The sequence below is a fragment of the Melospiza melodia genome, unplaced genomic scaffold (assembly GCF_035770615.1).
Source record: "Melospiza melodia melodia isolate bMelMel2 unplaced genomic scaffold, bMelMel2.pri scaffold_34, whole genome shotgun sequence".
Lineage (NCBI taxonomy): Eukaryota > Metazoa > Chordata > Aves > Passeriformes > Passerellidae > Melospiza > Melospiza melodia.
The window spans coordinates 8,944,803-9,016,891 of record NW_026948659.1 but is presented as its reverse complement, the minus strand read 5'-3'; the positions used below and the strand labels follow the sequence as shown (position 1 = coordinate 9,016,891).

Below are 72,089 nucleotides of genomic sequence, written 5' to 3'. Positions count from 1 at the left end.
TAGACTATTTATGGTGTGCACCTTGTTTTGGAAGGTGGATTCGAAATTTTATCTGGGTTAGAGCTCTTGAACAAAGTACTGGCCTGCCAGGACGGACAGGATTACAGCTTTTTGAAAGTGCATAACAAGTGGTTATAGGATATCTTAGGTGGAGGTTACAGGAAATACGTGGAATATTTGAAATTACTAAAGCCTCACGCATCATAGCAGCTCGCTGTAAAGCTGATTTGCCTTCAAACTTACCTCATGCTATACCTGTGAGCAAGGATGCTGATTTAGAATTAGATCAGCATATTCAAAAATTGACTCAGCCTTACAATAGACAATCTAGCAAACCAGGGAAAAGACAGCAAAGAAAGGAAAAACAAAGCAAGCAGAAGGAAAAATGAGGTTTGTTCTTGTTATACTGCTCAATGCTGTAGCAAGTGAAGCAGTAGGAATAACACACTTTAGTCAACCAAGAGAAAATTTATGGGTGACACTTGCTAATCAAACTAACCATCACTTTGTCTTAGTCTTGGAGGAGTCACTAACCCATGTCGAACATGCCTGGTGGGACTTCCGGTGTGGTCTCCGGGAGAATTTTGCAGTTTGATAAACAATCAAACCTTATGTATGTCTAACGTGTCAAACATCACATTGCCAGTACAACAAGGGTATACTGCAGGTCAGAGTGATGGCTATCGTCAATGCTTATTAATCCAATCACTCAACACTTCTTTGCATTCTCCTACTGAGGAATAGGATCTTTTTGGAAGTACAAACGCCAGTATGTCTAACACTACAGTTGGCGAATGGTTTAGCTTCAAATTTTCGGATGCTCAGAATTTAAACCAACCTAAAGAAACATGGGCCACCCTAGATTCATTCCTGAATGTGAGTGAATTCTCTCCACAGCATTACAGTCAATGTAACGGCACAAATATCACAGCACCAATGAAATTACCCACAGGAATATTTTTGCTTTGTGGATACAGGGCGTGGAATGGTATACCAGCTAAACCACAGGGTGGACCCTGTTATTTGGGAAAATTGTCATGATTTCACCCTAATGAGTCCTTGCTAATGCAGCTGAGTCAAAATTCGAACAGGAAAAGACGTAGCATACATGATTTAGACTGCAGCCAAATAGGAGATCCACGGTTTTGGGGTACATTCAAACAAGTGGTGGTTTCAACTATCTTGCCAGGAGGATCTGCCAATAAAGCCATGAATTTAGCAAAACAATTAGGATGCTGGGCAAAGGATGAGCTGAACAGGACATCACAAATCCTAGACATGTTAACCGCAGATGTGCAAAGTGTTAACCATGCTGTTTTGCAAAATAGAGCTGCTGTAGATTTTTTGCTCTTAGCACAAGGGCATGGATGTGAAGAGTTTGAGGGAATGTGTTGCATGAATCTGTCTGATCATTCGGTGTCCATTCACACTAAGATAAAGGAACTGCAACAGGGACTTCACAAACTTAAGGAAGAAGAAGGTTTAGGAATTGACGAATGGCTTAAAGGCTTAGGACTTGGACCGTGGCTGAGGAACCTTGTGATCTATGCTATAGGACTGCTGGGTGTAATTTTACTGTTTTTGCTTATTTTGCCTTGTATTTTTAATTGTATTCAAAACATGGTCAATCGTACAATAGAAAAACATGGCAAACTAATCTCCTTGCTCAAGAAGAAAACGGGGGAAATGTGGAGAGATTTATTAATAATTGGTTAGCTGAGAAAGGCCATACTGACATAATGCCGCTTTTCAAGCTGAGAGAGGGAAGTCAGCAGTCAGTACGCTGAAAGGAGAAGTCAGCAGTCGGTGACCAATGACAGGCAAGGACAGAATGCCCTTGCCGCAACATGAGGATAGGGAAGAGAGATTCTCCCTGAGAATATGTAGAAAGTATCAAAAGTAGAACCATAGGAATGCAGAAGTTGGCGTAGTTGCTGATATGTAACTAACCAATCCTGAGCTCAACTTTTGCAATATGTATGAAGCTCATTATGAACTGTATTTAACCTGCTGTACTGATCAATAAAATTGGGCCTGTGATGATCTAATTGATGTCCTGGTCTCCTTCCGTCGACACTCATCGAACCAGATGTCCATGGTGGACTTGATAAAACACTCGAGAACATTGTTACCCATTGTTACCCAATGGAATATCATGGTACCAGGTGATCATGGTGACAGATGGATCATTGGAGAATACTGTTTCCCAATGGAATCTCATGGAACCCGGTGTCCATGGTAAAAGAGCCACTGGAGAACATGGTTGCCCAATGGAATCTCATGCACCCAGGTGTCCATGGTCACAGAGCTGGGCCTGATGAAACACCAGAGAACATTGTTTCACAATGGAATTTGATGGAACCAGGTGTCCATGGTGGCAGATGAACATTGGAGAATATGGTTACCCAATGGAATCTCATGGAACCAAGTGTCCATGGTGACAGAGCCGGGCCTAATGGAACACTGGAGTGTTGCAGTTTGTTGTAATATCCTGTTTTAAACTTCCGTGTCCCTTCCCCAGGTGTGCCAATACCTCTCTCCCTTCCCCCTCACTCCCTTTCTGAGTGAGTTCTGTCAATCAGGTTTAACATTTCAGCAAGGCCTCATATGGTTGGTCACTTTCAAAGGATGCCCTTCAGGCCTGGGAATCATTGGCCTGTCTAGGTGTCCCTCCCTCATCCCTTGAGACCCTGCCCCTCCCACCTGGTTGGTGGCTCACTTGTCCATTCCCCTCCTCCTGTCCCAGAGCTTAAAAGCCCAATCAAGTCATGTGGTTGCAATTCTGTTGGAGCTGTTACTATGATTCAGACCTCTGTGACCATGGAATAAAACTCTGGATATTAACCCTCCAGCAGAATCATTCTCCTTCCTCCTCACCATAGCCTGAAGCCTTCTCTCCTGAGGTAAACGGAATTCCTAACAAGCCTGGACTTGTTCACTGCCCAGCTGCAACCTCCAGCAAGCTAAAGGTGTCTCTGGGGTGATACACCACAGTTGCTGCCTTTGGCCCAGCAGCAAGGGTCAGACTGGCCCAGGCACAATATAACTGGTAATATTGGGATTCATATTCCAATACTGGAGAACACTGTTACCCAATGGAATCTCATCGAACCAGGTGTCCATGGTGACAGATGGAACAGTGAGAACTTTGTTACCCAATGTAATCTCATGGAACAAAAGACCATGATGACAGAGCAGGGCCTAATGAAACACAGGAGAACATTTTTACCCAATGGAATCTCAGGGAACCACGTGTTCCATGGTGACAGATGGAACACTAGAGAAGATGAGCTTTTCTTGCCAGGGAAAAGAGCCGAGGTTTCTGTTCCAGAACCGGCGGCTGACAGTGGCCAGCTGGCTCCTGAAATTCTGCAATACGCAGGATGGTTCCCAGACCCAAGCATGCACGAGTGCCAGGTCAGGCTGGTTGGACAGTGCCAAGTGGCTCCTGCAATCTGCCATCAAGAATCGGGGCAGGTGAGTTTTCTTTGCCAAGGTAAAGAGCCAAGGATTGTGTTCAGGCACCTCTGGCCAGGAGTGGCCTGCTGGCTTCTGAAATTCCACAATACAGAGGATGGTTCCCGACCCAAGCTGGCACCAGTGCCAACTCGGGCTGGGTTGAGAGTGCAAATTAGCTCCAGTAATGTGCCATTACAAATCGTGACATGTGAGTTTAGTTTGCAAGGAAAAAGGGCTGAGGTTTGTGTTTGGGGTCCTGTGGCCGGGAATTGCCAGCTGGGTCCTGAAATTCCACAATGCTCAGGATGGTTCCCAGACCAAAGCTGGAACCAGTGCCAAGTCGTGTTGGTTTGAGAGTGCCGAATGGCTCCTGAAATCTACCATCAACAACTGGGGCAGGTGAGTGAAGTTTTCAAAGGAAAACAGCTGAGGTGTGCGTTCAGGGGCCTGTGGCTGGAGTGGCCGGCTGGCTCCTGAAATTCGGCAATACGCAGAATGGTTCCCAGACCCAAGCTGGCACAACTTGGACCTTGGGCTGGTTTGACAGTGCCAAGTGGCTCCAGCAATCAGCCATCAAGAACCGGGAAAGGTGAGTTTTATTTGCCAGTGAAAATGGGATGGCATTTCTATTTTGGGGACAGTGGCCGGAGTGGCCGACCAGGAATTCCACAATACGCAGGGTGGTTCCCAGACCCAAGCTGGCACCAGTACCAATTCAGGCTGGTTTGACAGTGCGAAGTGGCTCTTGCAATTTTCCATCAAGAACCAGGGCAGGAGAGTTTCTTTTGCCAGGGAAAATGGGACAGCATTTCTCTTTGGGGCCCTGGGGCTAGAGTGTCCAGCTGGCTCCTGATATTCCACAATAGGCAGGATGGTTCCCAGACACAAGCTGGCATCAGTTACACCTCGGGTTGGTTTGACTGTGCCAACTGGCTCACGCAATCGGCCGCCAAGAACCGAGGAAGTGAATTTTGTTTCCAGAAAAAAGGACAGAGGTTTGTATTCGGTGCCTATGGCTGGAGTGATTGGTGGGCTCCTGAAATTCTGCAATACGCAGGATGGTTCACAGACCCAAACTCGCACCAGTTGTAACTCGGGATAGTTTGACAGTGCCAGGTGGCTCCTGTAATCTTCCATCAAGTGCCAGGACAGGTGGGTTTTGCTTGCCAGGAAAAAAGGAGTGAGGTTTGTTTTGGGGGCCATTGGCCAGAGGGTCCGGCTGGCTCCTGAAATTCCACAATATGCAGGATGGTTCCCAGACCAAAGCTGGCACCAGTTCCAGGTTGGGCTGGTTCGACAGTGCCACGTGGCTCCTGCAATCTGCCATCAAGAACCGGGGAAGGTGATTTTTTTTTTGCCAGAGAAAATGGGCCAGCATTTCTGTTCTGGGGCCTGTGGCTGGGGTATCCGGCTGGCTCCTGAAATTCCACAATATGCATGATGATTCCCAGACCTAAGCTGGCACCAGCTGCAACTTGGGCTGGTTTGACATTGCCACGTGGCTCTTGCAATCTGCCATCTAGAACCGGGGCAGGTGAGTTTTATTTGCTAGTTAAAATGGGATGGGATTTCTGTTGGAGTCCTGTAGCCAGGAGTGGCTGGCTGGCTCCTGAAATCCTGCAATACGCAGGATGGTCCCCAGACCCAAGGTGGCACCAGTACCAGCTCGGGCTGGTTAGACAGTTCCAGGTGGCTCCTGCAATCTTCCATCAAGACCCAGGGAAGGTAAGTTTTGTTTTCCAGGGAAAAGGAGCAAGGTTTTCATTCAGGGGCCAGTGGCCGGGATTGGTCGGCGGGCTCCTGAAATTTTACAATACGTAGGATGGTTCTCAGAGCCAAGTTTGCACCAGTTGAAACTCGGGTTGGTTTAACATTGCCATGTGGCACCTGCAATCGGCCATGAAGAACCGGGGCAGGTGAGTTTTGTTTGCCTGGGAAAATGGGCCAGTATTTCTGTTTGGGTGCCTGTGGCCGGAGTGACCAGCTGGCTACTGAAATTCCACAAAACGCAGAATGCTTCCCAGACCCAAGCTGGCACCTGTATCAACTCCAGCAGGTTTGACAGTGCCCAGTGACTCCTGCAATCTTCCATCAAGACCCGGGAAAGGTGAGTTTCTTTTGCCAGGGAAAATGGGCCAGCATTTCTATTCTAGGGCCTGTGGCCATAGTGTCCAGCTGGGTCCCGAAGTTTAAGCATACGCAGGATGGTTCCGAGACCCAAGCTGTCACCACTTGTAACTCAGGCTGGTTTGACCGTGTCAAGTGGCTCCTGCAAGCTGCCTTCAAGAACCGGAGCCAGTGAATTTTTGTTGCCAGCAAATAGAGTGAGGTTTTCATTTGGGGGCCACTGGCCGGAGTGGCCGTCTGGCTCCTGAAATTCCAAAATACACAGGCTGATTGCCTGAACCAAGCTAGCGCCAGTTTTAACTCGGGCTGGTTTGACAGTGTCATGTGGCTCCTGCAATCTTCCATCAAGTACCTGAGCAGGTGAGTTTTGCTTCCCAGTGAAAATGGGATAGCATTTCATTTTTGGAGACACTGGCCGGAGTGGCTGGCTGGCTGCGGGAATTTCACAAAAGGCAGGATGGTTCCCAAAACCAAGCTGGCGCCAATTTCAACTCGGGTTGGTTTAACAAGGCCAAGTGCCTCCTGCAATATGCCATCAAGAACCAGGGCAGGAGAGTTTCTTTTGCCAGGGAAAATGGGACAGCATTTCTCTTTGGTGTGGTAGCTAGGGAAGAGGCGCTGCGGAAGATTGCCGCGATGTCACGGAAAGCCAGGACCCTCTGCTTCCCGTAGATAAGACCCTCAGTTACTCATAGATAAGAAACTAACAATAGGAACGTGGCCCCACTAACAATAGGAGTGCTGACCCACTAACTGTAAAGTCAGCAACTCTCTACTCCTTACTCAGTACTTTTCCATTCCCTACTAACCATAGATAAGGAAGACAAACCCCTTTTGACGTAGAGACCCCTAAGACTATAAGACCCCAGAAGAAGAAGTAATAAACGCCTTTTGACCGCCCACCACATTGGTGTCTGCGTGTGTCATTGGCCCGAACGGCCCTGGAGAGTGGGCTGTCGAGCTGTACCTCAGAACCAGGTCGCCTGCCTTGGCATAGAAGGCAACATTCTGGTGCCGGAAACCAGAATGTTGCTTGCGCCCGGGGAATGGGATTCTCCTGGAAAAAGGACAGCGGCTGCGGCAGCGGGACTGACCGCAGCGGGGGGGGGACGCCTCCCGGACCAGCTTGGACAATGGAATCCACAGCGAAGGTCATAAGTCAGGCTCATGAGCAATGGGGAATTAAAGGTGAGCTCAGGAACTCTACTGTTGCTATTGCAAGGCTCCTAGAGCTGGGGACGATTGAACGTCCGGTAAATATATTATATTGGGAAGCGCGGGAGAAGTGCACTGCCGCCTCAGCAGAGGACTCTAAGTCCGCAGGCAGTGGTAAAAACCTCAAAGCGTGGGGGAAAGTAGAAGAGGCCCCACGCAAGACGTTAGAAGAACAGGAGACGCGGGAAGCCGCGCGTATACGTTTATTAGCTACACCAAAGCTGGGGGTGGGGGCCGGGACGCAGACCACTTCTGAGAGCGATCGGATTGAAGGCGGGAATATGCGGGGGCCGGGCGCGTTCCACCCCTTCCGGAGCCCAAGCCCAGACCCCCCGGAGCCCCCAGGAGACCCCCCGGAACCCCCAGGGGACCCCCTGACCTTCCCGCGGAGCCCGCCGGGTCCTAGCCCCCCCGCGGAACCGTCCGAAAAAACCGCGGTTTCTCTATCCGTCTCTTCCCCGCCGGCCGCTGGTCCGGCGCAAGAAGCAGAGCAGCGCGCATGATGCTTCTGGCAGGGACTCGCGGAGGAGGCACGGAACGAGGCCGGATTGTCGGACCCCGCCGGGATCGGTAAAAACTCGCCCCCGCCATGTGCGTTTAAAAATGGCGCCGAACCACATGGCGAGGGCGGAAGGGAGGAGGCAGGGGGCGGAAACGCAGTCAGCCTGCTTAACAACGCATGCGCGGGTGAACGGGGAGACGGGGCGGCCCCCGCGGAGGAGCGTAAAACCAACCAGAGCGCTCTATTCAAATTAGGTCCTTGTAGGGCAAGGACCTCCCCCAGCAGGAGGCGGGGGGACCCCAGGGGGAGGGAGCAGCACCACCCCCAAAGGGAGGAGCGAGGTCGAAGCCGAAATAAACGGCACGGAGCGCCGGAAGTGTACCGGCAGTCAGCTTCCGCCTCAGAGTCAAGTAACAGCTGCTCAGACAGCTCGGGAGAGCCGACCGAGTCCGACTGGGACTCGGAAACCGAGAGAGCAGAATTAATGCAGTTTCGAGCGAAACCGAATAAAGCTTTAAACAATATCGGGAAACAATCGCAACACAAACTCACCGACTGGGGAAAAATAAAAGCAGCCTGTGGGGACCGGGCACCGGCAGCCTCCATGCACGCTTTCCCGGGGGGAGTTGCCGGAGCGCGGGGGAACCAACAAAGGGCATATACCCCAGTTAACCCAAAAGAAGCCAAAGCAATTCCAGAAATAGGGATCAACTCAGCTGTAGTACCCACTCTTGAGGACGACCTTTCTAGCAATAACGATCTGCTCACTTTTGATATTACGCAAATAAGCCGCATGCTTTTTGATGGGGCGGGGCGGACTGTATTTAAGCAGGAATGGCAGGACGACCGCGTTAGCCCAGGCTTCCGGGGAAGGGCAGCAACTCAGCGAGCTGTCCCCAGCCGGCACAGTTTTCCCTGGCAGCACCCTCACTCCAAGCATCCCGGCCCTGGGGAAACGGGACGTCCTTTCCATGCTCGGATTTCGGATTACAAATCTATCATGAGGACCACTGCCGTACACCCTCCGCTGCCAATCAAACTGACTTGGAAATCATCAGACCCTGTATGGGTTGAGCAGGGGCCCCTGACAGAGCCTCGAATGGCAGCCTTGCAAGAACTGGTCAACCGCGAACTGCAAAAGGGTCACATAGAACCCTCCACCAGCCCATGGAACACCCCTGTATTCGTGATCCCCAAGAGGTCCGGACAAGGCTATCGTCTCGTCCACGACCTGAGAGAGGTGAACAAGACGATCCGACCCCTGGGTCCGGTCCAGGCACTGCTACCCGTGAACTCAGCCATCCCCACAGGGCAGCCGTGCGCAGTACTGGACATCAAGGACTGCTTCTTTTCAATACCCCTGCACCCTGAGGACAGAGAACGATTTGCCTTTTCCGTGGCGTTTCGGAACGGCGAGCGGCCCAACCTTCGCTTCCAATGGAGAGTGCTTCCACAAGGTCTGGTCGACAGCCCGACCATATGCCAGATCACCGTGGACAAAGCACTGACGCCAGTCCGACACTCCAATCCCACCGCAACCATCATCCAGTATATGGACGACATCCTGGTTGCAGCACCATCGACAAGCCAAATAGATGACCTGGTGACCACAATCACAGAGACCCTTCAGGCCAACGGCTTCGAGATCGCGAGCGCAAAGATCAAGAGAGGACCCTGCGTGACCTTCCTGGGAGTAGGAATCACAAGCTCCTACGTGACACCCCCCGAGATGAAGATCAACTGAGAAGTCGAGACGCTCCACGACGTGCAACGCCTGGTGGGATCGCTGCAGTGGCTTCACAACGTTGTCCTGATTCCCCCCGAGGTCATGGACCCTCTATATGACCTCCTGAAAGGGAAGAAGCCCTGGGATCCCAAGGAACTGACGCCACAGGCAACGAGCTCCCTCAACTTCATCGAAAACCAGATGTCCACTGACACGCTTGCCAGGTGGAACCCAGCCATGCCACTGGACCTGTATGTCCACTTTACACCAAAGGGGGGAGTGGGAGCACTGGCCCAAGGACTCGCTGAAAAGGCCCGACCGATCCAACGGGTGGTCCTCGGAAGACCCGCTCGTGCATTTTCCCCGGGAATCGAATGCATCGCCAGTCTCATCATGAAAGGCAGGAGACTCGCCTTGAAACACCTAGGAACAGAGCCGACAAGCATCCACCTTCCGTTTCGCAAGCAGCCGACCTCGGAGTCAGCCACAATATCGGAGTACCTGGCCCTTGCTCTCTCCGGCTTCGGGGGAGAAATCTCCTACTCCTCCAAGCCACCCTGGACAAAGCTGCTGACCGTAGTCGACATGGACATGCCACCAAAGGTCAAGGACAGACCGCAGCCAAGACCAATGGTCTTCACAGACGCTTCCTCCATGACTTCAACCACAGCAGCAGTGTGGCAGGCAGGAGAGCAATGGCACTGCGTCAAAGCGTGTGACCCCACACTGTCAGTGCAACAACTGGAGGCAGCAGCAGTGGTTTTGGTGTGCGGACTCTTCCAAGACGAACACCTCAACATCGTAACGAACTCTATATTCGTGGCAAGGCTCTGCCTAGCCATGGCAGGACCAGGTGTGTCGACATCAGCAGCAGCCCTAATGCTGGAAGAAGCACTTTCCTCGCGACAGGGCACTGTGTCAGTCATCCACATCAACAGCCATGACCCAGTCAAAGGTTACTTCCAGACCGGCAACGACAAAGCGGACGCCGCAGCGAAAGGCGTTTGGACCTTGCAAAGAGCTCGTCAACTGCACGAGTCGCTCCACATCGGAGTCAAAGCACTGGCGAAGAGATGCACGTGGTAGCCACCTGCCCTTACTGCCAGAAGTCACCCCTTTGGACCTGCGGAGTCAACCCGAGAGGTCTCAAGCCCTCAGAAATCTGGCAGTCGGACTTCACCTGGTGTGAACTGATGAAACTCCGAGCATAGCTTGCAGTGACAGTGGACACTTATAGCGGAACGATCATAGCCACACAGCATCCCAAAACTAACTCCAAAGCCACAATTCAGCACTGGCTGACAGCCATGGCTTGGCTTGGTATCCCCAAGCAGATCAAAACGGACAACGGGTCCAATTTCACCTCCAGACAAATACAGGAATTCGCTGCGAAATGGGGCATCACGTTAGTGCAAGGCATCCCATATAACAGTACCGGACAGGCCATAGTTGAGAGAGCAAATCAGACCCTGAAAACCAAGATAGAAGTATTGGCAAAAGCAGAGGGCTTTGCCAATGCCATTCCCCCAGGAGATCAGGCACGCATGCTGGCAACCGCTTTGCTGCCACTGAATCAATTCCCTAGGGGAGATGAAACAAACAGTCCCGTCCAAAAACACTGGGCCACTCAAGCGCTAGAAGAGGGCCCACAGGTGGTAATCAGAAACGAGCTAGGCGAGTGGGAACGGGGTTGGAGGCTGATGCTCACGGGGAGAGGGTACGCAGCTGTCAAAAAGGACGGCAAAGTCAGGTGGTGTCCACTTAAGTCGATTAAACCGGACCTTCATAGCGAGCAGGATGAGACTGACGAGAATTGTGAGTCTTTGTTTACAGGACCTGCTCGTGGGACGTCCTCGTGACGCATGCATCCCGGTTCCAGACGAAAGTGACAGACCACCAAGCCATCAGGCAGCACCCGAGAGACCCGCACGGGTGAGACCCAACCGCCAAAGGTGTTTCTGTGTGATTTTGCTGTTGGGGCTTGTCGCCAGAGGGCAAGCCAGCCCAGATCACTACCCCCATCAGCCCTTCAGGTGGGTCATGCGACACCTTAGTAGTGGCAGAGCACTCAGAGAAATCACCACACCAAACACCCCATCCTTCGTGCTCCGCATCACCGACCTGTTTCCAGGACAGCCAAGGGTAAACCCCTATTCCCTACACGTCAAACACTCGTACCTATCCTACTGGTGCCCAGCTTCAAACCCTGGGAAAAGCTACTGCAATCACCCAGGGTGGGGATATTGTGGGCACTGGGGCTGCGAAACCATAGTTACAGATGCCAGACCGTCGGGGCCTGGGTGGGATCCACAAGACCCAGACAAATTCTTACAGTTCACCTGGGCACCCATCGGTTGCAAAATACCCTTCTTCTTTCGCGAAAACTCCCATCGAAACCAACTTAAAATCCCTAAATTTCGGGCATGCACTGATTACAACATGACGGTCTTGCAGCCAGATCACCCTAGCTGGGCCACAGGCAAGACGTGGACAGTGGTCCATCAAGGGTCAAAAGAGAGGGTGAACGTGCAAATTATCAGACTCCAACCGTCGGCACCCCGAGCGGTCGGACCCAACAAAGCGATTAAAAGCGTGCCAAAAGGGAGAAACATAACCTACCCCAAAACCTTACCCACAGGGGTCAGCAATGTCCCGACCGGTCAAGCGGAAACCTTTCAGATGAGCCGCTTAACCGGGTCAGACGCAGACCCAATCCTTCGTATGTTAGAAGCTACCTTTGTATCCCTGAACGAATCCAACCCTAACCTAACTGAATCCTGCTGGCTTTGTTACGACGTCAAACCCCCCTTTTACGAAGGAGTCGCTTTAAACACTCACTTCAGTTATTCCTCAGCTGACGCCCCTCATCAGTGCAGATGGGATACCCCTCGCAAAGGAATCACCCTGAGTCAAGTCACAAGCCGAGGCAGATGCTTTGGCAATGCAACCCTAGCTAAGCGGGGAGGTAACGTCTGCGCCAAAATTGTCAAGCCTAACAGGAAAAACAATAAGTGGGCAGTCCCATCCGCATGGGGGAGGTGGGTTTGCCAGCGATCCGGAGTGAGTCCTTGTGTGTTCCTTCCCAAATTCAATGACTCTAACGACTTCTGTGCCCAAGTTCTGATTGTTCCTAGGGTCTTGTACCACTCAGACGAAGAAATGTACCATCTTCTTGAGGCACCCAGCCGGATCCATAAAAGAGAAATAATGACAGGCATAACTATCGCAATGCTGCTCGGTCTGGGAGCAGCAGGAACGGCACGGGTGTCTCAGCCCTAGCGACCCAGCATCAAGGACTGTCCCAATTGCAGGCAACGATTGACGAGGACCTGCAGAGGATCGAGAAATCCATCTTCTATCTAGAGAAGTCGGTCTCATCACTCTCAGAAGAGGTCTTGCAGAACAGGCGAGGCCTAGACCTCCTGTTCATGCAGCAAGGGGGCCTGTGTGCCACCTTGAAAGGGTTTCTATGCAGACCACACGGGAGTCGTGAGAGACTCCATGGCGGAACTCCGGAACAGACTGGCTCAGAGGCAGAAAGACAGGGAGGCCCAACAGAGCTGGTACGAGTCCTGGTTCAATCAATCACCATGGCTAACCACTCTGATTTCTGCCCTGATAGGTCCATTGGCGATGCTGTTTCTAACGGTCAACTTCGGACCATGCCTGCTGAACAAGTTGGTCTCGTTCGTCCAGAGCCGCCTGGAACGGGCCAACATCCTGTTCATAGGGCGACGACAACTGCTGTGAATTCAACCAGGGAATTCAACCAAAGAACACTGCCAGTCACAAGATTTTCCGAACTTGTCTGGCAAAAGCTTACTCAGGTTTCCCAAGACCCCTTTCCCTTGTCAAGCTACAACCTTATTCCTCATTTCAGTACCTATGTATATGACTACCTCATTCATTTGTGAAAAGGGGGGGGGAGATGTGGTAGCTAGGGAAGAGGCGCTGCGGAAGATTGCCGCGATGTCACGGAAAGCCAGGACCCTCTGCTTCCCGTAGATAAGACCCTCAGTTACTCATAGATAAGAAACTAACAATAGGAACGTGGCCCCACTAACAATAGGAGTGCTGACCCACTAACTGTAAAGTCAGCAACTCTCTACTCCTTACTCAGTACTTTTCCATTCCCTACTAACCATAGATAAGGAAGACAAACCCCTTTTGACGTAGAGACCCCTAAGACTATAAGACCCCAGAAGTAATAAACGCCTTTTGACCGTCCACCACATTGGTGTCTGCGTGTGTCATTGGCCCGAACGGCCCTGGAGAGTGGGCTGTCAGGCTGTACCTCAGAACCAGGTCGCCTGCCTTGGCATAGAAGGCAACACTTTGGGGCCCTGTGGCTGCAGTGTCCGGCTGGCTCCTGATATTCCACAATAGGCAGGATGGTTCCCAGACTCAAGCTGGCACCAATTGCAACTCGGGATGGTTTGACTGTGCCAAGTGGGTCCTGCAATCTGCCATCTAGAACTGGGTCAGGTGAGTTTTGTTTGCCAGGAAAAAGGAGCGAGGTTTTCATTCGGGCGCCTGTGGCCGGGAGTGGCCGTCTGGCTCCTAAAATACCGCAATACGCAGGATGGGTCTCAGATCCAAGCTGGCAACAGCTGCAACTCGGGCTGGTTTGACTGTTCGAAGTGGCTCATGCAATCTTCAATCAAGACCCTGGGAAGGCGAATTTCTTTTGCCAGGGAAAATGGGCCAGCATTTCTGTTCTGGGGCCTGTGGCAGGAGTTTCTGGCTGGCTCCTGAAATTCCGCAATACGCAGGATGGTCCCCAGACCCAAGGTGGCACCAGTACCAGCTCGGGCTGGTTAGACAGTTCCAGGTCGCTCCTGCAATCTTCCATCAAGACCCGGGGCAGGTGAGTTTTGTTTTCCAGGAAGAAGTGCCGAGGTTTGTGTCCAGGAGCCAGTGGCTAGAGTTGGTCGGCTGGCTCCTGAAATTCCACGATACGCAGGATGGTTCCCAGACCCAAGCTGGCACAAATGCCAAGTCAGGGTGGTTTGACAGTGCCAAGTGGCTCCTGCAATCTGCCATCCAGAAGCGGGGCAGGAGAGTTTTGTTTACCAGGGACAAGGCCCGAGGTTTCTGTTGGGGGGCCTGTGGCCGGGAATGGCCAGCTGGATCCTGAAAGTCCACAATACGCAGGATGGTTCCCAGACCCATGCTGGGTCCAGCGCCAAGTCAGGCTGATTTGACAGGGCCAAGTGGCTCCTGCAATCTGCCGTCCAGAAGTGGGCCAGGTGAGTTTTGTTTTCCAGGGAAAAGGGCCGAGGTTTGTTTTCGGGGCCTGTGGCCGGAGTTGCTGGCTGGATCCTGAAATTCCACAATACGCAGGATGGTTCCCAGACCCAATCTGGCACCAGTGCCAAGTCGGGCTGGTTTGACCATGACAAGTGGCTCCTGCAATCTGCCGTCAAGAAGCGGGTCAGGTGAGTTTCGTTTTCCATGGAAAAGTGCTGACGTTTGTCTTTGAGATCCTGTGGCCGGGAGTGGTCAGCTGGATCCTGAAATTCCACAATATGCAGGATGGTTCCCAGACCCAAGGTGGCACCAGTGCCAAGTCAGGCTGGTTTGACAGTGCCAAGTGGCTCTTGCAGTCTGCCATCCAGAAGGGTGGCAGTTGAATTTTGTTTGCCTGGGAACAGGGCCAAGGTTTGTGTTTGCGGGCCTGAGGGTGGGAGTGGCCGGCTGGATCCTGAAATTCCACGATACGCAGGATGGTTCCCAGACCCAAGCTGGCGCAGTGCCAGGTCGGGCTGGTTTGACAGTGCTAAGTAGCTCCTGCAATCTGCCACCCAGAAGCGGGGTAGGTCAGTTTTGATTGCCAGGGAAAAGAGCAGATGTTTTTGTTCGGGGTCCTGAGGCCGGAAGTGGCCGTGTGGCTCCTGAAATTCCACTATATGCAGGATGTTTCCCAGACCCAAGATGGTACCTTTGCCAAGTCAGGCTGGTTTGACAGTGCCAAGTGGCTCCTGCAATCTGCCATACTTAAGCCAGCCAGGTGAGTTTTGTTTGCCTCGGGAACAGGCCCGAGGTTTATGTTCAGGGGCCTGTGGCCGGGAAAGGCCGGCTGGCTCCTGAAATTCCACAATATGCAGGATGGTTCCCAGACCCAAGCTGGCACAAGTGCCAAGTCAGGGTGGTTTGACACTGTCAAGTGGCTCCTGCAATCTGCTATCCAGAAGCGGGGCAGGAGAGTATTACAGCAGCCTGAGTGGGTCGCTGGGGGTGAGAGAAAGACGATAATCTTGTTTCTTGATCAGTAGGCTGGATTTATAGATATATGATATATAATACATTATAACCATACTAAATAGTATAAAGAGAGAAGTTGCAGAGGCGGCCTAAGCTAAGAATAGAAAGAAAAGTATCTACAACAAAGTTGTGTCCACGGAATCTGTCCCCAGCTTGCTCCTGTGACTGGCCCTTAATTATAAACATGGGAACATGAACCAATCACAGGTGCATCCTATTGCATTCACAGCCGCTTATAACAATTGTTTACATTCTCCTCTGGGCCTCTGCTTCCCAGAAAATGCAGAAATCTGAAAGAAAGGATTTCTGTGAAAAAATGTCTGTGACAAGGAGAGTTTTGTTTACCAGGGACAAGGCCCGAGGTTTCTGTTGGGGGGCCTGTGGCCGGGAGTGGCTGGCTGGATCCTGAAATTCCAAAATACGCAGGATGGTTCCCAGACCCAAGCTGCCATCAGTGCCAAGTCAGGCTGGTTTGACAGTGAAAAGTGGCTCCTGCAATCTGCCATCCAGAAGTGGGCCAGGTGAGCTTTGTTTTCCAGGGTACAGGCCCGAGGTTTGTGTTGGGGGCCTGTGGCCGGGAGTGGCTGGCTGGATCCTGAAATTCCACAATACACAGGATGGTTCCCAGACCCAATCTGGCGCAGTGCCAAGTCGGGCTGGTTTGACAGTTCCAAGCCGCTCCCGCAATCTGCCACCCAGAAGCAGATCTGTTGAGTTTTGTTTGCCTGGGAAAAGGGCCAAGGTTTTTGTCTGGGGGCCTCTGGCCGGCAGTAACCGACTGGATCCTGAAATTCCACGATACACAGGATGGTTCCTTCACGCAAGGTTGCACCAGTGCCAAGTCAGGCTGCTTTTGATGGTGCCAAGTGGATCCTGAAATCTGCCACCCCGAGCAGGTCCGCCAAGTGGCTCCGCAATCTGCCACCAAGAGAAGCCGCGAAACTGCATTAAAATGATGTATTAAAGAAGGATAGATTAGAAAAATGGCATAATGGTTCATGTTCTTTTCCTTCCAACTGCTTTGTTTGCCCTTTTAAATTTTTGAAGTCCTTTCTGGTGTCACCATGGTTGCACTGCAGCAAGTGTTCTGTTGTAAGCTGTCCATATTGCCAGCTTCTGGACTGCCTTCAGAAAACTTCCCACTAGTTTTGTATAGAAATCGCAAGCAGTAGAGATGACAAAGACTGCAGAAACCTTCTCATCTCCTTCTAGAGCAAGACCATGTCTTTGACCCACTCTTAACTAGACAACTTTCATCCATCATGAGGGAGTCTCATGTTCAAGAGCTAATCAGTGACAGCTGTAAATGACAAAAAGCAGACTGAAATTCTCTTGGGACTCCAGCAGAGAGCAATGAAGGAGGATGAATTCACCTTCTTGGGAAGTTCTAAAATGCACATTAACTTGAGCACAGGAGCTAAGCCATCGTAACCTTTGTTGAGTATGTCTGCGAAGACAGAGTTTCCATCACTGCAGAAGGAATGCTATTTAACCCACGTTATCATCTCTAGCTGCTAAGCTGCACTTATTGCAAAGTATCTGCAACGTATTTTACAGGGTGGGCTTTTATGTGTAATCCCTGAGTAATATTGCAAAGAGAAGTACTTGGGGTGTGGGGTGGAGGGGGGGGAACCGCAACTCTTAGGTTTTTCAAATCATGGTTCCATCTGAAAGTCAAACAAGATGTCAAACCTTTCTTTCCTAGACATATTACCAGCACAAACTGTACCAGAATTTATGACCCGTAACTGTACCATGGACGGTCTTTCTCTGGACTATTCCTTAAGAAACAAAGTCCTCACTAGAAATAAAACAAAATTAGCCAAAGTATTGGCCTGGATTAGTTCCAAGGCTCTGTACTAAAGGCCAAACACGTGTAATAATAGCAATGAGTGGACTAAAAGTTAAATCAATAGAGCATTATTCAGTTCAAAGACATCTTGTGTCCTAATGTTCTCACAGAAGACTGTAAAAACCTGTCTATTTTTGTGGGTTTGTTTTATCCATTTAGCTGTACATTCTACTTCTCTCCACTGTCTGAGAACATTGATGATAAGGTTGGATGACCTCATGTAAACTTCTAGAAGTAAAGAAAGAGAAGCCAGTAAAGAAAGGCAAATTTGTTAATTGCAGGTGGAAAGAGGGAGGCTAACAAAAGAAAACAAAAGAACAATAATAATGAAATGGTCCCCTGTCTTCTGTGAAAAGTAAAGGCACAGACAAGAAAGAACAAGTGCAAAATTGTCACTAGAGAAACGCACTTTATCTGACTCAAGTATTTTGCGGTACATTTCTTGCTGTTTTCTCATGCCAAACATATTAATCATTGAAGGTGTCACTTTCCTCTTTCTGGAATACAGCTAGGAAGATGGCTGTGTGATCGCTGACAAGCTGCTATTCTCAGAGGTGTCCAGCTGAAAGTCCTAGATCAATTGATTTGCTCTGTCACTTTGATATGGCATGACTTACAGTTTCAGCACCTGAACTTGCCAGCCCTACAATTCTTTGCCCCTTGAATGGTTAGATAGGCTCCTTGGCAACTGGCATTTGTAAGGACATGAAACTATGCAGAATTTGCACCATGAGATGATGCCAAATGAGTCACGCCAGTAGATTAACTAGGGCATGCAAAGCAGAGAGAGGGAAATGAGAGCACAAGAAGAGAGTACAATCTCCTTTTTTCTGAAACACTGTAGAGATCAAAGTGAACACAAATCCTCCTAGGGGTAGTTCTTGCAAAAGACTAAGAGTTCTTTTTGTGTTCACAGGCCTGGAATATTTAGCTTTGGATCACAGCAAAATGCAGATGACAAAACGAGGCCTTGAAGTCACATCCAGTATGAAGCAGTATGAAAGAGGAAAGCAGCTGAGAGTGTCAACCCTGCTAAGTAGTCTCAGTATTCTTCTTGACATTAGCAGAAATTTGAAATGAGTCTCTGAAAATGACAAAGAAGGCAGATGAAAAGGGAGCGATGACTCCTCTGGCATAGTGTTTCCTAACAGGGATCTTCAAAATGTAAAGGTTGTATCATCCTTTCAACTGAAGTAAGGTATGAAAACAACAGGAAGGAAATGGCATCAAATGCTAGAAAGACTCTGAGCAGTGTACTTCTAGACAGAAAGGCCACTGATGGAAAACCAACTAAACTGGCACCAATGCAGCAGCATTGTACTAAAGCCAGAAATGTCCAGCGCTTCACTCTCTGCCATTCCATTCGGATGCACACAGCAGCTCTGCAACATTCCTACTGATCATCTCCTTGGCAAACTGGGAGTGAGGGTCCGTGGTGATGCAGAGTTCCTGAGTGCTTCTGCCACAGTCTGTCTCAAGAACATGCCAAGGGATGGATTCTAAAGAGGCTCATTGTTCTCCCAGGGCTCAGTGGGATCAGATCAGGGTCCCTGTTTCACCTACAAGGGACTCAGGTCTGGGTCAGGTTTTCCTTGTGGGTGGCCAGTGCCCATCAGATGGTGAATGGTCTGTGCTGAACCTTCCTGGGGCTCTGCAGCTTGTGCCAGGGCTGATGGCTGGGGAAGGTTTTCTCTACCTCCTCCTTTTACTTCGCAGTGCCTCAGTTTTCTGGGGCATCCTCATGATTTTCAGTGTCACCAGTGCCCAGATCAGTTGTGTCTCCTGAGACATTGTGACAGAGCATTTTTTAAACACAGTCCTCCCCCCTGCTGAATCCTCTCATCTACAGTCTGTGGAGCAGAAAGGATGGGCTTAGAGAGGCACTGAGAAAAGTGCTCAGGGCAGCTCTGAGTGGGGGAATAACACACCAGAGTCACCCATAAAAACTGACCCTCATGACAGGGACAGCTGGACAGGGCTGTGTCCTGGGCACTCCACTGGAACAGCTTTTTGGTATCAGGGCTGTTGAGAAGGCTGGGCAGTGTCACTGTGGGACCTCTCTCAAACCCATTGGAAAGGCCAGAGCCATCCCAGAGAGTCCTGGGCACTTGGGAAGGACAGACATGGAACCAGTCTGCACACAGGGCAGGGAGGGGCACTGGGAGAGTCACAGCCTGCTCAGGCTCCGCAGGGAAGGGCATGTGGCAACTCCTCCTGCAGCCATTTCAGGCACTGGCAGGACAGGGCAGGGACTGCAGAACCCACGTGGGAGGGAAAAGAAGGGGATGTTGTGTGCCCAGACTTCAGCCAGGCCTGGGACAGGGTCCGATGTGGTCTCCTCAGAGCCAGACTGGAGAGAGTTGGGCTGAAGGAGTGGAACATGGGCTGGGTAGGAATTTGGCTGAACAATGAGGGTCAAATATCATCCATGGTACAGAGTCCTCTTGGCAGCCACATGCTGGTGACATCCCTCAGTGACCAGCCCTTGGCCACCACTGTGGAATATTTCTACTGTCTCTAAAATGGCATGAAATGTACATTCAATTCCTTTGTGGATGCTGCCAGATTGCAGGGAGTCTGTGACTGAACTCATCTAGTTAATGGTGACTGCAAAATGTAATTGGGCAAGATGATTGAGTTGGGTAAATTTGTCTTGCCATCAGGTGGCAAGCAAGCTACAAGAAAGGGCAGAAAAAACTTATACAACAGAAGAAAGGCAGTTCAATAGGGAAAAAACCCAAACCCAACCAAAAAATACAAACCCCAAACCCAATCAAAAAAACCAAAGCATGACCCACCCACAACAACACAAAAACCACACAAACAAACTAACCACAAAAAGAAAAGGTCAAAAAAAGAAGAAAAGCAAATTCACAAGAAATCTCCTATCAGCAGAAAATATTTTACCACCTTGTGGCAGGAGAGGATCCTGTATGTGTAGGTGCTATTTTGAAAGAAAAATGTCTTAAATAAGAAATTAATCCCGTACCCTACTTGCCCCTCTGCTTCTATCAGTTGATTGCTGATCATGGTGTGACATGAAATGGAACATCCCTTGGGTCAGTCCAGCCCAGCTGTCCCATCCCTGTTCCCCAGGAACACTTGCCCACCCCAGGTCCATAGGTTGGGGGGTTGCAGACGCCTCATGCAGGGTGAGCACTGAGACAAGGACAGGAGAACAGAACAACATTTACTCTTGTCAAGGACAGTAGAACAGAACAGTACAGCCTTGGAGAAACTGATTGAGGATGTACCTCTGGCAAACAGAAGTCACACAAAATGCAAGCAGGATGCCAGCTCAGCTCTGCAAGGCTGACAAAACAGAAGTTATGCAAAACAATAATACTGCCATACTCAAAAGGGGGGGGTCAAGGAACAGCCACCTAAAATGACACTGGATGTTGAAGAAAAAACCCAAAGATAAGGGGTGGAGCTATGTCAAATAAACTCAAAGGAAGTGGGGACAGCTAATGGATACATAATCAACGTGTGTGATAAAAACTCTGTTCATTTGATGCTCAGTGCACTCCAATGGAGGAAGGATGGCCCAAGTGACCACCATGCTGTAATAAAGAATGCCTGCTTTCAAATACTGCAAACTCTGTTCAAAAGTTTCTATCCAGTGGTTTTCAGTATCAGTGGTGTCCTTGACTCCATTATGCCCCACAGTTTCACAATGGCCCCTTGGTTCCATGAGGCCCTGCTCTATAACAATGGACTCTTGGTTCCATTGGGTTCTGTACTGTCAAAATGGCCTCCTTAGTTCTGCACTGCCACAATGCTCTCCTTGGTTCCATGAGGCCTTGGTGTGTCACAACAGCCCCTTGGTTCCATCAACTGCCAGAGTGTCACCCTGGTCTCTTGGATCTGCAGTGTCACAATAGACAATTGGTCACAAGCAGCCCCGCTGTGACACCATGATAATTTGGTTCCATGGGGACCCAGAGTGTCACAGTGGTTTCTTGGATCCACAAGGTTCCACAGCATCACCATGGTCTACTTGGATCCGTAGTATCTCCATGGACCATTGGTTCCATGTGACCCTGATGTGTCACAGTGGCTCCTTGATTCCATGAAGTCCCACTGCATAACAATGGAGTCTTGGTCCCGTGAGGTTCTGTACTGTCAGCAATGGTCTCCTTGGTTCTGGAATGTAACAATGGACCCTTGGTTCCATGAGGTTCCATGGATTCTATGATGTCACAATGGTCTCTGTTTTGCGGAGAAAAGAAGAAACCTCACAACTTTATAAAAGTTGTAAAGCCCGGTATGTTTATTTACGACGCGCGGTGGACGCAAGTCCCCCAACAAGGCATGCGTGCCTCGGAAGACCTCGGGTCTTCTTTTATCCCCCTTCCAAATGCATATGCATACAGTTTCACAATAAGTTCATACATATTCATTCCGCGTGACATTTAGCACCAGTTCTTCTTTATCAAAGGAATTTCTAAGTCGGGGGCAAATCGACCTTGTGGTCTTTTCTGTTTTTCTTTCTCTGTCTCCTCGCTGTCTCGGCATGCGAGTTTTTCCTTCAGCTTTGGCCTCACAGACTTTTCACCTTTCTTAGACACTTCACCTAATTCAGAATGGATCTTTACCCTGTCTCATTCCCCCCTTTCCTAGGAAATAAGTAAATTCTTTTACTTAATGAAAACCTTCATGACAGTAAGTGTCTTTTAGTGCTTCACCATGTACGTTTGACAAAGATGTTAGTACAGCTATTCGTTGTAGCATTCTACAGTTCCAAATTAACAATGTAATAGATAATCCTAAACTTAACCCAACTAATATTAGTAAAACTACAATGGGGTGGCACAACTTATTAAAGATTCCATTTGCAGTTGGTGACCACCCAAAGATCACATCTCACCAGTAATGATCCATATTTTGTTTTATTCTTTGTAGAACTCTGGTTATCTCCTTTGTATCATGTTGGACAGTAATTAAGGTTTTCTTTCCGCTTCCTTGGATTCCTTTCAAGCCTTCCAATAGGTCTTGGTGCTTAATTAATTGTTTTGCCAATGTAAGGTTCATCCCACTAGGGGTAGGTGGTAGTCTGTGATACATTGTATAATTGGCTTAAATTAGCTGGTGGGATGTTACTGGTACCAAATACCAAAAATCACACCCAATAATCTTAACAAAATTACAAATACAGAGATTAGAATGGTTTCTACTAGACAGAATAACATCATTGCTATCAATTTGTACAGCAGCACAAGCAGTTCTCAAGCATACACCCTTTTCCAGTATATACAAGCACAGTTTTCTGGTCAGTGACTGGATGAATTTCAAAGTGACAAATACTCTGTTCAGTTCCAAACACACATCCTGAGCATTAATAGTATTCCTTTCACAAATGAATCCCATCTGTTCTCTAGTAATGCAGGATTCCAAGTTTACTGTCTGCCACTTTCCATTCATCTTTCGTGCCCACACTTTATGTTCTGAAGGATAGAGTATTGTTTTTTCATGGTTTAATCCTAGGGCAATGATGGGATGGATAACATAAACAGTGGCATTATGTATGGTAAGCACAAAGGCAGTTGCCACATTAGAAACAGGATCATAGGTGAAATTCACCATAGTCTGCCAGGATTGAAAGTTCCTTTCAAAATCAATTGCATTATCCAACACAATTTCTTGAATTTCAGCTGGAAAATTACCTTCACCCCTTTCCCATATGATCAGAGCTGCTGTTGCTTGTATCCATAACTGTGCTTGTATACAACTGAAAGCTAAAGACACATTATCTTGAACTATACTAAGTGCTTCTACTATCAACTTGTGGTCTTGGTCCCTGGCCTTTTCATACTTCCTTACTTTGGCAGTACTTTTGAAATCTGTCACTGGCTAGTTCCTAATGCCAATAGAGATTACTATAAAGGCTGCTTCAATTTTTTTTAGGCCACCTGCTGCAGTGGCCAGTTTATTCACCAGTATTTCTGAATCAATTCCATTTAAAACTCCTAATCTTGTCCCTAATATGCCAGTTAGATGTTTGTTATGGGGAACAGGAACTGCTTTCTGTTTATGACCATCCCTCCCTGCCAGAGGGATGTGCTGGGCTCACACTGCAAATTCAGACACACTTCACAAGTGTATCTGACAGAGGTTTAGGTCATATTTGAGGCAGATGTTTGTTCTGAAATGTAGAGACCTCAGGAATCTCCTTCCCCCTCCAGAGCACCTGATTTCCCAGATGTGTGGCAAGCAGGAATGTCTCTCCTGGTCTACGAAACCTCACCCACCTTGCCCCTAGCTTCAGGTCCAAGCCTCAAGTAAATAATGAAGGGGAAGTCTGAGAGAAAAGCCTAAATTCATTGCAGTGCCTCAGAAGAAACTGGGATCAGGTTTCTGCTACTTGAAACACTCAGCACAGAAGTGATGCTCAAAATCCTACAGCCTGCTGCTGAGCTCTGAGGGGGAGTCTCTCTCTACCTCTTTTAAGCAGAATCCAACTGCCTCAGACTGGGACAATCACTGATCCAAATCTCAGTAGGAAAAGGGATAGCTATAAATAAAGAAAATCACCTTCCTTGCTTGGGTTAATTTACCACCTGCAGTTCAGCACCCTTTACCAGTCATTGCCTGAGTGTTCAGCCAACCGGCTTGGAAAATGACCTAAGGAGCTGTTGTTCAGTCACATTCTTTACTACGTTAGGTTCAAGTTTGGAGTTTGGGTAGAGTCTGAACTAGTATGGGGTGTATAAGGCCCTGCTGTGGTAAAAAGTGCAGTGTCCACTTTGAATTCAAATGAAAGTCTGATAGTAATTCGAGCTCAAAGGCAGGTCACTTCTACAGGCTGTATCAAGGTGAAATTACACCAACAGTCTGATTCACTTAGGTTATCACAGACTTCCTGGTGTTCATATACACCAAGGGAGGTTCAGACACTAATTACATCTGGTCTCTCATAAGCTACCCTATTGATGACCTGGCACCCTACTTTGATTTCTTCTCCTCTGATTCCTTGAAGAGTCCACAGTTCCTGTTCTTGCCATTCTTGCTCCTCACATACCTGATTCTCGCAGATTACTACAGTAGATATGTTTAAATCTTTTATCTCAGAAGGTTTCCCTATGGATCCAGTATACTGATTAAATGCCAGGGACCAAGGCCATTTAGCATTACTTTGAACAGAGGTACTCTCAAGTTCTGAAACTTCAGTTATGATTACACACAATACAATTCTACAAACTAAGATATGAGCTACTCCCGACCGCAATATACTCATTTTGCCCGAGTAAGTTTTAATCTCAGTTCATTGTCTCCTGGCGTCACTCCTTAAGGGGTTTCTGGGCCTTCTTCACCCGAGAGTGATGGATCCAGGCATTCTACTCCTTGATTTTGATTGCAGTGAAGGTGGTGAGAAGTACTCGCAGTGGTCTGTCCCACTGTGGTTCCGAGGTCTTCTCTGTAAGAGGCTTAACATATACATCATCCCCAGGCTATCTAACTCCCTGCTCCGAGTTCCAGCCACATGTTTCTCAATTACTCTGAGCTGTTTGCTTAATGCCACCATGTAGGTGGACATTCTGGACATTCCCTTTGTATTCCATATGGTCTTCTATAAGGCATTCCAAAAGGACTCAGCATTCCTTTAGCTCAAGGTTTAGTTTGAATTTGCAATAGTGCTAGTGGAAGAGCTTGGGCTAGGGTAGATTAACTTCTAGCCCCAGTCTTATGATTTGCTGCTTAATCAAATGATTCATTCTCTCCACCTGGCCGCTTGATTGGGGGTGGTATGGGGTGTGAAGTTCCTGATCTATGCCCAGATGGCTACTAATCTGTTGCACTATTTTAGAAATGAAATGTGATTCTTTATCTGAGGATATCGTGGCTGGAACTCTGAAGCGTGGTATTATTCCTTATAAAAATAATCTGGTCACCTCTTGAGCTTTGACAGTTCTGGTGGGGAAGGTTTCTGGCCACCCTGAAAATGTATCTATCAATACCAGTAAATACTGATACCCCCCCCTTTCCTTGGGAGTTCTGAAAAGTTAATTTGCCACTGCTGTACAGGCCCATGGCCTCTCCTAGTCTGACCAAGTTTTGGCCGGGGGCGTATTTTGGGGTTAGTCTGGAGGCAAGGATCACATTGTCGGCTTACCTGAATGATAGTGGCATATAAATTCCTGACAACGATACAATGATTGTTTCAATCAGATGTGTGTTCTAGAAAGCCTGTGGAAACTACTGCTTCAAAGTCAACACTTCATTTCAATGCACTCTGTATCACTTGCAGCCTTGGTCATTTCAAAAAGGAGCCACACTCTATAAAAGGCTTCTAAGTAGTTAGGCCCTAGTGTGTTTTCTAGTGCCCTTCCTTCACTAGTAACCACGAAAATGGGAAGGGATTACTAGCTCTCTTTCAATGGTAGCCCACCCCTTGCAGTTGTACGTCTCTTTCGGTTAGTATTATTGTATTATGGCTTACCTTTGAGGAAAATATGTACCTCACCCTTTGCTGCTTTCTTTGCCTCTCCATCCGCCAGCTCATTTCTTTCCTCCAATTTTAAGCTCACTCTCTAGTGGGCCTTAATATGCCTTTTCAGGTAGCTGAACTGCTTCCAGCAGCTGGATTGTCTCTTCTTTCCCTGTGAGATCAGCAGTCCCCTCTCTTTCCAGATGGCTCCATGTGCATGTATGACTCCAAATGCATTCCTTGGGTCTATGTAGATGGTTATTCTCCTCCCTTTTGCCCTTTCCAGGGCATGGGTCAGGGCAATTATCTCAGCCTTCTGCACACAGGTACCTGTTGGTAAGGGTCCAGACTCGATTACCTCTCTGCAGGTAGTCACCGTGAACTTTGCAATGTCGCTTTCCTGTCAGTGAACCAGGTCTCTGCATCGTCCGGAGGAGCGTCTCTTAAGTCTGGGCGGCGGGAGTAGGTAGCTTCGGTGGTCTCTAGGCAACTCTGGTGTCCACTGAGAAAAGAAGCTGAGTTGACAATATTAGTCACCACTATCTCTACATTGTCTCGCTCTACCATGATGGCCTGGTATTTCAGAAACCTCTGTGGTGAGAGCCAGTGGCCACCCTTTACTTCCAGTGCTGCAGACACTGTGTGGGACACTAGCATGGTCATTTTTGTCCCAGGGTAAACTTGCATGCCTCTTGAATATTCAGCACGACTGCTGCTACAGCTCTGAGGCAACCTGGCCATCTTTTGGCTGTTGCATCTAGTTACTTAGAGGAGTAAGCAACTGCCCTTCAGTAAGGGTCCAAGTCCTGAGCCAGTATTCCCTGGGCAATTCCTTGCGTGGGAAAAATAGAAAGAATGGTTTACTTACATCTGGAAGTTTCAAAGCTGGAGCTGACATGAGGGCACTCTCTCTAGCTGGCGAAAGGCCCATGTGGTGTCTTGTGTCCACTGGAGATCTCTGTTTCCATTGGCAATAAGAGCATAGAGGGGTCTGGCGAGCAGTCCATAATTATAAACCCACAGCTGGCACTACCCTGCCATGCCTAAGAGGGTTCGGAGTTCTTTCATTGTCTGGGGTTTCAGGGTTTGGCATACAGCTTCCCTGCCTTAAAGTCTGCTGCTCAGCACTCACTTCTTACTTTAGGCAGATTACCTTCTGTTTCACTACCTGTGCCTTTTTCTTTGAGACTCTGCGTCTTTGGAGTCATAGGAAATTCAAAAGGCTTACTGTCTAGGCTTCTCCTGCTTCCCTCGTCTGAGTAGCTACTAGAAGATCGTCTATGTACTGCAACAGCTTCTTTTCTTCTTGTGGAGCTTCCTGGGACTCTGGGTCTTTGCAAGCTGTTCTCTAATCAGAGTGGGGAATCTTGAAGCTTTCAGGCACATGGACTATGTGAGCTTGTGTTTGAATGCAAAAATTTTCTGGCTGGCTTCGTGGATAGGGAGGCAAAAGAAGGCATCTCTTAGGCCTAAAACAGTGAACCAGGTTAGCTCAGGTGTTAAACAAGTAAGTAAGGTATATGGATTTGCTACTACAGGGTATAAATTCTGTGTTATCTTATTGAGAGCTCTTAATCTAGTACTATCAGTTATTGGGCTGATTCCTTCCTTATTTTCCTTTTGAGGGTACTACTCAGTTCTCACTAGTTGTGTTCTTTCCTTAAACTTGATGCTCATGGGGGAGCATCTTTCACTCTCTCTGGTACAGCAGAGGCCCATACCCTTGAAAACACTTGTTTACTTATTCTAATATCTCCTTGCTACTGTCTTTCTTAATTTCAGTGTCTGTTAATGTTAAGCCTAACATCTTTATATCATTTGCCTCCAGAGTAACCTTTCTCATTTGAGAATGTTTAGCAAGTTGAGCGAATTGTACAAAAGCTTTTAGGTACACATAGTACACATGTTACTTTAAAGGTTTGCACAAGGATGCCTTCTCAGACTGGCCAGTTGTTCAGTTGTTCCCCACACTGCAACATAAACATTCTCCACAGGTACTAAAGTTTTATTTAAAACTGAATATATGGCCCTTGTGTCAACAAAAATTCTTCCCTTTTGGGGAGGTCATCTTTACCCTTCCTCCCTTATCTTGGGAGGAGCCTTTAGCAAATCATATGTACTCATTTTTTGAACTGTGATTGCTTTGCATTTCAGCACGATAATCCTTGCCTGATTTCATACGTTGCTGTCTTATGCTGCATGCTGAACAACATGTTTGATTTGCTTTCTCTTTGCCTTGTTTTCCCTTTTCAAGAAATCTGGGTGATTTCTTAAAACACAAAGACATTTCAGCATACAAAACTCTATCCCATTTATCCTCCTATTTTAAAGCAGTACTAACAGCAATGAAGTATTATAAATCTTTTTATTTTCTGAGCTGCTCCTACTGGCAGCCTTCTCCCAGTGAGCCCCTCCCAAAAGGGGCTAATTTAGGAACCTCTTTGCTCTGGTCAGTTCTCATTATTTATTTCTCCTTGCCCTATCTCGCTTCCACTCAAACCTTTTTACAGACCTTCACAGTAGTTTCTCAACTTTCCTCCTATACACACAGCTCCAGGTGGCAGGTATCAGATGTGGTTCCCACACACACAAGTTCTAAGACCTTAGGTTCTGAATCCGCTTTACCAGAAACCTCTAATTTACATGTGCCCTGACACTTATTAGAACAGCAAAACCAGTGTTTCTCATAAACACCGCACTGCAATAATACCTGCACATCCAGCTTTTGCCCACAGGCCATTCCCGTGTTCCCTGGGGAGACGGGGCAGCCAGAGCTTTCCCTGTGCCCAGGGGACAGCCACTGTCACCTCACACAGCATGCTAATCAAAAACATGACCTAGACACTATATTCTGATCAAACAAAATATCAGTCTTTTCTAGTTCTCTTCTTGCACAATCTAATTAAGCACTGTGTCTACTTACACTTGTTTTACTGCTTTGCAAAAAGGCTGTGCTAGTCACAGCCGAAACTCTGATATGCCCTCAGACACAAACACTCGCACCCGCACCCCTCCTTTATCTCAAATTCACTAGAGGAGCCAAGGCTTGAATTGCTGGGGGGGGGGGGGGGGGAATTCTTGGAATTCCTTTAACTCTATCGTAATTAAGCATGAATCACCGTACTATAGTTCTCCTATGTAAAATGCCACTCTTGTTGCAACAAAATCTTAAAATCTCCACAAACACTACTATACAATCTGAGAATCAAATTACTGCAATGCAGCGGAAGAAAATCACCACACAAAACCACTGGGAAAGGGCATATCTCTCAAAGTGCTCGCTTTTCTCAACACAACATAGCATACCATAATTCACCTTTTACTCACATCAATTTTCTTGGACACAATCAAAATCAAACATCCAAGGCAAAGGAACTCTCTGAGCTCATACTCATACTCACGGTTAAAATGTACCAGATCTACACAAATCACTACATTTAAACACGATAAATACCATCACTGACATTCTTCCACTCGCTTCTCTGCGGGGCACTTCTGTCCCTGCCCCCGCAGCCTGCTGCAGCCGGCGCCTCAGGCCTCACTCGGCTGCTTCAAACACGGGTAGTACTGACCCCCCCCGCACTGTAGATTTATTCTTTTATACACCATACACTTATACACTTGCACGATTAGAAACACAGTGCACCGACCACACAATGCACACATTAACCATACAGTAACACAGTGTCCAGACATCACACACACATACGAACAAAACACACACGGGCTCAACAGTTCTGCTGTATCAGAACTATTAACCCCCCAACACACATACACGGGTTCACCCGGCTCACCCCCAGAGCCTCTAGCGGTTCTGCTCTATCAGAACTATGAACTCTTAACACACATACATGGGTTCACTCGGCTCACCCCTAGAGCCGCTTGCGGTCTGCTCTATCAGAACGATGAACTCTGTCTCTAATACAGCTGCTCTATCAGCTGAACTCAGACGTCTCTGGTTTACTCTCTTGCTCTCTTTTCTCTCTTCCGGGGGCTCTTCAGTACATACTGTATCTTCTTCTGCAGGCTAGCAGGTCTTTGTCTGTCTTCACAGGTGGCAAGTTGAGACGAGCGGAGCCCCACCAGGAAAAAAAATCCTAGGGCGCGCCTTGGAGGTCCGTCTATCCCCCCTGCCCCTGCGGGGACAGAGAACTCCTGGCTGGCTCACCATAATGTTTTGCGGAGAAAAGAAGAAACCTCACAAAAGTTGTAAAGCCCGGTATGTTTATTTACGACGCGCGGCGGACGCAAGTCCCCCAACAAGGCATGCGTACTTCTGAAGACCTCGGGTCTTCTTTTATCCCCCTTCCAAATGCATGTGCATACAGTTTCACAATAAATTCATACATATTCATTCCGTGTGACATTTAGCACCAGTTCTTCTTTATCAAAGGAATTTCTAAGTCGGGGGCAAATCGACCTTGTGGTCTTTTCTGTTTTTCTTTCTCTGTCTCCTTGCTGTCTTGGCATGCGAGTTCTTCCTTCAGCTTTGGCCTCACAGACTATTCACCTCTCTTAGACACTTCACCTAATTCAGAATGGATCTTTACTCTGTCTCATGGAAAAGAACTCTCCCACTTTCCAGATGCCCATGGCCAAAAGTGATACACCCCCAGACAAATTCCCTATATGCAAGAGTTGTCCCAGACAAAAGCTGCCAGGAAAGAGAGCTATGGCTGCCCTTGGCATCTGGTGGTCACTTCTCATCTCAGGGAAGCCCTGAAGAAAGTATTTGAACAGGTTTGACTACTGGAACATCAATGAGTCTCTCCTCCTCTGAAAAACTCAGATGATTTTCTGATCATATGTGACTTTTTTGCCTCATTGTGTATTTTGCATGAAATATTATTTTCAGCTACATAATATTATTCTTCTCACTCTACCAGTGTTATCTGACACAAAACTACTCCTCTACATATGGATCCTGGTCACCTGTACAAGCAGACACAAGAAAGAATCCAGCAGGAATGATTTGTCCCTGCTCCCATTTGTCCCATCTCCTCTGGAGCTGGAGGTGCAGCCCCAGCCCTTGGCAGGGCTCAAGGGCTCCCAAGCTCAGCTCCCACCCAGAGAACTTGCAGACCCTGGGCTGCTCTTCTTGGCCCCTGTCTGCTCAGCCAGGCTGAGATGGACACTGATGGTTTCTGGGCCAGGCTCTCTGAGCCCAGCCCAGCTCCCTGCAAGCTCTGCCAGCTGCCCTGAGCTCTGGGCAGCACCAAGGGGCTCTCCCCAGCCCAGCCCAGCCGGCTCTGGCCCCACAGCTCTGCTCAGGGCAGGCTGCTCTGGGCACTGCCCCACAGCCTCAGGCCCTGGCAAGGGCACAGCAGCAGCTGCAGCTGCCACAGGACTCAGCCCCAGCATGGGGGAAGGTGCCTGGCCAAGGGAAAGGAGGCTCCCTGGGTGCCCTGCTCTCCTCTGCAGGAGATGCTGAGAGCTCTGCAGCCCCTGCTGCCATCCCATCTGCCCAGGGCAGCACAAGAGCTGTGGCCTTGGGGCCCTCAAGAGCTGCTCCTGCTCCAGGCCCAGGGCCCATCCCAAAGCTGGGGCAGCCACAAAGCTGTGCCCATTTCTGTTCATTGCTGCTCTGATGGGGATGGATCCTCAGCCACTTGCAGGTTGGTGATGAATTTTACTTTTCCAGAGGCCTCATCTTTCTTGATCTCTTCAGTTCAGGAATTCAGTGACAAAGGCTCATAAACCTTTGTTCAAAACACCCAGACAAGACAAGCACATGGGAATAATTAAAATCTTCCGTTCTTCTGTGGTTAATAAGACAGATTTCAGAAGTGTATTCAAAGTGAATCTACGATACTGAAAACAATGCAGGCAGAATTATTTGTCCTGTTAAGTTCTCTTTTCCTGTTTATAGATTGCTATTAGCAATCCCCAGTTGATATTGATCCCCAGCACCTCCTCATGCAGTCTGAACAGATATGAAAATCAAGACCCTTCATGGCTGACAATCAATCAAACTTTGTCCCTACCCCCTCCCCACCATTTCCCCCATCCAACCCCTGGCAGTCAGAGCAGCTGAGGAATGGAGTCACATCCAGGGGTGTTCCCAGGGCTCAGGATTGGGGCCAGGTGAGTGAAATCTCTTTATTGCTGATGTGGATGATATCGCCAGCTGGAGGCTATGTATAAATCACAAATGGGACGGGACTGCTGTGGAACGTGCCTTGAGCTGTTTTATTTTTCAGCATCAGTCTCATTACATGGTTATGACAATGGGATAATCCACGTCCTTGATGTCCTGGTCACACAGCCCAGCCCCTTGTCCCCGTGTCAGGTTATGGGGTTGATCCTGTGGAACATCCTTGGGGGAGGCTGTAGCTCCAGGTGGGCTGGGGGGATCCCGGGTTAATGACGCCTTAATTGGTCTTATCCTAAAGCAAACTATCACAGCTCCAGAGCTCATCCCCACAAGCGGACTGAGTGCCAGAGGCCAGCTCGCTCAGACCAAGGCCGCGGGTCAGCCCCTAGCAAGCAGGGGGATATTCAGCTCCTATAGTGATTAGCCAGCTCTTATGATTTCAGCTTTGCTTGCTAGTTAGCTTCCCTTGGCTTGAGGCTTCAGCAGATGGAGAGAGAGGAGAAGGAAGAAGACTCTGGCTGTTCCACAAAGATGGCTTTATTGGAGGGGTCCGTGAAGGGTCTCAGCTCTTCTTCTTCTTTTAAGTTATTAGGGGTACAGTATGCTACTTTTATAGCCTTGTCCCCAATCCAATCTTGACCAATGGCAAAGGGTTAGAGGGACCATAAATGACCAATAGTAGGATTAACACGATATTGACTTACATGGCTATAGGGATAGGTTATAGGGCAGATGTCCATGGAGTCAGGAAGCCTCTTTGCTGCTGTGTCTGCATTCCTATTGTTCAGGTCCTTCATGGCACCTTTGCTAAACCTGTGGTGTTCACTACACCGGGGGACAGGGACCCTGCTGGGCATGAGCAGCATTGGACTTCTGGGGGGAAACTGTGAGGGGGAGCTGGGGCAGAGCAACCAAAGCAGTGATGTCACACAGCACTCCTGTGATGTCACAGCTTGCTCTGTGATGTCACACTGCCACCCCCTGTGATGTCACAGCCTGCTCTGTGATGTCACAACTCATTATCAATGTCACACAGATGGTCTCTGATGTCACAGCCAACTCTGTGTTGTCATTATCTCCTCTATGATGTCAGACCTCTGCTCTTTGATTTCAGAGCCGGCTCTGTGATGTCACAGAGGCAGTCTGTGATGTCACAGCTGCTTGATGACCTCACATAACCCACTCTGTGATGTCATAGCCCACTCTGTGACCTCATGTCACCAGATGATAAATTGTCTACACCAGGTGAGCACTCACAATGCTGGTTTTCCAAAACCCCAGGCCTGTGGAAACCACACAATGCCCATTGTGTGAGAAGGGGAACTGAAATTCACCAGCCTCAGTGTCCTGCCAGCTCAGCCACGCCCACTGGAACATTGGGGTCCACGAGAACCAGGGACCACCAGAGACCCCCAGGACAGGGGAATGTATGGGTAAAGGGGAGGAGAAATATGTTAATAATTTGGGGGAAATGATTATCATATGTATGTTTAGTCCAGGGAAATCAATGATATGTGTGCAAAATACAGAATATAAACAGAAACCTTCCAGCACTCAGCATGCACAGCTTTGGGAGGAGCTATCCCCCCGTGCATCTGGCCAAATAAAGAATGCTGCTTCTTAATGCTACATTGGGATTATGGATTTTTTTATTTTACTGGATTTTTGGTAACAGTCCCACTCCCAAGGAAAGCTCAGTCTCTTGCTGGTCACAAACAGAGAAGGGCTGGTGGGAGATGTGGTGGTTGGAGGCTGCCTGGGGCACAGTGACCATGAAATAACAGAGTTTTCAACATCCTGTGAAAGAAGGAGTGGCATCAACAAAATGTCTACACTGGAATGAGAGAGGGCAGACCTTGGCCTGCTTGGGATGCAGATTTGGAGAGTACTCAGACAGGTACTGATTTTTAAGGAGAAAACGGCCTGTAAAAACAAAGGCGTCCAGGAAAGATGGACACACTTAAAGAATCTAATTTTTAAGGGGAAGGGAGCAGCCTGTCCCTCTGTGCCAAACAATGAGCAAGCGAGGAAAATTACTGTCCCGGCTGGGCATGGAGATTTTGTGGGAACTCAGTGGAAAAAAGAGGGGGCATCACCTTTGGGAAGAAGGTCTGGCAACTCAGGGTGTGTTTTAGAATGTCGTTAGGCAAAGCAGAAAGAAAAGCAGAGATGTGAAATGTCAATTAGAGGTTAACCTGAACACTTTGGTGAAAAATAAGAAAAAACATTTGTATAAATAAATTAATAGCGAAAGGAAGTATAAGGAGAACCTCTATTCATTGTTGGATGCAGTGGGGAATAGAGTAACTAAAGACCAGGGAAAGGCTATGGTACTTGAACCACTTCTTAGCCTCAATTTTCAACAATAAGTGAAGTTGTCCTCAGGACAAGTGCAACCTGAGCTGCTGGAAGGGCACAGGGAGCAGAACAGACCCCCTGTAAGCCAGGAGGAAGCAGCTGGGGACCTGCTGAGCCACTCAGATGCTCACAGGTGTCTCTGGGAGCAGATGGGATCCATCCCAGGGGGATGAGGGAGCTGTGGATGAGCTCCGCAAGCTGCTCTCCATCATTTACCATCAGTCCTGACTCAGTGGGGAGGTCCCAGAGGACTGGAGGTGCCAATGTGAGCCCATTCCCAAGAAGGGCTGGAAGGAGGAGCTGGGGAACTCCAGGCCTATCAGCCTGACCTGGGTGCCTGGCAAGGTTATGGAGCAGATCACCTTGAGTGCCATCATACAGTGCTCACAGGATGGCCAAGGGATCCTGACCAAGCTGATCTCTTGTATGACTAGGTGACCCATCTGGTGGAAGACGAAAAGGCTGTGGATGTTGCGTACCAGGAATTCAGCACTGTGAGCCACAGAATTCCCTGGAAAAGCTGCAGCCCACAGCTTGGACAGAGTCACCTTCCCAGTATTATGAGGTTGCTGGAGGCCAGGCCCAGAGAGTGGAGGGAATGGTTCTGCACCCAGTCACAAATGGTGTCCCCCAGGGAGCAGAGTTTGGTCCAGTCCTGTTTAACATCATTACTAATGGTCTGCATGAGGGGACTGAGTCCAGCATAAGCAAATTTGCAGATGACACCAAGCTGGGTGTGAGTGTAGATCTGCTAGAGGGTAGGAAGGCTCTGCAGAGGGACCTGGACAGGCTGGATCCAGGGCCCAAATCCAACAAGTTGAGGTTGAACAAGACCAAGTGCCGGGTCTTGTACTTTGACAACAACCTCTGCAGTGCCACAGACTGGGGACAGAGTGGCTGGACAGCGGCCAGGCAGAAAGGGACCTGGGGGCACTGATGGACAGCAGGCTGGACATGAGCCAGCAGTGTGCCCAGGTGGGCAAGAAGGCAAATGGCTCCTGGCCTGCATCAGGAATGGTGTGGCCAGCAGGAGCAGAGCTGTCGGTTTCAGGGTTTCTCTTTGCTGATTTATGTCTGGAGATAGCTCAGGGATGCCACTTGCTCGGTTTCTCGGCTGTTTAGGTGGCCTGGAAAGGCCCAGGGTGCCCTTGGACAGCCCGGCGCTTCAAAGGACGAGGAGAGACTTCTGATCTTGTCTCGGTCTCGGTGTTTATTAATTGTTTATCTAAAAGATTTTCTTTCAGCCCGACAGAGGTCTGCACAGCAAGTCAGCCATGGGCACACTCCCGCAGCCCCTGGCGCGGTCACTTATCTTTATACCCGAAGTTACATGTACAATATTTATAATTTTTCCCCAATACCTTCTACCCTTATTAACCGGTGCACTTCTAGTAATGACCAATCCCAAAGTGCCACCATCACCACAGAAGATGGAGGCCAAGAAGAAGAAGAAGAAGGACAGGACACGCCCCAATTCCTCCATCTTACTTCTTTAGACCCCCCTGTACAGAAATCCTAAACCCTGTGTTTTATACTCTAACTAACTTATCCCTTCACCATTCACCCAGTAAAATCCTCCCAGTCCTCATACAGGTGTCATTTCCTGTGTAGGATCAAAATCCTGCCACCAGACACTTCTGGCAACATTCCAGGACTCCCGAGCCCCCCAAGGGTGGTCTCGGCCACTCTGCACCTTCATCCTGAGGTGCTGAGATCCCACACAGAGCTTCTGTGCCAGCACTGATCTGCCCCCAGCTCTGCACACAGGCATTGCTCTTGCAGCTCCAGAGCAGGGAACAAAACAAGGGTCTCTGGTGAAAACTTTGCTAGCAGATCCTTTACTTCATTGAAAGCCACTGGAGCTCAGCTCCTCATTGACACAGTTTGGGGCCACAGCAAAGGTGAAAAGAAACAAAATGAGAAATGGCAAAAGGAATGGACTTTCTTTCTGGACAATATTGAAAGACTAAAACACAGGAAAATAAACTTCACAACCAAATCAACAGGAAAAATCAAAGATTACTTTTATTACAAATGATTTGCACAAACTGGCCAGCCTTTTAATGTTTCTGAAAGCGTCCAGTCATCAGTGTCCGCACTGCAGCTGTGAGCTCCTGGTTCCTTAGGCTGTAGATGAGGGGGTTCAGGGCTGGAGGCACCACCGAGTACAGAACTGACAGGGCCAGATCCAGGGATGGGGAGGAGATGGAGGGGGGTTTCAGGTAGGCAAATGTGGCAGTGCTGACAAACAGGGAGAGCACAGCCAGGTGAGGGAGGCAGGTGGAGAAGGCTTTGTGCCGTCCCTGCTCAGAGGGGATCCTCAGCACAGCCCTGAAGATCTGCACATAGGAGAAAACGATGAACACAAAACAGCCAAATACTAAAGAGTCACCAACCACAATGAGCCCAAGTTCCCTGAGGTTGGAGTGTGAGCAGGAGAGCTTGAGGATCTGGGGAACTTCACAGAAGAACTGGCCCAGGGTATTGCCATGGCACAGGGGTAGGGAAAATGTATTGGCTGTGTGCAGCAGAGCATAGAGAAAGGCACTGGCCCAGGCAGCTGCTGCCATGTGGGCACAAGCTCTGCTGCCCAGGAGGGTCCCGTAGTGCAGGGGTTTGCAGATGGACACGTAGCGGTCATAGCACATGACGGTCAGGAGAGAAAACTCTGCTGAAATGAAAAATACATAGAGAAAGAGCTGTGCAGCACATCCTGAGTAGGAGATGTCCCTGGTGTCCCAGAGGGAATTGTGCATGGCTTTGGGGACAGTGGTGCAGATGGAGCCCAGGTCGCTGAGGGCCAGGTTGAGCAGGAAGAAGAACATGGGCGTGTGCAGGTGGTGGCCACAGGCTACGGCGCTGATGATGAGGCCGTTGCCCAGGAGGGCAGCCAGGGAGATGCCCAGCAAGAGGCAGAAGAGCAGGAGCTGCAGCTGCCGCGTGTCTGCCAATGCTAGCAGGAGGAAGTGCCTGATGGAGCTGCTGTTGGACATTTGCAGCCCTATGTATGGTAATTTATAAGGATTAACACCTGTCAGAGAAGGAAATGGCAGTGCCATGTAGGGCATTTCTTTACTCTGGGAATCATGGACTGTTAAATGAAGACTTGAATAACTGGACCAATTTTTTGAGTCAATCCTATGTGTTTTATTTGGAATTCCCTCAAAATTACTTCTCTTCCTGTGGGAGAATTTTCCTTAACTTTATTTGAGTTTGGGTTTGTGCTGCTTAGTTACTACCTCCTCTTCAGCATTGCTCTCAGCCTGAACAATGCGGAGCTCAGAGGGAAAACAGGGCTCCCTGTGCCCCAGTGCAGTCAGACCTGCTGGAAACACACAGGTTCACTTTGTTCATTTTACCACTCTTTATTTTAGCATAATCACACTTAAAACTTTCTTGAAAAGTAAAGTGGACTTAGTAAATTCTGCGGTTTAAAACTAATTTTCTCCAAACCCTTTCCTCTTTCCCTGTGCAGCTGGACAGGATGGGATACGAAAGGCTGACGTGGCTCTCTGCTGCCTGTAGTTGTGCCTACTGGGAGCTGTTTCTCTCTATCCAAGCCTTGTCCCTGCCAGTGCTGCCCGAGCCCAGCCAAGCCCCGGGGGCTCAGCTCAGCCCTGCAGACCCCTCCCAGAACAGGGCACTGCCCAGAGGCATCTCCCTGGCAGCAGGGCCTTAAGGGCAGGCCAGACAAACAGAGATGCTGCAAGCCAAGGTGCTGCTGCTGCTGTCTGTAGGGAGAGGAGGCTGAGGAGCCACTGTCTGAGGGAGATCTGAGGCCCATCTGCTGATGCCCAGGCTGACAGTGCAGGAGTGTCAGTGACACAGCCAAAGCTGACAGCCCCTTTCCCTTCCCTTTAGGAGAAAGCTGAGAGCAGCCCTGGCCATGCAGCACCATCTCCAGAGCAGGAGGAATCTGCCCTGATGGGGGTGGCTCCTTCCACCCCCAACTTCTCCTTTGCAGCGTCCATGGGGAGCTGCCAGGCAGGCTGAGAGCTGACCCTGGCAGGTGGCACATGCCCTGGGCTGGCCAAGAGCCCTGAGGGCTGCAGGAGCTGCTCTGCAGGACAGCCCTGGGCAGCCCTGGCTGCAGTCCCAGCTTCACCCCCTGCAGCCGTCCCTGGCAGCAGGAGCCGTCCTGCCCTGTCCCTCTGACAGTGCCCAGGGCAGCCCCGCTCTGCAGCACATCCTCCTGCTCCTGGGCCCCAGAGAAACTGGGAGAGTCCTCCTGACACATCCCCCAGGCTGTGGGGTGTGCTGGCTTCAGGAGATCCCCCCAGGAGCACAGGGGACATTGCCCTGCACCCACACACTCACCATGCACAGGAAGATCTTTCCCCAAGTGAAGTCTCAGCTCAATGTCTTCCCAATCCTGATTGCCTTCAGCCTGTCTCTGCCTGGCTCCTGTCCCCTCAGTGCCTGCAGGCAGAGCCCTCAGCCCTGCTGGGCTGGGAGAGGAGCTGGTCCTGGGAAGAGCTATTCCTTTAAAGCTCAGCAGCACAGACACAGCAGAATGACTTTAATGAGTCCCTCAGGGCTTTGGTGTTGTTTACATCACATCCAGTCCCGGAGAGAGTGTTCAAAAAACTTCTCAAGAACTCCAAGTTAAATTGAAACTCCAAAGTTTCTAAAAGTTTAATAAGTCTCTCTGAGAATGTGTCCCCAGGTTCCAGTTAGAGCAGAACACTGGAGGCAGTGATGACAGCTGGGGACAAACAAGGCCAAGGTGTCTCTGGTGCTGAGCAAAACTGGATGTGTTTAAGGAATGCAAAGGGCCAAGGCCTGAGCCCCAGCCCCTGGCCAGGCAGATGCTGTCCCTCCCTCCTTGCTCAGGGCTCTTGCCGGGATGGGCACTGGCATGTGGGGATGTGCAATGGCAAGGGCAGGAGCATGGGGCGGCCCCTGCCAGGCTGCTGAGCAGGGACAAGGAGGCAATGAGGCCCCAGGCCTGCAAGGGTCACTTGTCTCCTGCTCCTGCCTCAGTGCTTTCCTTTTTATGGAAAAGAATCCTCCCTCCTTCCCAGGCAAACAGGGCTCCCATACCACTAACCAGTATGATTAAGCAGAAGCCATTTATTGTTTACATTATGCACCTATTTATACATTCTAACCCTACTGCATACACTGATCACACTCTTCTTCATTGGCGCCTCTCTCTTGTCCTTGTGTTCTGCACTCGCTTCTCTGAATATGTGACTGGTTACAGTTCAGGTGCTTCACAGCCCTCTGTTATCGAGTTCTTGTGGTCTTGGTATTCTGTTTCTCAGTCTTTTCTTTCTTCATTTAGCACAGTTTATGTCTTAGTAACCTTGATGAATTCCAAAGGGCTCTGATAAGAATGACTACAAGCGGTATGGCTGGTGCACAGTGTGGCCCAAGTTGTTCAGATACATTGCTACAATTCCCCCTTCTTCTTCTTCTTCTTCTTGCACCAGCCAAACCCTTTTTACAGTATTTTCTACCAACTGGGTCACCAATTTCACTATGTGTGGAATAATACAAAGCAATATAATAATAACTACTAGTAATAACAAAGGTCCCTTAAGGTATCTTTCAATCATCCAGTTATTCCCCATCCCTCAAAGCATTCATCCAAGCCCCAATCATTCACAGTCAATTTCTTCATGTTGTCTTCTAGTTTTTTGAGTTTCCTGTGAATCGAAGAGAGTAGGTTCATAAAACACATTCCTTCAAAATTTTCACACCTGTTCCCATGTGCTAACAGCAAAAAATCTATAGCAGCTCTATTTTGCAGTGTGCCATGTCTAATACTATCTACATTAGTGAGCATTTGATTTAAAATAGCTGAACTTGTGTTCAGTGTGGGAATCCACAAAATCAGAGGGTTTTGGGGAAGCTGCAAAAGGCGGGCCTCAGAGACAGCAGAACTGTGATTAGAGCTAAGCAGTAGCCATGAGATAGGTCAGCAAAAAAATTATTTAAAAAGTAGAAAAGCAAGGAGAAATAGAACAATGGTCTGTGTCTTAACGCTTGTCTAGAATAACTCCCTAAGATACAGAAAAGTTTTTCTGGCAAGATATTAGGAAGTTTGAAGCTTAATAATGGAGCTCTGTGCATTGTGTTTTAAGGCTCACAAACAGGTATTGTATTCAAAATAAGCAAGCATTGGTTTTACCAAAGGTATATGTGCTTATAGTGGTTGGATAGAACTGCTGTCAATATGCTTTTGCTTTGTGGGATTGGTTAAAAAAACTTATAAATTAAGTTGTACTATTAAGTTTCTGGTCTACTGCTTGGGATGTGAGCTGCTGGCATCTTCACATTGTCGTAACCATGTAATGAGACTGATGCTGAAAAATAAAACAGCTCAAGGCACGTTCCACAGCAGTGCCTTTCCCGTTTGTGATTTGTACATAGCCCCTGGCTCTCTCTATACAGGAGAGACTGTGCAAAGTACTTTACGTTATTCAAATTTCATTAATTCTAATGTCATATACCTTTCATGAATTGCTCTCAAAAAGAACCAAACCCCCTGTCTTAAGGCACTTTCATAACAACATGTACACACACCTTAAAGAAGGACCTCCAGTACTTGACCAGAATCAGGAATCTAAAATTGTTGAAGGGCCATAGCCTCTCTTTCTGTGGGGGAGAGGATATTCTTGTGTTTCTACAGATACAGGACCCCGGTGGATTCCCAGAAGATTTATCAGTCCCTACGTAGAACACAGATCTGAAGATGACCCCTTGAATGAACACAGAGTCAGCTCCCTCTCCCACCATGCCACAGAAGCAGCTTTCTCTTGGAGATGAAGAAAAAAGAAATTCACATATCCAAACATTGTGGCAAGGACATTCATCACACGTAGATATATCCCACTGATAATGTCTATGTCAACCTCAAATGCAGACACACCCCTCCCTTTTCCATCCCTCTACCAGTGACCCTTTATCCCTACCATTCCCTCTTTCCCCTCTTGAAACTACTCCTTTTTCCCTGCCTCAAACTTCCCTTAAAAAAGAGAAGGGTGTGATTGGGAGGAGTTGGTAAGAACTACAGAGGGAACTTAAGAATATTTAAGAATGTCTTAAAATAAGTCAACTAATGTGTGGTTTTACCATCCACAAGTGAAAACTACCCAGTGGGAAAGAAGAAGAATGATTCTTCCTGCGTTACCCTCCAGGGCACCCCGCAGCAGTACCAGTGCCATCATTGCCATCGTCTTTATCAGCACCCTCATCTGTATCCAAGTGACCACCAGCTGGACCATCCCTCAGCCAAATCAAAACATATGGGTCACTTTGGCAAAGTCATTAAAGCCAGACAATCTTTGCATGGCCATGGAAAGCACAGACGATACGCTCTTAACATTCTAGGTGGGAGTCCCCCTGTCACCAAATGACTGCCTGTACGTAGGTAAGAAACCCAACCCCATGGACACCTGGACAAATGGACAAAGATCCTCCCACACCCTGTCTCCACAGAACCTGCTTTTCAAGGCCCAGGATGGTGTTTTGGGCCATAGCATGAGACACAGGGTAGGTTTCCAACCATCCAGTGGTGGCTTCCACCATGGTCAGCACGTAGCACTTGCCCTGGCGTGTCTGGGGCAGTGTGATGGAGTCAATCTGCCAGGCCTCCCCATACTTGTACTTGGACCACCGCCCACCAAACCAGAGGGGCTTCACTCGCTTGGCCTGCTTGATGGCAGCACACGTCTCACAGTCATGGATAACCTGAGAAATACTGTCCATGGTTAGACCCACCCCTCGGTCTCGTGCCCACTTATAGGTGGCATCCCTGCCCTGATGGCCTGAGGCATCATGGGCCCATCGAGCTAGGAATAACTCTCCTTTATGTTGCCAATCTAAGTCTATCTTTGACACCTCTATCTTTGTAGCCTGACCTACCTGCTCATTGTTTCAGTGTTCTGTATTAGCCTGACTCTTGGGGACATGGGCATCCACATGGCGGACATTCACAGATAGATTTTCTACCCAAGAGGCAATGTCTTTCCACTCACCAGCAGCCCAGATTGATTTTTCTCTGCGCTGCCAGTTGGCTTCTATCCACCTTTCCAGCCAACCTGATAGAGCATTGGCAACCATCCAGAAATCAGTGTAAAGGTAGAGCTTTGGCCACTTCTCTCTTTCAGCAATGTCCAGGGACAGCTGAACAGCCTTGAGTTCCTCAAGTTGACTTGATCCACCTTCTCCTTCAGTAGCTTGTGCAACCTGTCATTTGGGGCTCCATATGGCTGCTTTCCACCTCCAGTTCATCCCTACGATGCAACAGGAACCATCAGTGAAAAGAGCATGGTGTGCTTCCTCTGCTGATAGCTAATAGTATGGTGGAGCTTCTTTAGCCTTGTCACTTACTCCTGATTCTCTTCATCAGTGAGAGCAAAGTTTTCACCTTCCAGCCAGTTTGTAATTATCTCCAAAATTCCAGAGTGATTCAGCTTTCCAATACGGGTGCGCTGTGTGATCAGAGCAATCCATTTCCTCCATGTGGGGTCAGTGGCGTGGTGGGTGGTGGGAACCTTTCCTTTAAACATCTGCCCCAGCACCAGTAGTTGCAGTGCCAGGAGGAGTTGTGCTTCTGTGCACATCACCTCTGAGGCCCCTTGGACTCCTTCATAGGCAGCCAAGACTTCCTTCTCTGTGGGAGTGTAGTTGGCTTCGGATCCTCTGTAGAATCCCAGTAGTTGACCTTGAGCATCCCCAGCCACCTTCTGCCAAAGGCTCCAGGACAGACCATGGCTCCCGGCTGCAGAGTAGAGCACGTTCTTCACCTCTGGTCCTGTCCTGACTGGGCCAAGGGCTACTGCATAAGCGATCTCCTGCTTGATCTGGTACAAGGCTTGTTTTTGCTCAGGGCCCCAGTGGAAACTGTTCTTCTTGCAGGTGACCAGGTGGAGAGGGCTCACAATCTGGCTGTGCTTGCTAATGTGCATTCTCCAAAAACCTATGGCACACAGGAAAACTTGTGTTTCCTTCTTGTTTGTTGCTGGAGACTTTGTGGTGTTCATGTTGATGACCTCAGTGGGAATATGATGCAATCTGTCTTGCCACTTTACACCCAGGAACTGGATCTTTCAGGAAGGTCCTTTGATTTTGCTCTTCTTGATGGTGAAGCTGGTTTCCAGTAGAATCTGGATGATTTTCTCTCCTTTCTCAAACACTTCCATTGCTGTGTTCCCCCACACAATGATGTCCTCAATGCACTGCAGGTGTTCTGGAGCCTCACCCTTTTCCAGTGCAGCCTGGGTCAGTCCATGGCAGATGGTGGGGCTGTGCTTCCACCCCTGGGGCAGTCGGTTCCAGGTGGACTGCACAGCCCTCCAGGTGAAGGCAAACTGAGGCCTGGATTCTGCTGCCAGAGGAATGGAGAAAAACACGTTGGCAATGTCAACAGTGGCAAATCACATTGCTGCCTTGGACTGCAGCTTGTACTGGAGTTCCAGTATGTCCAGCACAGCAGTGCTCAGCAGTGGAGTCACTTCATTCAATGCACGATAGTCCACTGTCAATCTCCATTCTCTGTCAGAGTTGTGCACAGGCCAGATGGGGCTGTTGAAGGGTGAGTGGGTTTTGCTGACCATCCCTTGGCTCTCCAGCTCATGGATCATTCTGTGGATGGGGATCATGGCATCTCAATTTGTTCAATACTGCTGGTGGTGCACGGTCAAGGTGGCAATTGGCACTCATTGCTCTTCCACCCTCAAGAGTCGTACTGCAGATGGGCTTTCTGATAGTCCAGGCAAGGTGTTCAACCGCTTTATGTTCTCTGCCTCTACAACAGCTATTCCAAACGCCCACCTGAGTCCCTTTGGGTCTTTGTAAAGTTGTTCCAGAGGAAGTCTATGCCCAGAATCCACGGGGCCTCTGGGCCAGTCACAATAGGATGTTTCTGCCACTCCTTCCCAGTCAGGCTCCCCTCAGCTCCCAACAGGGTCAATTGCTGTGATCCCCCATCACCCCAGCAACGGAAACAGGTTCTGCCCCCACATGTCCCGATGGTATGAGGGTACACTGCACACCTGTATCAGCAACGGTGTTGTGTTTTTGTGGCTCTGATGTGCCAGGCCATTGGATCCACACCATCCAGAAAATCCGGTTTTCCTGTGCCTCTTCCTGACTAGATGTCTGTCGACAGAAGGGAACCAGGACATCAATTTGATCATCACAGGCACAATTTTATTGATCAGTACGGCGGGTTAAATACAGTTCTTAATGAGCTTCATAAATATTGCAAAAGTTGAGCTCTGGATTGGTCAGTTACATATCAGCACCTACGCCTACTTCTGCATTCCTATGGTTCTACTTTTGATACTTTCTACGTATTCTTAGGATATATTCATGAATAATCTCTACTCCCTATCCTCATGTGGCAGCAAGGTCACTGCTGACTTTTCCTTTCAGCTTGCTGACTGCTGACTTTCTTCCTTCAGCTCAACCAGTGGCATTATGTCAGTATGGCCTTTCTCAGCAAACCAATTATGAATAAATCTCTCCAGATTTCCCCCGTTTTCTTCTTGTGCAAGGAGATTAGTTTGCCATGTTTTTGCTATTGTACGGCTGACCATGTTTTGAATACAGTTAAAGATACAAGGCAAAATAAGCAAAAACAGTAAAATTACACCCAGCAGTCCTATAGCATAGATCACAAGGTTCCTCAGCCACGGTCTGAGTCCCAAGCCTTTAAGCCATTCGTCAATTCCTAAACCGTCTTCTTCCTTAAGTTTGTAAAGTCCCTGTTGTAATTCTTTTATCTTAGTGTGAATGGACACCGAATGATCAGACAGATTCATGCAACACATTCCCTCGAACTCTTCACATCCATGCCCTTGTGCTAAGAGCAAAAAATCTACAGCAGCTCTATTTTGCAAAACAGCATGGTTAACACTTTGCACATCTGCAGTTAGCATGTCTAGAATTTGTGATGTCCTGTTCAGCTCACTCCTTGCCCAGCATCCTAATTGTTTTGCTAAATTCATGGCTTTATTGGCAGATCCTCCTGGTAAGACAGTTGAAACCACCACCTGTTTGAATGTGCCCCAAAACCGTGGATCTCCTATCTTGCTGCAGTTTAAGTCATGTATGCTACGTTTTCTCCTGTTTGAATTTTGACTCAGCTGCATTAGCAAGGACACATTAGGGTGGAACAGTGACAATTTTCCCAAAAAACAGGGTCCACCCTGTGGTTTAGCTGGTACACCATTCCATGCCCTGTCTCCACAAATCAAAAATATTCCTGTGGGTAGTTTCATTGGTGCTGTGATATTTGTGCCGTTACATTGACTGTAATGCTGTGGAGAGAATTCACTCACATTCAGGGATGAATCTAGGGTAGCCCATGTTTCTTTAGGTTGGTTTAAATTCTGAGCACCCAAAAGTTTGAAGCTAAACCATCCACCAGCTGTAGTGTTAGATATGCTGGCATTTGTACTTCCAAAAAGATCCAACTCTTCAGGAGGAGAATGCAAAGAGGTGTTAAGTGATTGGATTAGTAAGCATTGACGATAGCCATCACTCTGACCTGCAGTATACCCTTGTTGCACCGGCAATGTGATGTTTGACATGTTAGACATACATAAGGTTTGATTGTTTATCAAACTACAAAATTCTCCAGGAGACCACACCGGAAGTCCCACCAGGCATGTTCGAAATGGGTTAGTGACTCCTCCAAGACCAAGACAAAGTGATGATTGGTTAGTTTGATTAGCAAGTGTAACCCATAAATTTTCCCTTGGTTGACTAAAGTGTGTTACTCCTACTGCTTCACTTGCTACAGCATTGAGCAGTATAACAAGAACAAACCTCATTTTTCTTTCTGCTTGCTTTTCTTCTCCTTTTCTTCTTTCTGCTTGCTTTGTTTTTCCTTTCTTTGCTGTCTTTTCCCTGGTTTGCTAGATTGTCTATTGTAAGGCTGAGTCAATTTTTGAATATACTGATCTAATTCTAAATCAGCATCCTTGCTCACAATATACCTCGAGATCAGTTTGAAGGCAAATCAGCTTTACAGCGAGCTGCTATGATGCATGGGGCTTTATTAATTTCAAATATTCTAAGGTTTTCCTGTAACTTCCACCTAAGATATGCTATAATCACTTGTTCTGCACTCTCAAAAAGCTGTATTCCTGTCCGTCCTGGCAGGCCAGTACTTTGTTCAAGAGCTCTAACCCAGAAATAATTTCGAATCCACCTTCCAGAACAAGGGGCACACCATAAATAATCTACTGACCTCTGTGAATACCAATAAACCTGATTACAATCTGCACAATGCAAAGCTACCCATGCATAGCACTTATCATTATCCCTTTTGCAAACATAACAAGGAAGTGAATATAAGTAAGGACCAGTATAAAATTGTGGTTCTTCAATCCAAAGCAACCAATTCAATGGTGGTGATCGCAAAGCCTCTTCAGCCTTTTTACTATATGAGGCTAACAGCTCAAGGTCTTTCTTTAACACAAGGCGTATCTTATTTCGTAATCGTAGTTCTTGTTCGTTATCCTCCTCAACAACTATATCCTCCTGAGGGTCCCACAACTGTAAAATTGTTCTAATCATAGAAAATTAATTAGCAATCACTGATACCCCTATTCAAATGAGACCGTTCCCTTTTTTGCCTTCTTTTTCTTATCTGTCTTCAATCTTGCTGCTCCTGATTTTACTGGTCCTGCCACTTGCAAACTCAATTTTTGCAACTTGTCAATGCAGCAATCTAATGCCCTATCAGGATCCCCTTTGAAGGGTCCTACAATTGAATGCTGTGTTAAGGGCACTAATTTCCTACACCTTATAGAAACTATACGTGATTTACTTTGAACCTTAATTCTATTCACAATACATTGTACTTCCCATCGATAATAAGCAAGAATTTTCTGTTCAGGAGACTCATAAAGATTTAAAGCTATATATGCGTTTTGCCCCGTTTGTCTCCACAATTCATCTTGCCAGCTTTTTCCCCACGTATGCTCGTGTTCACAAGTGTGACACCACAAATCCCACAATAATGATTGTTCTATCCAAAAAGTTCTTTCACAACCCCCACAACGTAGAGCTATCCAGGCAGCACAATGTGGATTGTGACAGTCAAGACAATGTAGTTTCGCTGGATCTGTTAAGTGAAAAGTTGATAATGAGTCAATGAAACCAACCAACTCCTGGGCCGTCCGATAGCGACGTGTCAGTGCTCTGTCCATCGCTTCCGAGTACCCCTTCAATTGAAACAGTAATGGTTGTAGGACTAGAAGCAGTTTCTTCCCCAGTCGCTCCTTGCCCTCCTCCGTAAGGCGACTCACCAGAGGCTGCATCAAAAACAGGTTTAGTCCACTTAGCAGGCACCCACAAAGGCCCTGTAGGTGAGGAAACACAAAGATACCCCCGACCCCAATATAATACTTTTGCAGGTTTTTCCCATAGTCCTGTACTCGGGTTCTTATACTTAACCCAGACCTCTGTTTCCTTAGTATTTTCCTGACCTGACCTCGGATGATGTTTCATTGCAGGAGGGGTATCATCTTCCCCAAAAATGCATAAATGATTAATCACATACAAAACCATAGCCAAACATGCTTGTGGATCTGCCAAATCTTGATGTTTTTCAATATACTGCTTAAGGGTACCGTTTGCTCTTTCGAGAATTGCCTTTCCAGTAGGAGACTGTGGAATACCTGTCACATGCTTAACAGACCACTGATTCAAAAATTTCCAGAACCTAGCACTTACATAAGCTGGACCATTATCTGTTTTGATACTCTTTGGAACTCCCATAACAGCGAAACAACTTAACAGGTGTCTGATAACCTGTACAGCTTTCTCTCCTGCCTGAGCCGTAGCCCATATGTAATGACTATATGTATCTATGGTGACGTGCACATGCTTGACTTTACCAAATCTAGCTATGTGTGTAACATCCATTTGCCATATCTCATTTATTTTTAAACCTTGAGGATTAACCCCGATGCCTAGACCTATCCCACCATTATGATAACTACATGTTGGACATGCTCTAACAGTGGCCTTGGCTTCTGACAAACTCAGCTCAAAGTGTTTTGCTAAACCTCTTGCATTTTGATGATATCTACTATGTGCTTCTCTGGCCAATGTGTGCTTGTCAATAGGACAAGAATTATCAATGGGTAGGGTAACCAATTTATCTGCACGTTCATTCCCTTCTCCTAAACCTTCAGACCATTTATGGCTCCTAATATGAATCACAGAATATGCTGCATTTCTTTCTCGTAAAGCCTTCCTTAACTGTATCAGTAACTCATACAATCGTTTATTATTCACTTCCTTAATTGCTGCTTCCTCTATTCGTTTGACTACTCCTGCAACATACATAGAGTCTGTGACCACATTTAAAGGCTCCTGTAAGTTGGACACCGCCCATACTACTGCTAACAATTCCAAAGTTTGTAAGCTATCTGCAGGGTCTGCTGTGAGGAGTTGATGCTTCCATTGTCCTTTTTCTTGCCAGGTAACAGCAGCACACCTTGATTTCTTTCCTGCATCTGTAAAAACTGTAATAGCTCCTTCTATGGGGTTTTCTTCTCTCAAAGGTCGAGTGATCCAGTTCCATTCTGTCATCCATTGCAAAACTCTAGGCACTAATTTACTAGTGTCTACTTTAGCAGGTGACATCAATAATTCTTCTTGTAAATTCTTCTAATTAATCAAGTACCAGTCCAAGGTTTCTTTTTCCATAGGCAATCTAATAGTAGCAGGTTCTCTACCATCCACTTCAAGAATTCTGAGACGCCCCTTTTTGATTAATGCAGCCAATTGTTCAAATTTTGAAGATATTGTTTTCTTGTGCTGTAGTGGTGGTGACAACCCTTCCAACACCCGTATCTCGCCCGTTTTCTTTTGCAACTGAGAGAGAGCACCAAGCAAGTGGCAAGGGCTATTCCAAATAGTAAGGTCAATGGGGTGGTCGAGTTGTCGACGAGACACATACCCTTGCTGTACACAGTTACTAATTTGCTGCAAGGCAAGATGATGCTCCTTTGTCAGGTGTACAGGAGTAGTAGGGTCCACGCCTTTTAACAAAGGCCGTAGGGCTTCTAATAAATGATTTGGTATTCCCACAATAGGCTTCAGCCACTGTAAGTCTCCCAGCAACTTCTGTGCATCATGTAGAGTTTTAATGTCCAATTGTAATTCCAATTTTTGTGGTATGACTATTTGATCCGTCAAAGTCCATCCCAAATATTTCCAGGGCTTTGTAGTCTGAATTTTCTCTGCAGCAATAACAAGTGAATATGCAGCAAGAGTATTTTTAATGGTGTTAATCTGTAAAGAGGAGAATGGCTGTTGCTGTGCAAACAAAATATCGTCCATGTAATGATATATTATAGTTGCTGGCCATTTATGACGTAGTGGCTGTAATGCAGCATCAACATAAAGCTGACATAAAGTGGGGGAGTTGCGCATGCCCTGCGGAAGAGATGTCCATTCAAATCTTTTATCTGGTTCCCCACGATTTATTGCTGGTAAAGTAAAAGCAAATCTCTTCATGTCATCAGGATGCAGGCCAATAGTGAAAAAACAATCCTTTACGTCGATAATTAAAAGTGGCCAGTGTTCTGGAATCATAGCTGGATTTGGAAGACCAGGCTGTAAGGCCCCCATTGGTTCCATTTGGTCATTTACAGCCCTCAAATCATGTATCAAACGATATTTCCCTGATTTCTTTTTCATTACAAAAATAGGTGTATTCCAAGGGCTTGTAGACAGTCGTAGGTGCCCCTTTGTATATTGTTCCTGTACCAATTCATGGGCATGCATAAGACTATCCCCTTTTAATGGCCATTGCTTAACCATCACCGGTGTATCCGTTTTCCAGGTGAGTGGAATGGGGAAAGTCCAAGCAATGGCAATTACCCCAAAGGGTGCTGATTAGTTAACACCACTCCCAATTGTGTTAAAATGTCCCTTCCAATTAAGCAGGAAACTGTAGGAGGCAGTTGAACAATTGAAAACACAGCAGATATTTGTTGATTCTCAATGCACACAGACAAAGACGGCGACCTGCTTGCCAATGTAAATCCTCCCACTCCTGTGAGCATGTTTGATGAGGGAAATAGAGGCCAATGTTGTGGCCATGCTTCTGGAGAAATGATGCTAGTATCTGCTCCTGTATCTAATAATCCATAAAGGGTTATGCTTTGATGCCCATAGGTAATTTCAACCTTTTGCTTTGGTCTATTTTGTAAATCCACAGTAAAAGTGTAACACCAGTAGAGCCAAAACCTTTTTCATCCCGTGCTTGCCCAGTAAATGATTGTATTCCTGATGTCATTTGTGACAGTGGTACCAATTGAGCAATGCGTTGTCCTTTTGTAATTTTAATCGGAGGATAAAGGGTGTAAACCATAATTTGTATTTCCCCTGTAAAGTCCGCATCGATAACATCAGGCAAAACAAATAATCCCAACATAGTTATAGAGGAACGTCCCAGCAGTAATGCTCCACATGTTTGTCCATTTAATATAAGAGGGCCCTTTACTCCAGTGGGTATCCTCTCAGGCCGGTTTGTCATTAGTGTGACATCTACTGCTGCTGCTAAGTCCAAGCCGAAGCTCCGTGTTGTTGCGGGTTGCAGACAGGAGGTGGCCGCTATGTCACGGCAGCAGCTGGTGTCTCCGATGTCAGGGCAGTAACTTGTGTCTGTCCCTCATTGCCGCATCAGTAACACTTGATGAATGGTCTCGAGCCTCTTTACGTGACTGCCAGTGAGCCGCTTTGGAGAGGAGCAAGAGCAGCTAACACCTGATTTTGAGTAGACTATGCTTTTGCAACCCTAATCCTAATTCCTCTAAGGCTTCTGCTATAAATGCCTGTGAAGCTGTTGGCACTAATGCCATTCGCTCTAATGCTTCCTAAATAGTCCAATTTGCCCCTAAAGTAGCTAACACTCTTTGGGTTGCTGGATTGCTATTTTGCAAGGCACACTGCTTCAATAGCACCCTGCAACACCAGCCCGATCTATAGCAGTAGCTGTTCTATCGATAAAATTTACAAATTATTCTTCTCTACCTTGTTTAATGCCCATATAAGCCAGTAACCCTCCTGGCTCTTTAACCATGTCTATTGCAGCACGCACTAACCACATAGACTCTCTAAGTTTATCTTCTCCCGATATCATCTGTGCCTCTGTACGTAAAAATGCCTCTAAGCCCATTAGCTCCTTTACTGTTACTCCATGTAATGGGTCATGTGCATTAAACAATAACTGCTGATGCTGAGTAAATATCAACCGAACTATTCCTCTTAAATCATTAGGACATAAAACCTGAGTATTAAAAAGATAATCTAGCATTTGCCTAACAGGTTCACTTTTTACTCCAAACTGACTAACCGTAGAATGTAGCTGAGTTAACAGCTTCCAATCTAAGGGAGTATATTCTGCTATATTATGCGTAAGGTTCCCCTGTGCATCATACTGTGGTGTGTATGCAACTGGACATGCAAGACTAGAAGCTATTTCCACCGCCTCACCATCCCCCATTTGCATTACTTCTTTTGCCAAAGCAGCCCAAGCTTCCCTCCTCTGTTTAGCCATCTCCCCCCATGGATCACGGTGTGTCCCTGGGATGGGATCTGGCTCTTTAAGGGTGCTATGCTGCTGGCGCTTCGGTGCAGACACCGAGTTTTCGCACGGGGGGGGCAGTGAAGCAGAGGCTGGCTCGCGCGGGGGCAGCCCCGCTGGAGCTGACAGTGAAACCGGAGCCGACTCAAGCGGAGCCGGCCTGCGGGGTGCAATCAGCCCCCCCGCTGGAGCCGGCTCGGGCGGGGGAATGGGCCCTTCCCCCGCCAAAGCTGTAACCGGAGCCGGCTCACTGAGGGGGAGGGGCGGAGGCAAGGCTGGCTTGCTCCCACCCCCACCATCCAACCCGCCTGAAGCTGGTGGCGGAGGCAAAGCTGGCTTGCTCTTACCCCCACCATCCGACTCGCCCTCCCCCTCTGACAGGAAAGGTGCAGACCGTTCCACTGCGCCTATAAGAAAATCCTCCACACCACTTTGCTGGGGACTCTTAGGCATAAGTACCTTAGTTACAGAAGGTGCCCGGGGATCATCTTCACGACCATACCCTATATTCCTCTTATGAGCTTCTGTCGCCCTTTCTGCTGCCTTTCTCTCAGAGACCTGCTGAAGTAACGTGTTATACACCACCCGCCATAACTTCCCGAATTTCTTTGCTGACTTATCATCGTCTAGTACTGTATCCCACAAGATTTCCCCAAATTTCCTCCACTCTGATAACTCATGAACTGTATGAGGATTAGAAAAGATACCCTTAGCATGGCCATAAGCTAATAACCCTGGTAACTCCTTTTTTAAATCTATCCCTTTTATCCCATGCCGCTCTAAATAGGCGGTAAATAAATCATATGCCGCTTGCCTATCCATACCTATTAATCAGCGCGCGCTGTTGCAGCTCTCCAGGCTCCTGCGACACGTATTGGCTTGGCTCACCGTTGTGAACACCAAGGGTGCTTCAAATTCCGGCACCGTCCCAGCTGCAAGGACCCAAACCCAACTTCTTCGACCGTGGCGTAATCCCTTTTTCTTTTAATCCGAGAAAAAGGGCAGAGATTCGGTTATGCCCGCATTCTCCACCATTTGTCGGCGGAAGGAACCAGGACATCAATTTGATCATCACAGGCTCGATTTTATTGATCAGTACGGCGGGTTAAATACAGTTAATAATGAGCTTCATACATATTGCAAAAGTTGAGCTCAGGATTGGTCAGCTTACATATCAGCACCTACGCATACTTCTACATTCCTATGGTTCTACTTTTGATACTTTCTACATATTCTTAGGATATATTCAGGACTAATCTCAACTCCCTATCCTCATGTTGCAGCAAGGTCACTGCTGACTCTTCCTTTCAGCTTGCTGACTGCTGACTTTTCTCCTTCAGCTTAACCAGTGGCATTATGTCAGCGTGGCCTTTCTCAGCTAACCAATTATTAATAATACGCTCCACACTCAGCCTTACAATACACAATCTAGCAAACCAGGGAAAAGACAGCGAAGAAAAGAAAAACAACGCAAGCAGAAGGAAGAAAAGGAGAAGCAAAGCAAGCAGATAGAAAAATGAGGTTTGTTTTTGTTATACTGCTCAATGTTGTAGCAAGTGAAGCCGTAGGAGTAACTCACTTCAGTCAACCAAGGGAAAATTTATGGGTGACACTTGCTAATCAAACTAACCAATCATCACTTTGTCTTGGTCTTGGAGGAGTCACTAACCCATTTCGAACATGCCTGGTGGGACTTCCGGTGTGGTCTCCTGGAGAATTTTGTAGTTTGATAAACAATCAAACCTTATGTATGTCTAACATGTCAAACATCACATTGCCGGTGCAACAAGGGTATACTGCAGGTCAGAGTGATGGCTATCGTCAATGCTTACTAATCCTATCACTTAACACCTCTTTGCATTCTCCTCCTGAAGAGTTGGATCTTTTTGGAAGTACAAATGCCAGCATATCTAACACTACAGCTGGTGGATGGTTTAGCTTCAAACTTTTGGGTGCTCAGAATTTAAACCAACCTAAAGAAACATGGGCTACCCTAGATTCATCCCTGAATGTGAGTGAATTCTCTCCACAGCATTACAGTCAATGTAACGGCACAAATATCACAGCACCAATGAAACTACCCACAGGAATATTTTTGATTTGTGGAGACAGGGCATGGAATGGTATACCAGCTAAACCACAGGGTGGACCCTGTTTTTTGGGAAAATTGTCACTGTTTCATCCTAATGTGTCCTTGCTAATGCAGCTGAGTCAAAATTCAAACAGGAGAAAACGTAGCATACATGACTTAGACTGCAGCAAGATAGGAGATCCACGGTTTTGGGGCACATTCAAACAGGTGGTGGTTTCAACTGTCTTACCAGGAGGATCTGCCAATAAAGCCATGAATTTAGAAAAACAATTAGGATGCTGGGCAAGGGATGAGCTGAACAAGACATCACAAATTCTAGACATGCTAACTGCAGATGTGCAAAGTGTTAACCATGCTGTTTTGCAAAATAGAGCTGCTGTAGATTTTTTGCTCTTAGCACAAGGGCATGGATGTGAAGAGTTCGAGGGAATGTGTTGCATGAATCTGTCTGATCATTCGGTGTCCATTCACACTAAGATAAAAGAATTACAACAGGGACTTCACAAACTTAAGGAAGAAGACGGTTTAGGAATTGACGAATGGCTTAAAGGCCTGGGACTCAGACCGTGGCTGAGGAACCTTGTGATCTATGCTATAGGACTGCTGGGTGTAATTTTACTGTTTTTGCTTATTTTGCCTTGTATCTTTAACTGTATTCAAAACATGGTCAGCCGTACAATAGCAAAAACATGGCAAACTAATCTCCTTGCACAAGAAGAAAACGGGGGAAATGTGGACAGATTTATTAATAATTGGTTAGCTGAGAAAGGCCACGCTGACATAATGCCACTGGTTAAGCTGAAGGAGAAAAGTCAGCAGTCAGCAAGCTGAAAGGAAAAGTCAGCAGCGACCTTGCTGCAACATGAGGATAGGGAGTAGAGATTAGTCCTGAATGTATCCTAAGAATATGTAGAAAGTATCAAAAGTAGAACCATAGGAATGCAGAAGTAGGCGTAGGTGCTGATATGTAAGCTGACCAATCCTGAGCTCAACTTTTGCAATATGTATGAAGCTCATTATTAACTGTATTTAACCCGCCATACTGATCAATAAAATTGAGCCTGTGATGATCAAATTGATGTCCTGGTTCCCTTCCGCCGACAAATGTTTGACGAAATTTACAGCCTGTTCTTTTCCTTATGGTCTGGGCACTTGTGCCGTTGGGGAGGTTTTCATTGTTACTGTTCTACACTAAGGAAACATGACGGGCTACCAGGAATTGTTAGGGAATGCAAGCCTGACTGAATGCAGAGAAAGAATCTCCAGAGCCTGCAGCCAGAAATGGAGAGCTGTGGGATAATCATTCCATCAACCACATGGACATCTTGAAAGCAATGTTGAAGATGAAAATGGGCTGACAGAGGGAATTTGTTTCATTTTTCAGTTCAGATGCTGCTGCATCTCATGCATTGATATAAATCAAGAGTTGCTGTCAGTTCATGAAGGGCACCAAAACAAGCTGGATTTCTCAGGAGATGACTGAAAGAATCTGAAAAGGAGAAATGCAGGGAATGACTTAGTGAGCTTTGCCTATAGAAAGGATCATTTTTCCTATTAATTTCTAGTCCATTCCTGTTGTGGTGTTCTGTAATGTCCCATTTTGGCCTTCCAGGTAACTTTCCCAGGTGTGCCTATACATGTCTCCCTTCCCTCTTGCCCCCATGCTGAGTGAGTCCTGTCAATCAGGCTTAACATTCCAGCAAGGCGTCGTGTGGTTGGTCAAGTTCAAAGGATGCCCCTATGCCCAGAGGTCATTGGCCTTTCTGGGTGTCATCTTTCCCTCAGACCCTGCCCCTCTCACCTGTTTGGTGGCTCACCTGTACCTCCCCTCCCCCTGTCCCTGAGCTTAAAAAGGTGATCAGAGCATGCAGCCGAGGTTCTGTTGGAGCAGTTGCTCACGTTCAGACCTCTGTAACCATGGAATAAACCTCTGGACATTAAACCCTCCAGCAGAATCCTCTCCTTTTACTCTTCACCATCGCCTGAAGCTATTCCTCCTGAGGTAAACTGGGTTCCTAACAAGCCTGGACTTGTTCAGTGCCCAGCTGCAACCACCAGTAAGACAAGGTATCTCTGGGGTGATACACCGCAGTTGCTGCCTTTGGCCCAGCAGCGAGGGTCAGACTGGCCCAGTCACAATCTAACTGGTAATATTGGGAGCCTTTTTTCCAATACATTCCCTTGCTTTTGTCCTTACTAACAATGCCATTTTCATCCCAGATTCCTCATGAAATGGCAACCCTGAGCTTGGAATTTCCTGAAAGATGCCCTGTTCCTCTGCAGGGACCCTGAGGCTGAAGCGGGAGCCTGAGCCCTCTCTGGGGCAGCCTCCACTGAGCTGGAATTTGTGCCGTGCTGAGAGAGGAGGAGGAGGGGGAGAGCACTGGCGCTGTGTGGCAGGAGCAGGAGGTTTGGGCCGCAGGACATTCCGTCTGTGCCGCTGCCCCACAAAGGGCGGCCGTGCCCGGGGCTCTGGGCCTGGCCTCGCGTGCGCTGAGCTCCCGACACTGTGGGAGCTCCCCGGGCTGGGCTCAGCTTCCCGCTGGGCCTGGGCAGCAGCCTGGGCTCCAGCTGGGATCAGCAGCAGCTGGAAATAGCTCTGCGCATCTCCATTTGCTGCTGCTGCTGCTCAGAAGAAACAATGCAGGGAGTCAAGAAGTTCTGGTTTCTCTTTCTCCTGGTAGATTTTTTTCATTTGATTTGACTCTCAAGAGGCAATTTCTGTGATGGCCTCTGTCAGTTGATTCTATTTCAGCAGCAGCAGCAACAGGGCTATGTTTGAGCACTGCAAATGTGGCCGGTGTGGCTGCTTTAATTCTCCTTGACTTAGTGCTCAGGGACTTGAGAGCATTTCAAGATCTGCTGATCATGATGCCTGGGATCAAAAGCCTGAGTTTACCTATTGCCAGCTGGGGGCTATGTACAAATCACCAACAGGACGAGACTGATGAGGAACGTGTCTCGAGCTGTTTATTTTCTAGCATCAGTCTCATTACATGGTTATGAGAATGGGAAGATGCCAGCAGCTTGTATCCTCAGCAGCAGACAACTCAATGTTACAACTTACTTTAAAAGTTTTTCACCAATCACACAAAGCAAAAGCGATATTGATATTGACGGTAGTTCTATCCAACCACTATAAGCACAGGTACCTTTGGTTAAAACAATGCTTGCTTGTTTTGAATAGAATACCTGCTTGTGAGCCTTTATACACAATGAACAGAGCTCCATTATTAAGCTTAGAACTTCCTAATATCTCTGCGGCTTAGGGATTTGTTCTAGACAAGCGTTAATACAAAAACCATTTTTCTATTTGTCATTACTTTCTACTTCTTATAGAACTTTTCTGCTGACAAATCTCATGGCTACTGCTTAGCTCTAATCGTAGTTCTGCTGTCTTTGAGGCCTGCATTTTGCAGCTTTCCCAAAACCCTCTGATTTTAAGGATTCCCACATTCACCATCACAAAAGCACTATGGGTAGCACTGATCAAAAAAGGCAATTGCAGATAAATTTCAAGTGGCAAGCAGAAGAGGGCCAAGAGTAGCCATGATCTCCAATTCCCAAGGCAAAGGCAGCAGCAGCCTCCTGCTGTCACCTCAGGGTGAGTAAAACAGTGCTGATAACAGCGCTGGAACCTGATCCTTTCTTTCTCTGAGGGCTGGCTCAGGGCAGCACAGGTGGGCCCTGAGGAGTCAGGGCTGTGTGTGGATGATTGCTGCTCTAGTCCAGAATTGAGCTGGAAAAGGCAGGAGCAGGTGGGAAGGGGCCGGCGCTGCTGCTGCTCCTGGCCGGGAGCCCCAATAGAACCAAAGGGCCATTGTCAGACACTACAAGGCCTCATGGAAGAAAGGGGCCATTGTGCCACTGCAGAGCCAAGAAGACCATTGTGGTATTGCTGGGCCTTGTGAAAAAAAAAAGATCTCTTGTGATACTACAAGGCCTCATGGAACCCAGGCGCAGTTGTAATGCTGCGAGGCCCCAAGTATCCAAGAATGTGGAAAAGTTCTGTTTGGCTTGCCTTGACTGGTCCAGCTTACCTTGGCATGTTGAGGGCTGCTTCTCCACTGCCCCTGAAGCCCTGGAGTTCTGTGCTTTCCTTCCTGTGGGAAAGAACTCTCCTCCTTTAGGGGTTCATGGCTGAAATTGGGATTCTACGTCCAAATTCACTTATATCAAAGGATGATTCCTGTATAAAACCTGCCAGAACAGACAGCTTTGGGTGGCCTTGACATCTTGGGGGCCACCTCTCATCTGCCTTCAAACACTGTGGGGATGTGCTTTTCTTTCCATGGAAAAATCATCTTTCAAGTGCAGGTGTCCATAGCCAAAATTGGGAATCTGCCTCCAAAATTCCTTATATCCAAGGATAGCTCCCAGGACTGTCCAAGTTCCCTTGGCTTCCTGAGGGCCAGCTCTCATCTGCCTGTGAAACACCTGGGCTCTGTACTTTCCTTCCTATCCAAAAGAACTGTCCTTGTCCAGATGCCCATGGACAAAACTGGGATTTGGCATCCAAAATTTCATTTATAAAAGGATTCCTCCCAGACAAAAGCTGCCAAGACAAACTGGTCTGGCTGGCCTTGGCCTCCTTGGAGCTGCCTCTAATCAGCCTTTAAAACACTGGGGCTCTGCCCTTTCCTTCCTGTGGAGAAGAACTGTCATTCTGGTCCAGGGACCCATGGCTGAAACGGAATTCCACTTTCAAAACTCTGCAAATATCCAAGGGTTGCTTTCAGACAAAAGCAGCAAGGACAGACAGGTCTGGCTGGCCTTGGCCTCTGGTGAGTGCCTCTGATTAGCCTTCAAACCCCTGGGGCTCTGTGATTTCCTTCCTGTAGAAAAGAACCGTCCTTCTTTTCCAGGCACTCATGGCCGCAAGCACATGACAAGCACATGAGCACTGTACAGGGACAGAGGAGCTCTGTGCTCCGTGGAGTGGAGACTGAGGACAGCAGAGGAGAGCCCTGGGAAGGACTGAAGGGTGGTTTAAGTGATAGTGGATCCTTTTGACATAAAAGAAAAAGGCAGAAAAAAGAAAAATTAATAAAAATGGCAGCTGGGCAGGTCCAGACTGGCATGCAGGAGAAAGAAATTTCCCTCCAGGGCAGAGCTCTGGTCCAACACCAGAATGAGTCTGGGTCATCACCAGGCTTTGTGTGTGCAGTCAGAGGCAGGCAGGAGGCAGAGCTGTCAGCAAAGGAAGGGGCCAGCCAAGTGGGGCAGCCAGGGGATGAGTTTTACAACATGGCTTATGTGGTCCAAGACCTGTTCCACATTGCCAAATGATGGCTGCAGCCTTGGGAGATATTTAGTTGGCCAACACCCCTGTCAATCACTGTAACAAGGTGGCCAGGAGAGATTCACATAAGACTCTGTCAGTAGTTGGGTTCCACTGAAGGACAGATGTTTTTCAGTACTGTTTTCATTTTGAAAGTAAGAGCTGTAAAACTGGAGTCTTTTGTAGCAGGGGACATGGTATGCCATATGGAACACGTGGACCATGGTAAAAGATGTTAAATAAACAAATTAAATACATTAATTTTAAAAATACATTTACAAATAAATAAATAAAAACATTCTCACCTGTTCCAGGAGAGCCTCAGCCTCATGATCTGGGAAGAAAACTTATCACCATGAGTCAGCAGAGTGGCGCTCCAGATGGCTTTGCAGAAGGGCTGGTATTACTGCCTAGTTTTACAGGGTTAATGCTGAGGTGCAAGGAAGCAGCATTTTTGAATTTCACTAGACTTAATATGGAATGTTAGGGGAAGACCCAAAGAAGGAAAAGGGAGGGATTAAGGTGGTTTGGAGAGAAATAGACATAGGAAAATACAGGAATAATAAAATAAGTGGTGTCAGTCATGCTGACAGATGCTGACAAATGCTGATCAGTGTGCTTGTAAGGCCCTGCCTTGCACCTGGTGCCTGCACTGTTCCACAGTACCCTTTATCTTAATTAGACTCAATGTGTATTTTCTGACTGCGGTGCAGAGCCAGTGGGAACTGGTGGAGTCAGATGAGAAAGCTTTTTGCACACTTGTCTGTGTGTATGAACATGTCTGTATGAGGTAGTTGAAAAGTTGAGTGTCCAAAGGCCCGCTACAGGGTGGTCCATATGGTGTCGATAAAGGTACCCTTTATCATAGTATACCATGATAACTTATCCTTTGGGGCTCAGTAATCTAAAGATTTATAGAATGTCTTATGGATAGGACTTAGTTACCCTTAATGACCCCTTCTTTCCTCTAAAAATACAAATGACATCAGATTACTTACAATTTCACACATGAATTTCTTAAAACAGAAGCACCATAAGGCTGCAGGACAAAGTCACTTCCCAGTTGTCCTCTTCAGTGATGTTTCAAGCTTCCAGAACAATAGTTGTATTGAAAAATACATGGATTCTAACTTGGCCCCTTCCTGGAGTGCTATGGTCATGAATGCCAATGCCTGAAATGATTCCTAATTAGGTTTACCTTTGTATTAGATATTACAGACAAAGAAGGACACCCTTCCATTCAGAAAGGTCAGATTCATTATAATGAAAACCACCAAAGGATAGTATATGGACTTATGATCCTATATTTTCAGAAAAAAAGAGATGAGAATTTATGTTTTGGTGCTCTGTAGCCGTCCATGTGGACAACATTCCAATATGCAAAGGTGTGTGTCCAAAAGGTACAGGGAGGCCTGTTCCCCACAGCCTGCAGGGACAGAGGAGCAGGGCAGGGACACCGTGGGACAGCCTGGGCTGCACAGGGCACAGGGATGGGCAGCAGCTGCAAGACAGCCCTGCCAGAGCCAACTTGGGCAGCACTTTGGCCATGGCTGCTGGGCCTGGGCCTGAGGCAGGAGCAGGAGACAAGTGACCCTTGCAGGCCTGGGGCCTCATTGCCTCCTTGTCCCTGCTCAGCAGCCTGGCAGGGGCCGCCCCATGCTCCTGCCCTTGCCATTGCACATCCCCACATGCCAGTGCCCATCCCGGCAAGAGCCCTGAGCAAGGAGAGAGGGACAGCATCTGCCTGGCCAGGGGCTGGGGCTCAGGCCTTGGCCCTTGGCATTCCTCAAACACACCCAGCTTTGCTCAGCACCAGAGACACCTTGGCCTTGTTTGTCCCCAGCTGTCATCACTGCCTCCAGTGTTCTGCTCTAACTGGAACCTGGGGACACTTTCTCAGTCCTGTCCCTCAGTGGGACCCATTAAAACTTTAAGAAAATTTGGAGTCTAAATTTAAATTTGAGTTCTTGAGAAGTTTTTTGAAGACACTCTCAGGGACTGAGTCTGATGTAAACAACACAAAAGCCCTGAGAGGATCATTAAAATTTTCCTAGTCCAGTTATGAAGAAAGATTTCAAAGAACTTGTAAAAAATATGCATTCCTGTTTTAAATGATGTATTTTATTTTATTTCTCTTTACATCAGAGGTGATTGCAGCATTCTGTGATTGATATTGACCCAGGGTCTCTCCTCAGCAGCTCTGGCCTGCTCACAGAAGCTGTGCCTGGAGCTCTGACCCAATGTGGACAACCTTGCTCCACATTGTCCACCCCATCCTGTCTGTCCTCACTCCCCTGGGACCTGCTGTGCTTGCAGAGCTGGCTGCACTCAGCCTAAGAGGGGTTTTCACTTTTTGGGGTTTTTTGAAGCCATCTGAAACTCCTGAGTTTCCCCACTGCAAACAGACACACTGCTCAGGTGTGTGCCAGCCCCAGGTGCCACCAAAGCCACTGCGGAGCTGCCCTGGGCCAGCTGTGAGGGTGGATCATCAGCCCAAGCTGCACTGGGCCCCTGCAAGGGGCTGTGGCCATGGGCACTGCACTGATCCCACTGCTGGGTTTGGCTGCCACGGCCACTGAGAGAAATTAAACTGTCCTTGGAAACACTGGGGAGGACTGGGACATACTGGGGAACACTGGGAACGGTGTGGGAGACACTGGAACATACTGGAGTGACACTGGGGGATACTGGGAGAAACTGGGGACACTGGGGATATTGCAGGGAAGACTGGGGACACTGGGGTACCTTTGGATGACACTGTGAGGAACTGTGAACGACTGGGAATGAACTCGGGTATATTGGGACGGACTGGGCTGTACTGGGAGGGATTGGAGGGGTACTGGATTGTACTGGGTTCTACTGGGGAAGAATTGGGCTTCACTGATGTTACACTTGTCTGTACTAGGGATGAACTGGGCTTTACTGGGAGGGACTGGAGGAGGGTGAATTGGCTGTTCCCACCTCCACTGTATCCCATTTCCTGAAGCTCCCGCCAATCAGCTGCCGCAGCCAATCAGCGCCAGGGATCCGGGCTTGAGGGCGGTGCTCACACGGGCACAAAATTTTCTTTTTGCCTACAACTCCCGTCATGCCCCGCGGCCCGACTGAGCCCCATTGAAACCGGGAGAACAACTCCCGTCATGCCCCGCGCTCCAAAGAACTCCGGGATCTGCCCCCATCTGTCCCATAAGTGTCCCCCAAACACTCCAGGATCCCTCAGTGCCCCCTCAGCGCCCATTCGGGACTCCCATAAGCATCCCCGAACCCCTGAGTGCTCCCACCCCCACAGATGCCCGGTACAGCCACTTCTGGGAATTCATCTCCTCTCGTCCCCCGTGGGCCCAAAGCCCCTCAGAACACAGTCCCGCGCCTAAAACTCTGGCCGCGACCTGCGCCCGAAAGAGCCCGGTTGGATCTCTCCGAGCTCCGCCCAAGGGCTCCCGTGCCGTTTACGTTCCACCAGAGGATCTCAAGTCGGGGCTCGGACGCAAAGGTGTCCCGCAAGAGCCGTCCTGGACTCCCAAACATTTCGTTCCAACCACTTTCGGGACTACAGCTCCCGTCATGCCCCGCGCCCCACCGAGAGCCATTGCAGCTGCGCCCAGAACTCCCGTGATGCTCCACGGCCCCGTTAAACCATATGATACCCGCGCCTTCAACTCCCATCACCCCCCGCGCCCCAGAGAGCCCCGTTCGAGTCCCTCCAAGTTCTCGCCCGGACCCCGAAGGGCCCCAAATTCCCCTCCCTGACCTCCAAGGCCCCCCCTGGATTCCCAAGTGCTGCCCCGGACCCTGAACTGTCCCTCAGAATCCCTGAGTGCCCCTCCAAGTGCCCACCCGGCTCCCCCAGGTGTGCCCCAGACCCTCAAGTTCTCTCTGAGTTCCCTCCCCAGACCCAAAACTGCCCCAAATGTGCCCCAGAAATGTCTCCAGGGACCCCGAAGTGCACGCCCCCCCCAACCCTGTCTGAGAAAATGATGATAAAAATGATGACAAAAAGACTACAAATATAATTAATTAACATAAAGAGAAAGAAATAAATTGCCAATAGAAATTAATTAATTAATTCATGAAGGAATTGTGTTACTATGAACCAATGATGAATAATTTTATTGGTTGCTAGAAATGTATTCAATTTTAATATAAATATACAAATTAGATAATAAAAATATTGTATAAGACTCTCCTAAATTAAAATAATACAATTATAATTTTGTTATAAATAAATGCTATTTATAAGGAAAAATGCTAAAATTTTTCTTTTTCTTGGGGATGTCAGTCCCAGGTGGGCGTTGTCAGACATGGTGAGGCTGGCGATGAGGAGCCAATTGTCCAAACAGGCTCAGCCTGCAAGGGGCTCATTCTTATCCATGCCCAGACCTCCTAAGGAGACATTCAGCATCCAGATCACTTGGGGAATGCTTCTATCCCCTCTTCTCATAACTAAAAAATTAAAAAATACTGATGTGATTAAAAAAACCAAAAATCATGAGGTGCATTTTGACATCTTCCTCCTGAAGAGAACTCCAAACTGACTCCAATCACTGCACAAGCCCTGGAGACCCAAAGACAATGGAAGGGAGACAAAGAGCTCCTGAGGCCTTTCTGTATTTTAATCAGCCCCACGCTGGATTTGGGGCTGGCTCCAGGAGCCTCAGGCACACAGAGAATGATGGAAAAGCTGCTCAAGGAGTCAGCAGCAAAACTCCAAGTGCCTTGGGGCATGGCTGGGCCCCAGGGAGGGCAGGGAGTGCCCAAGGCTGCCCAGGGCCTGGTGAGAGCAGATCCTTGAGGGCAGGATTGCAGGGAGCCCAAGGCTCTGAGCAGGGAACTGCAATGCTGAGCAAGGCCTGGCTTGGCTGCAGGAAGCAGAAAGGCCAAGCCCTGAGCCCAGCCTGGGCCAGCAGGGCCTGTCCCTCACGGCTGCCTCGGGGCTCTTGGTGGGCCAGGGGGATGTGAGGGGCAGCAAGGAAAAATGGCATCAACCTGCAGCCCCTGCCAGCCTCCCCAGGGAGGCCGAGGGAGAAGCAAAGTGCAGCCCCTGCCAGGAAAGTTCCTCCTGTGGGTACTCCAGAGGCGCTGCCCGAGCCCAGGGCACAAAGGCCTGGGTGCCTGTGGCCCTGCCAGCCCTGACCAGCCCTTGGCCATCTGTCCTGCAGGCTGTGCGCCCTGGGCGTGCTGCTCCTCTGCCCTGGCCGGCTGCACTCGCCCATCTTGCTGTGCCCCAGCATTTCTCCCCCAGCGTTGCTGTGCTCTCCCTGGGCTCCCTGCACCCAGCGCTGCCGGCTCCTGGCACACAAAGCCCGGCCATGGCCCAGCCTCACGCTGCCACACCTCCAGCACCAACATTCTGCCCTGCGAGGGACTTTGCCTTCTCCTCAGCTCCAGCCTGAACCATCCAAGGTGCACTTTGGGGAGGTTTCCTGCAATTCCCACTGCCAAAGAAAGCTCTGTCTCCTGCTGGTCACAAACAGGGAAGGGCTGGTGGCAGATCAGAGGTGGTCAGACGCTGTTTGGGGCACAGCGACCACTGTAGCCATGATATTTTCTGAAAAATCCCTTTGCTAGGATTTGGCTCCTGAGAAGCTGAGGCCTCAGGTACAAAATATAAACAATAATTATCTGCTGCTGTGGAATGCAACAGGTGGATCTGTGATTGGCTTCATGTCATTGTTTCTAATTAATGGCCAATCACAATCCAGCTGTGTCTCTCTCTGGTCAGACACAGGATTTTGTTATCATTCCATTCTTTCTTCTTTGCTTGCAAGCCTTCTGATGACATCCTTTCTTCTATTCTTTTTGTATAGTTTTAATATAATATCTATCATAAAATAATAAATTAGTCTTCTGAAACATGGAGTCAGATCCTTTTCTCTTCCCTCTTCTGGGACCTCTGTGAACACCACTACTGACCATGAAATTAGTAAGTTCTTTAATATTCTCTGAAAGAACAAGGGGCATGAACTAAACACCTACAACTGGCTGGAGGGCCAGTTGAGTGGCGGTGAATGTTACACCAGAGAGTGGTGGTGAATGCTGCTGCATCCAGCTGGCAAGCAGTCACCTGTGGTGTCCCTCAGGGGTCTCTGCTGGAGCCAGTTCTGTTCAATATTGTTACTGACAACATGGATGAGAGTGTTGAGACTTTAGTAGTAAATCTGCAGATAAAACTAAGCTGGGAGCGTGTGTCCATCTGCTGGAAGGTAGGAGGCCTCTTCAGAAAGACCGGGAACAGTTGGATGGATGGGCAGAGTCCAATAAGATGAAGTTTAATAAGTCCAAGTGCCGGGTCCTGCACTTTGGCCACAACAACCCCTGCAGTGCTACAGGCTGGGGACAGAGTGGCTGGACAGCGGCCAGGCAGAAAGGCACCTGGGGCACTGATGGACAGCAGGCTGGACATGAGCCAGCAGTAAGCCCAGGTGGGCAAGAAGGCCAATGGCTGCTGGCCTGGATCAGGAATGGTGTGGCCAGCAGGAGCAGGGCAGTGATTCTTCCCCTGCACTCGGCACTGGTGAGGCCACATCTCGAGTGCTGTGTCCAGTTCTGGGCCCCCAATTTAGGAAGGCCATGGAGGGGCTGGAGCGTGTCCAGAGAGGGGTAACTGTCGGCGGAAGGGAACCAGGACATCAATTTGATCATCACAGGCTCAATTTTATTGATCAGTACGGCGGGTTAAATACAGTTAATAATGAGCTTCATACATATTGCAAAAGTTGAGCTCAGGATTGATCAGCTTACATATCAGCACCTATGCCTACTTCTACATTCCTATGGTTCTACTTTTGATACTTTCTACATATTCTTAGGATATATTCAGGACTAATCTCAACTCCCTATCCTCATGTTCCAGCAAGGTCGCTGCTGACTCTTCCTTTCAGCTTGCTGACTGCTGACTTTTCTCCTTCAGCTTAACCAGTGGCATTATGTCAGTGTGGCCTTTCTCAGCTAACCAACTATTAATAATACTCTCCACATTTCCCCCGTTTTCTTCTTGTGCAAGGAGATTAGTTTGCCATGTTTTTGCTATTGTACAGCTGACCATGTTTTGAATACAGTTAAAGATACAAGGCAAAATAAGCAAAAACAGCAAAATTACACCCAGCAGTCCTATAGCATAGATCACAAGGTTCCTCAGCCACGGTCTGAGTCCCAAGCCTTTAAGCCATTCGTCAATTCCTAAACCATCTTCTTCCTTAAGTTTGTGAAGTCCCTGTTGTAATTCTTTTATCTTAGTTTGAATGGACACCGAATGATCAGACAGATTCATGCAACACATTCCCTCGAACTCTTCACATCCATGCCCTTGTGCTAAGAGCAAAAAATCTACAGCAGCTCTATTTTGCAAAACAGCATGGTTAACACTTTGCACATCTGCAGTTAACATGTCTAGAATTTGTGATGTCTTGTTCAGCTCATCCCTTGCCCAGCATCCTAATTGTTTTGCTAAATTCATGGCTTTATTGGCAGATCCTCCTGGTAAGATAGTTGAAACCACCACCTGTTTGAATGTGCCCCAAATCTGTGGGTCTCCTATCTTGCTGCAGTCTAAGTCATGTATGCTACGTTTTCTCCTGTTTGAATTTTGACTCAGCTGCATTAGCAAGGACACATTAGGATGAAACAGTGACAATTTTCCCAAAAAACAGGGTCCACCCTGTGGTTTAGCTGGTATACCATTCCATGCCCTGTCTCCACAAATCAAAAATATTCCTGTGGGTAATTTCATTGGTGCTGTGATATTTGTGCCGTTACATTGACTGTAATGCTGTGGAGAGAATTCACTCACATTCAGGGATGAATCTAGGGTGGCCCATGTTTCTTTAGGTTGGTTTAAATTCTAAGCACCCGAAAGTTTGAAGCTAAACCATCCACCAGCTGTAGTGTTAGATATGCTGGCATTTGTACTTCCAAAAAGATCCAACTCTTCAGGAGGAGAATGCAAAGAGGTGTTAAGTGATTGGATTAGTAAGCATTGACGATAGCCATCACTCTGACCTGCAGTATACCCTTGTTGCACCGGCAATGTGATGTTTGACATGTTAGACATACATAAGGTTTGATTGTTTATCAAACTGCAAAATTCTCCAGGAGACCACACCAGAAGTCCCACCAGGCATGTTCGAAATGGGTTAGTGACTCCTCCAAGACCAAGACAAAGTGATGATTGGTTAGTTTGATTAGCAAGTGTTACCCATAAATTTTCCCTTGGTTGACTAAAGTGTGTTACTCCTACTGCTTCACTTGCTACAGCATTGAGCAGTATAACAAAAACAAACCTCATTTTTCTTTCTGCTTGCTTTGCTTCTCCTTTTCTTCCTTCTGCTTATGTTGTTTTTCCTTTCTTCGCTGTCTTTTCCCTGGTTTGCTAGATGGTCTATTGTAAGGCTGAGTCAATTTTTGAATATACTGATCTAATTCTAAATCAGCATCCTTGCTCACAGGTATAGCATGAGGTAAGTTTGAAGGCAAATCAGCTTTACAGCGAGCTGCTATGATGCGTGAGGCTTTAGTAATTTCAAATATTCTAAGGTTTTCCTGTAACTTCCACCTAAGATATGCTATAATCACTTGTTCTGCACTCTCAAAGAGCTGTAATCCTGTCCGTCCTGGCAGGCCAGTACTTTGTTCAAGAGCTCTAACCCAGAAATAATTTCGAATCCACCTTCCAGAACAAGGGGCACACCATAAATAATCTACTGACCTCTGTGAATACCAATAAACCTGATTACAATCTGCACAATGCAAAGCTACCCATGCATAGCATTTATCTTTATCCTTTTTGCAAACATAACAAGGAAGCGAATGTAAGTAAAGACCAGTATAAAATTGTGGTTCTTCAATCCAAAGCAACCAATTCAATGGTGGTGATCGAAAAGCCTCTTCGGCCTTTTTACTATATGAGGCTAACAGCTCAAGGTCTTTCTTTAACACAAGGCGTATCTTATTTCGTAATCGTAGTTCTTGTTCGTTATCCTCCTCAACAACTATATCCTCCTGAGGGTCCCACAACTGTAAAAGTGTTCTAATCATAGAAAATTAATTAGCAATCACTGATACCCCTATTCAAATGAGACCGTTCCCTTTTTTGCCTTCTTTTTCTTATCTGTCTTCAATCTTGCTGCTCCTAATTTCACTGGTCCTGCCACTTGCAAACTTAATTTTTGCAACTTATCAATGCAGCAATCTAATGCTCTATCAGGATCCCCTTGGACGGGTCCTACAACTGAATGCTTTGTTAAAGGCACTAATTTCCTACACCTTATAGAAACTATACGTGATTTACTTTGAACCTTAATTCTATTCACAATACATTGTATTTCCCATCGATAATAAGCAAGAACCTTCTGTTCAGGAGACTCATAAAGATTTAAAGCTATATATGCGTTTTGCCCCGTTTGTCTCCACAATTCATCTTGCCAGCTTTTTCTCCACGTATGCTCGTGTTCACAAGTATGACACCACAAATCCCGTAATAATGATTGTTCTATCCAAAAAGTTCTTTTACAACCCCCACAACGTAGAGCTATCCAGGCAGCACAATGTGGATTGTGACAGTCAAGGCAATGTAGTTTCGCTGGATTTGTTAAGTGAAAAGTTGATAATGAGTCAATAAAACCAATCAACTCCTGGGCCGTCCGGTAGTGACGTGTCAGTGCTCTGTCCACCGCTTCCGAGTACCCCTTCAATTGAAACAGTAGCGGTTGTAGGACTAGAAGCAGTTTCTTCCCCAGTCGCTCCCTGTCCTCCTCCGTAAGGCGACTCACCAGAGGCTGCATCAAAAACAGGTTTAGTCCACTTAGCAGGCACCCACAAAGGCCCTGTAGGTGAGGAAACACAAAGATACCCCCGACCCCAATATAATACTTTTGCAGGTTTTTCCCATAATCCTGTACTCGGGTTCTTATACTTAACCCAGACCTCTGTTTCCTTAGTATTTTCCTGACCTGACCTCGGATGATGTTTCATTGCAGGAGGGGTATCATCTTCCCCAAAAATGCATAAATGATTAATCACATACAAAACCATAGCCAAACATGCTTGTGGATCTGCCAAATCTTGATGTTTTTCAATATACTGCTTAAGGGTACCGTTTGCTCTTTCCACTATTGCCTTTCCAGTAGGAGACTGTGGAATACCTGTCACATGCTTAACAGACCTGTAGTAGATAGGGTCAAGCGCTCGGAAAATCTCGCGATGTTACGGAAAGCAGTAGAGCTCCTCTCCCCCTAATGCCTAGTGATAAGGGATCACCCAAGAATGTAGTCCCCCCTAACATTAGTAACTTTCTACTCCTTACTAACCAATTACAGTAAAGTAAAGCCCCCTGACGTAGGGAAAAAACTTTCCCGGTATAAAACCCGACGAAATGGGACAATAAAGGTCTTGAACCGTCCACCATACTGGTGTCTGTGTGTGTTCTTGGCCCGAGTGACCCTGGAGAGTTTGGGTCGCTGTGCCGTTTCCTCGGAACCAGGTCACCTCGCCTTGCATCAGAAGGCGACACAGACCACTGATTCAAAAATTTCCGGACCCTAGCACTTACATAAGCTGGACCATTATCCTTTTGATACTCTTTGGAACTCCCATAATAGCGAAAAAACTTAACAGATGTCTGATAACCTGTATAGCTTTCTGTCCTGCCTGAGCCGTAGCCCATATGTAATGACTATATGTATCTATGGTGACGTGCACATGCTTGACTTTACCAAATCTAGCTATGTGTGTAACATCCATTTGCCATATCTCATTTATTTTTAAACCTTGAGGATTAACCCCGATGCCTAGACCTATCCCACCATTATGATAACTACATGTTGGACATGCTCTAACAGTGGCCTTGGCTTCTGACAAACTCAGCTCAAAGTGTTTTGCTAAACCTCTTGCATTTTGATGATATCTACTATGTGCTTCTCTGGCCAATGTGTGCTTGTCAATAGGACAAGAATTATCAATGGGTAGGGTAACCAATTTATCTGCACGTTCATTCCCTTCTCCTAAACCTTCAGACCATTTATGGCTCCTAATATGAATCACAGAATATGCTGCATTTCTTTCTCGTAAAGCCTTCCTTAACTGTATCAGTAACTCATACAATCGTTTATTATTCACTTCCTTAATTGCTGCTTCCTCTATTCGTTTGACTACTCCTGCAACATACATAGAGTCTGTGACCACATTTAAAGGCTCCTGTAAGTTGGACACCGCCCATACTACTGCTAACAATTCCAAAGTTTGTAAGCTATCTGCAGGGTCTGCTGTGAGGAGTTGATGCTTCCATTGTCCTTTTTCTTGCCAGGTAACAGCAGCACACCTTGATTTCTTTCCTGCATCTGTAAAAACTGTAATAGCTCCTTCTATGGGGTTTTCTTCTCTCAAAGGTCGAGTGATCCAGTTCCATTCTGTCATCCACTGCAAAACTCTAGGCACTAATTTACTAGTCTCTACTTTAGCAGGTGACATCAATAATGCTTCTTGTAAATTCTTTGAATTTATCAAGTACCAGTCCAAGGTTTCTTTTTCCATAGGCAATCTAATAGTAGCAGGTTCTCTACCATCCATTTCAAGAATTCTGAGACGCCCCTTTTTGATTAATGCTGCCAATTGTTCAATGTTTGAAGATATTGTTTTCTTGTGCTGTAGTGGTGGTGACAACCCTTCCAACACCCGTATCTCGCCCGTTTTCTTTTGCAACTGAGAGAGAGCACCAAGCAAGTGGCAAGGGCTATTCCAGATAGTAAGGTCAATGGGGTGGTCGAGTTGTCGACGAGACATATACCCTTGCGGTACACAGTTACTAATTTGCTGCAAAGCAAGATGATGCTCCTTTGTCAGGTGTACGGGAGTAGTAGGGTCCACGCCTTTTAACAAAGGCCGTAGGGCTTCTAATAAGTGATTTGGTATTCCCACAATAGGCTTCAGCCACTGCAAGTCTCCCAGCAACTTCTGTGCATCATGTAGAGTTTTAATGTCCAATTGTAATTCCAATTTTTGTGGTATCACTATTTGATCCGTCAAAGTCCATCCCAAATATTTCCAGGGCTTTGTAGTCTGAATTTTCTCTGCAGCAATAACAAGTGAATATGCAGCAAGAGTATTTTTAATGCTGTTAGTCTGCAAAGAGGAGAATGGCTGTTGCTGTGCAAACAAAATATCGTCCATGTAATGATATATTATAGTTGCTGGCCATTTACGACGTAGTGGCTGTAATGCAGCATCAACATAAAGCTGACATAAAGTGGGGGAGTTGCGCATGCCCTGCGGAAGAGACGTCCATTCAAATCTTTTATCCGGTTCCCCACGATTTATTGCTGGTAAAGTAAAAGCAAATCTCTTCATGTCATCAGGATGCAGGCCAATAGTGAAAAAACAATCCTTTACGTCGATAATTAAAAGTGGCCAGTGTTCTGGAATCATAGCTGGATTTGGAAGACCAGGCTGTAAGGCCCCCATTGGTTCCATTTGGTCATTTACAGCCCTCAAATCATGTATCAAATGATATTTCCCTGATTTCTTTTTGGTTACAAAAATAGGTGTATTCCAAGGGCTTGTGGACAGTCGTAGGTGCCCTTTTGTATATTGTTCCTGTACCAATTCATGGGCATGCATAAGACTATCCCCTTTTAATGGCCATTGCTTAACCATCACCGGTGTATCCGTTTTCCAGGTGAGTGGAATGGGGAAAGTCCAAGCAATGGCAATTACCCCAAAGGGTGCTGATTAGTTAACACCACTCCCAATTGTGTTAAAATGTCCCTTCCAATTAAGCAGGAAACTGTAGAAGGCAGTTGAACAATTGAAAACACAGCAGATATTTGTTGATTATCAATGCACATAGACAAAGACGGCGACCTGCTTGCCAATGTAAATCCTCCCACTCCTGTGAGCATGTTTGATGATGGAAAATGGAGGCCAACGTTGTGGCCATGCTTATGGAGAAATGATGCTAGTATCTGCTCCTGTATCCAATAATCCATAAAGGGTTATGCTTTGATGCCCATAAGTAATTTCAACCTTTTGCTTTGGTCTATTTTGTAAATCCACAGTTAAAAGTGTAACACCAGTAGAGCCAAAACCCTTTTCATCCCGTGTTTGTCCAGTAAATGATTGTATTCCTGATGTCAT

General features: G+C 47.5%; 1 protein-coding gene across 1 annotated transcript; it reads right to left on the bottom strand.

Annotated features, from left to right (window-relative positions):
- Positions 1 to 36,157: 36,157 nt before the first annotated feature.
- LOC134434298 (olfactory receptor 14J1-like) lies at positions 36,158 to 36,643 on the bottom strand (the record flags this gene model as incomplete). Its single annotated transcript, XM_063182975.1, has 1 exon — positions 36,158 to 36,643. A coding segment is annotated over one exon (486 nt), but the record flags the coding sequence as incomplete, so codon positions are not given.
- Between the last annotated feature and the right edge of the window lie 35,446 nt (positions 36,644 to 72,089).